Source organism: Lutra lutra, chromosome 5 (assembly GCF_902655055.1).
Source record: "Lutra lutra chromosome 5, mLutLut1.2, whole genome shotgun sequence".
Classification (NCBI taxonomy): Eukaryota; Metazoa; Chordata; class Mammalia; order Carnivora; family Mustelidae; genus Lutra; species Lutra lutra.
This window is the reverse complement of record NC_062282.1, coordinates 38,556,504-38,628,592: the sequence shown is the minus strand read 5'-3', so window position 1 is coordinate 38,628,592 and position 72,089 is coordinate 38,556,504. Positions and strand designations below refer to the sequence as shown.

Here is a 72,089-nt window from a genome sequence, read left to right as displayed (position 1 = left end):
TTTGGAAACAAGAGGTAGGAAAAATATCACAAACAGAATAGAAGACAGAAAATTGATGAAGTTGTTAGTAAATTAAACATTTTAACAGGGCCAGTGTTCCCACAATAGAATTAGCATATGATACTGTTAGTAAACAGAGAGTTCCATGGAGTCTGCAAATGTAGGTGTTGTTCCACTTTCTTCCAATGATCTCCCAAGAGTTTTCCAAAATCCATCAAGCAAGTGGCTAAACTTGGAGCAGCAGGGTCTTTAGGACCCTTTCCAGATCTAAGGTCACCTTCCACTCTGATTATGGTGCTAGTGCTCATGACTTATTATTATTCTAGTATTAGGGCATCAATGTATAAATTTTTTTTCATTTTATTTTATTTTTTTTCAGTGTTCCAAAATTCATTGTTTATGCGTCAAACCCAGTCCTCCATGCAATCCGTGCCTTCCTTAATACCCACCACAGGCTCACCCAATCCCCCACGCCTCTCTCCTCCAAAACCCTCAGTTTGTTTCTCAGAGTCCACAGTCTCTCATGGTTCATCGCCCCCTCTGATTTCCCCCAACACCCTTCTCCTCTCCTCCCAATGTCCTCTGTGTTATTCCTTATGCTCCACAAGTAAGTGAAACTGTATGATAATTGACTCTCTCTGCTTGACTTATTTCACTTAGCATAATCTCTTTCAGTCCCGTCGTTGTTGATACAAAAGTTGGGTATTCATCCTTTCTGATGGAGGCATAATACTCCATTGTATATATGGACCATATCTTCTTTATCCATTTGTCTGTTGAAGGACATCTTGACTCTTTCCACAGTTTGGCGACTGTGGCAATTGCTACTGTGAACATTGGGATACAGATGGCCCTTCTTTTCACTACATCTGTATCTTTGGGGTAAATACCCAGTAGTGCAATTGTAGGGTCATAGGGTAGCTCTATTTTTAATTTCTTAAGGAATCTCCACACTGTTTTCCAAAGTGGCTGCATCATCACTAGCCATCAGGGAGATTCAAATCAAAACCACATTGAGATACCACCTTACATTATGTAGAATGGCCAAAATCAACAAGTCTCTAAACAACAAGTGTTGGAGAGGATGTGGAGAAAGGGGAACCCTCTTACACTGTTGGTGGGAATGCAAGTTGGTGCAGCCACTTTGGAAAACATATGCTTTTTAAAATAAAAAAAATCTATACCAAAATGAAAAAAAAATGCTTTAGGAAACTTAGGAATAGCACAGAAATTTATAGACTTGGGCAAATATAATGGTGCTATGTATTGTGCTTAAAAGAAATTAATTTGAAATAAGACTTAATGGCAGAGGCACCACAAGCATACATTGAAAATGGGAAATTTCCATCAGTATCTACAGGCACTCTATGTCTATCACTAAGCTAAATTTTGGGAGTGGTGGGAATGGATATAAAATGTAGAAAATTTAGAAATCTTCAACTGCATGGGACTTTATTTTTCTCATTCTCATAATGGCGGAGTAACATGTAACCCCATAACAGATATTAATAAGAAAGTGATTAGAGGATACTTTATATTGTTTCCAAGTAAACATTTTAGAATGGGTAACATGTATATCTTCACTCATGATGTAACTTGGCTCTTTCTAAATGCTGAAGATTGTGTTGCATTTCTTATATGTGCCATAGCTACCTATATTACAGGCCATACTCCTATTATTTTTCCTCCTAAGATATTAACATATTTTACTTTCATTTTTGTTTTTTCAACCTCCTTTTGGGAAATATTTATCCATTTAACTTCTGCTTTCCAATCTTCCTTTTCTCAATGTTATTTCTTTCTTCTTTTTTAAATTTCCTTTCCTTTTTATTAACATATAATGTATTGTTTGTTTCAAGGGTACAGGTCTATGACTCATCAGTCTTACACAACTTAAAGCACTCACTATAGCACATACTTTCCCCAATGTCCATTGCCCAGCCACCCCATCCCTCCCACCCAGCTCCCCTCCAGCCACCCTCAAGACAGAGGATCATAAGGGAAGGGAGGGAAAAATGAAACAAGATGAAACGAGAGAGGGAAACAAACCCTAAGAGACTCTTAATCTCAGGAAACAAACTGAGGGTGGCTGGAGGGGAGAGGGGTAGGGGGGTTGGGGTGGTTGGGTGATGGACATTGGGGAGGGTATGTGCTATGGTGAGTGCTATGAGTTGTGTAAGACTAATGAGTCACAGACCTGTATCCCTGAAACAAATAACACGTTATATGTTAAAAAAAAGTGCAAATCAAAACAAAGCAAACCTCACCAACCCGTGTTTTCTTTATATTACTAATATGTTTTGTTGTCAAGCATGCTATGTAGCAGGACCAAATTAAGCTACTCACGTTGCACTGTTTATTGATTAATTCAGTTTGAAACATATAACAAGAAGCAAGAAGAAAGAGATGGGCGAGGTTTACACACTTAAAAGAGGGTATGGGGGTTGGAATGATCACACTACCTAGTCCTGTGGTTTTCAATGTTCTAGGTGATACTAAGTTCAGAAGCAAGTAGCGGGTGAGACATTTTAGACAAACTAAAAATAAATAAAGTATATGTAAGCCGACCATAGGAGGAAGTGCTAGAAGACGAAGTAAATGCTAAATGTTCCTAGATTTATCGACCTCTCCTACTGACAGTGTGGATGTCAGGACCAGAGTTGATGGCATACAAAGGAGATCAGCAGATGGAACTTTTCTGGAGCTACATTTGCCCTGTTAGAGGGATGCAAGGCTCCCACAGTACTACTCCCACTTCTGTGCCACCACCCCTTAAGCTGCTTCTGCCTGAAATAGCTGTCCACATTTGTCTGGGAAATCCTCACCATATTTTAAATGCTTGGTCAAAATGTCTGTTTCTAAGAATCCTTCTTAATGTAAGCTCTTGTAATTCTAGTTGCTATCATAGCAGATGCATTTAATTTGTGATATTTAATAGAAAATGCTTCGCATGTAGGAAATTTCCTTATCATATATATTTGTATGCCTCTAATATGTTTCCAGATAGTTTGAGTTATTGTTAATTTGTCTTCTTTGAACCACCTATCAAATGCTGCTCTTTGTCAAGGATATATATTTATCCCGGATATCGTTTTGCAAATACTAGTATTTAGATTTTAGAGAAAACATCAGTTTTATTTTTAGTAGTGTAAATCTAGGTGTAGTGCCTGCTAATTCAGTTTTATGTTTATGTTTCTTCATTTATGAATATGTGTCTATATATTATAAGTGATTGGCCTATTTATAAAGATATGAAGTTATTTATTATGTTCTTTGCTCTAGAGAGCTAAAATATTATTTTAACTTTGATTAAGCCTAGTATGAATTGCTTATTTAAAAGAGAACTCCCAAAGATAGCAGGGGAATCAAGAGTACTTTCCATATTTAAAGATTAAATAAAGGTTGTTCAAGTGAAAGATTATTACCAAATATCTTTTCTTAAAACAAATCCACATATGTCATGATTTCTTTTCATTAGAGCAAAGTAAGTTATTTCAGTGAAAGTTTGTAAGTTTCAGAAATTGTACTTAGTGATTTAAAACCATACATAGTTAATTGCATAGTTAAATATATGTCCCTGGGACCCTCTGAAAAGGCATGGTCTTAAGACCCATATAATATGTTCCTATTTTCCCAGCACTTGCTTATCTGCTTTTTATCAACAGGAGTTTTACAAGGTCCTTATTTTTGCAAGCAATTTAATACGGAGTCGCTGTAAAGAAACCCCAACAAAGTACTTTGATTTTCCAACATTCTAGGTTACATTCTCACTCTTGTTTTTGCTAAGTTTTCTGCTTTCAAATAATTGGTCAGAATTTTACTTTTTAAGGGCTCCTTGGGTTTCCTAAATCAGTCACCTGATTCTCTACTTATGGCTTCCATATAATTGCTTCTCTAATTTTAGATAAAGGAATAAAAAAAATTTAGAAAAATCATTATATATATTTCAGCTCTGAATCTGTCACTTACACATATTCTTGCTTACTCAGTCTTATGTTCAAAATTCTTTGTAAATGTGTTGCATGCCAATTGTACAATGTATGAAATTATTTTCTAAAGTTTGGGGTTTTTTTCTTTACAACTGAATCGGTTATTCTAAGTATAAATGTGATTAAATGTGGTATTATTTTCTTGTGAAACTTAATAGTAATAAATTATAATAAAGGGGGAATCAGAATCAAAGACCAGAAAGTGTGCTTGCCTTCCATATTCAAAGATTCAGTAAATATTTTTAAAGTGAAAGATCATTAAAAGAAAATATCTTTCTTTCTATTCAATTTCCCATAAAGGTAGGGGGTGAGCAGTGGGATTAGTAGTCTGGGGTTTCTTGAATTTAATTGCCTAATAGACTTGACGTGCTACTTAGTAACTTTTTTTTTTTTTTTTAACTAAAACAAATACCTTCTCTCTTGCTCTGTACCTGGAAGTATAGTCAAGCTCACCAAACTGTCTTTTGTATGCCTTACTCATTCTTTTACTTTTTAAAAGGTTAAAAACATAAATACTTATGAATCCCTATCCCTGAAAAGTTGTTTTATATCCCTGCAAAATCATCATTCATCTTAATCCCCTGGTTTATAGGAGAGAAAGAGGTGGAAGGTCTGGAAGAGGATGTTCTTGAAATAGAAGAGGTTTTTAAGAAGCATTTTTTTAAATTTTTTTTTATTTTTTCAGCATAACAGTATTCATTATTTTTGCACCACACCCAGTGCTCCATGCAATCCGTGCCCGCTACAATACCCACCACCTGGTGCCCCCAACCTCCCACCCCCCCACCCCTTCAAAATTCTCAGATTGTTTTTCAGAGTCCATAGTCTCTTATGGTTCACCTCCCCTTCCAATTTCCCTCAACTCCCTTCTCCTCTCCATCTCCCCTTGTCCTCCATGCTATTTGTTATGCTCCACAAACAAGTGAAACCATATGATAATTGACTCTCTCTGCTTGACTTATTTCACTTAGCATAATCTCTTTCAGTCCCGTCCACGTTGCTACAAAACTTGGGTATTCATCCTTTCTTTTTTCTTTCTTTTTTTTTTTTTTTTTTTTTTTACAGCTTTATACATATATTTTTATCCCCAGGGGTACAGGTCTGCGAATCGCCAGGTTTACACACTCTTCACAGCACTCACCATAGCACATACCCTCCCCAATATCCATAACCCCACCTCCCCTCTTCCAACACCCCTCCCCCCATCAACCCTCAGTTAGTTTTGTGAGATTAAGAGTCACTTATGGTTTGTCTCCCTCCCAATCCCATCTTGTTACATTTATTCTTCTCCTACCCCCTTAACCCCCCATGTTGCATCTCCCCTCCCTCATATCAGGGAGATCATATGATAGTTGTCTTTCTCCGATTGACTTATTTCGCTAAGCATGATACCCTCTAGTTCCATCCACGTCGTCGCAAATGGCAAGATTTCATTTCTTTTGATGGCTGCATAGTATTCCTTTGTGTATATATACCACATCTTCTTTATCCATTCGTCTGTTGATGGACATCTAGGTTCTTTCCATAGTTTGGCTATTGTAGACATGGCTGCTATAAACATTCGGGTGCACGTGCCCCTTCGGATCACTACGTTTGTATCTTTAGGGTAAATACCCAGCAGTGCAATTGCTGGGTCATAGGGCAGTTCTATTTTCAACATTTTGAGGAACCTCCATGCTGTTTTCCAGAGTGGTTGCACCAGCTTGCATTCCCACCAACAGTGTAGGAGGGTTCCCCTTTCTCCACATCCTTGCCAGCATCTGTCATTCCTGACTTGTTAATTTTAGCCATTCTGACTGGTGTGAGGTGATATCTCATGGTGGTTTTGATTTGTATTTCCCTGATGCCGAGTGATATGGAGCCCTTTTTCATGTGTCTGTTGGCCATCTGGATGTCTTCTTTGCAGAAATGTCTGTTCATGTCCTCTGCCCATTTCTTGATTGATTATTTGTTCTTTGGGTGTTGAGTTTGCTAAGTTCTTTATAGATTTTGGACACTAGCCCTTTATCTGATATGTCATTTGCAAATATCTTCTCCCATTCTGTCAGTTGTCTTTTGTTTTGTTAACTGTTTCCTTTGCTGTGCAAAAGTTTTCATCTTGATAAAATCCCAATAGTTCATTTTTGCCCTTGTTTCCCTTGCCTTTGGTGATGTTCCTAGGAAGATGTTGCTGCGGCTGAGGTCGAAGAGGTTGCTGCCTGTGTTCTCCTCAAGGATTTTGATGGATTCCTTTCTCACATTGAGATCCTTCATCCATTTTGAGTCTATTTTCGTGTGTGGTGTAAGGAAATGATCCAATTTCATTTTTCTGCATGTGGCTGTCCAATTTTCCCAACACCATTTATTGAAGAGGCTGTCTTTTTTCCATTGGACATTCTTTCCTGCTTTGTCGAAGATGAGTTGACCATAGAGTTGAGGGTCCATTTCTGGGCTCTCTATTCTGTTGCATTGATCTATGTGTCTGTTTTTGTGCCAGTACCATGCTGTCTTGATGATGACAGCTTTGTAATAGAGCTTGAAGTCCGGAATTGTGATGCCACCAACTTTGGTTTTCTTTTTCAATATTCCTTTGGCTATTCGAGGTCTTTTCTGGTTCCATATAAATTTTGGATTATTTGTTCCATTTCTTTGAAAAAAATGGATGGTACTTTGATAGGAATTGCATTAAATGTGTAGATTGCTTTAGGTAGCATAGACATTTTCACAATATTTATTCTTCCAATCCAGGAGCATGGAACATTTTTCCATTTCTTTGTGTCTTCCTCAATTTCTTTCATGAGTACTTTATAGTTTTCTGTGTATAGATTCTTAGTCTCTTTGGTTAGGTTTATTCCTAGGTATCTTATAGCTTTGGGTGCAATTGTAAATGGGATGGACTCCTTAATTTCTCTTTCTTCTGTCTTGTTGTTGGTGTAGAGAAATGCAACTGATTTCTGTGCATTGATTTTATATCCTGACACTTTACTGAATTCCTGTACAAGTTCTAGCAGTTTTGGAGTGGAGTCTTTTGGGTTTTCCACATAGAGTATCATATCATCTGCGAAGAGTGATAGTTTGACTTCTTCTTTGCCGATTTGGATGCCTTTAATTTCCTTTTGTTGTCTGATTGCTGAGGCTAGGACTTCTAGTACTATGTTGAATAGCAGTGGTGATAACGGACATCCCTGCAGTGTTCCTGACCTTAGCGGAAAAGCTTTCAGTTTTTCTCCATTGAGAATGATATTTGCGGTGGGTTTTTCATAGATGGCTTTGATAATATTGAGGTATGTGCCGTCTATCCCTACACTTTGAAGAGTTTTGATCAGGAAGGGATGCTCTACTTTGTCAAATGCTTTTTCAGCATCTATGGAGAGTATCATATGGTTCTTGTTCTTTCTTTTATTAATGTGTTGTATCACATTGATTGATTTGCGGATGTTGAACCAACCTTGCAGCCCTGGAATAAATCCCACTTGGTCGTGGTGAATAATCCTTTTCATGTACTGTTGAATCCTATTGGCTAGTATTTTGGCGAGAATTTTTGCATCTGTGTTCATCAAGGATATTGGTCTGTAGTTCTCTTTTTTGTTGGGATCCTTGTCTGGTTTTGGGATCAAGGTGATGCTGGCCTCATAAAATGAGTTTGGAAGTTTTCTTTCTATTGCTATTTTTTGGAACAGTTTCAGGAGAATAGGAATTAGTTCTTCTTTAAATGTCTGGTAGAATTCCCCCGGGAAGCCGTCTGGCCCTGGGCTTTTGTTTGTTTGGAGATTTTTGATGACTGTTTCAATCTCCTTACTGGTTATGGGTCTGTTGAGGCTTTCTATTTCTTCCTGGTTCAGTTGTGGTAGTTTATATGTCTCTCGGAATGCATCCATTTCTTCCAGATTGTCAAATTTGTTGGCGTAGAGTTGCTCATAGTATGTTCTTATAATTGTCTGTATTTCTTTGGTGTTCGTTGTGATCTCTCCTCTTTCATTCATGATTTTATTTATTTGGGTCCTTTCTCTTTTCTTTTTGATAAGTCTGGCCAGGGGTTTATCAATCTTATTAATTCTTTCAAAGAACCAGCTCCTAGTTTCGTTGATTTGTTCTATTGTTTTTTTTTTTTTTTTTTTTTTTTGGTTTCTATTTCATTGATTTCTGCTCTGATCTTTATGATTTCTCTTCTCCTGCTGGGTTTAGGGTTTCTTTCTTGTTCTTTCTCCAGCTCCTTTAGGTGTAGGGTTAGGTTGTGTACCTGAGACCTTTCTTGTTTCTTGAGAAAGGCTTGTACCGCTATGTATTTTCCTCTCAGGACTGCCTTTGTTGTGTCCCACAGATTCTGAACCGTTGTGTTTTCATTATCATTTGTTTCCATGAATTTTTTCAATTCTTCTTTAATTTCCTGGTTGACCCATTCATTCTTTAGAAGGATGCTGTTTAGTCTCCATGTATTTGGGTTCTTTCCAAATTTCCTCTTGTGATTGAGTTCTAGCTTTAGAGCATTGTGGTCTGAAAATATGCAGGGAATGACTCCATTCTTTTGATACCGGTTGAGACTTGATTTAGGACCAAGAATGTGATCTATTCTGGAGAATGTTCCATGTGCACTAAAGAAGAATGAGTATTCTGTTGCTTTGGGATGAAATGTTCTGAATATATCTGGGATGTCCATCTGGTCCAGTGTGTCATTTAAGGCCTTGATTTCCTTGTTGATCTTTTGCTTGGATGATCTGTCCATTTCAGTGAGGGGAGTGTTAAAATCCCCTACTATTATTGTATTCTTGTCGATGTGTTTCTTTGATTTTGTTATTAATTGGTTTATATAGTTGGCTGCTCCCACGTTAGGGGCATAGATATTTAAAATTGTTACATCTTCTTGTTGGACAGTTCCTTTGAGTATGATATAGTGTCCTTCCTCATCTCTTATTATAGTCTTTGGCTTAAAATCTAATTGATCTGATATAAGGATTGCCACTCCTGCTTTCTTCTGATGTCCATTAGCATGGTAAATTCTTTTCCACCCCCTCACTTTAAACCTGGAGGTGTCTTCGGGTTTAAGATGAGTTTCTTGTAGGCAACATATAGATGGGTTTTGTTTTTTTATCCATTCTGATACCCTGTGTCTTTTGATTGGGGCATTTAGCCCATTAACATTCAGGGTAAGTATTGAGAGATATGACTTTAGTGCCATTGTATTAGCTGTAAGGTGACTGTTATTGTTTATTGTCTCTGTTTCTTTCTGATCTACTACTTTTAGGGTCTCTCTTTGCTTAGAGGACCCCTTTCAATATTTCCTGTAGAGTTGGTTTGGTGTTTGCAAATTCTTTCAGTTTTTGTTTGTCCTGGAAGCTTTTAATCTCTCCGTCTATTTTCAATGATAGCCTAGCTGGATATAGTATTCTTGGCTGCATGTTTTTCTCATTTAGTACTCTGAATATATCATGCCAGCTCTTTCTGGCCTGCCAGGTCTCTGTGGATAAGTCTGCTGCCAATCTAATATTTTTACCATTGTACGTTACAGACTTCTTTTCCCGGGCTGCTTTCAGGGTCTTTTCTTTGTCACTAAGACTTGTCAATTTTACTATTAGGTGACGGGGTGTGGACCTATTCTTATTGATTTTGAGGGGGGTTCTCTGAACCTCTTGAATTTTGATGCTTGTTCCCTTTGCCATATTGGGGAAATTCTCTCCATAATTCTCTCCAATATACCTTCTGCTCCCCTCTCTGTTTCCTCTTCTTCTGGAATCCCAATTATTCTAATGCTGTTTCGTCTTATGGTGTCACTTATCTCTCAAATTCTCCCCTCGTTGTCCAGTAGCTGTTTGTCCCTCTTGCTCAGCTTCTTTATTCCCTGTCATTTGGTCTTCTATATCGCTAATTCTTTCTTCTGCCTCATTTATCCTAGCAGTGAGAGCCTCCATTTTTGATTGCACCTCATTAATAGCTTTTTTGATTTCAACTTGGTTAGATTTTAGTTCTTTTATTTCTCCAGAAAGGGCTTTTATATCTCCCGAGAGGGTTGCTTTAATATCTTCCATGCCTTTTTCAAGCCCGGCTAGAACCTTGAGAATCATCATTCTGAACTCTATATCTGACATATTACCAATGTCTGTATTGATTAGGTCCCTAGCCTTTGGTACTGCCTCTTGTTCTTTTTTTTTTTGTTGTGAATTTTTTCGCCTTGTCATTTTGTCCCGATAAGAGTTTATGAAGGAGCAAGTAAAATACTAAAAGGGTGGCAACAACCCCAGGAAAATATGCTTTAGCCAAATCAGAAGAGATCCCAAATTGTGAGGGGGGAGAAAGTGGATAAAAAGGGGTTCAAAAAGAAAAAAAAAAAAGAAACTATTTAAAAAAAGAAAGCCGATAAAGAAAAAATATAAAAAGAGGAAAAAATATATATATATTTTAGATAAACTATTTAAAGAACGTTAAAAAAGAAAACGGTAAAAGTTAAAAAAATTTGGCAGAAGAAGAGAAAAAGAAAAAAAAAATTGAAAAAAAAAAAAAATTAAATTAACTACAAGGCTAAAAAATCATGGGGAGAAAGCCATGAGTTCTGTGCTTTGCTTTCTTCTCCTCTGGAAATTCGTCGCTCTCCTTGGTATTGAAACTGCACTCCTTGGTAGGTGAACTTGGTCCTGGCTGGGTTTCCTGTTGATCTTCTGGGGGAGGGGCCTGTTGTAGTGATTCTCAAGCGTCTTTGCCCCAGGCGGAGTTGCGCCGCCCTTACCTGGGGCCGTGCTGAGTAATCCGCTCGGGTTTGCTTTCGGGAGCTTTTGTTCCCTGAACGCTTTCCGTAGAGTTCCGGAGGATGGGAATGAAGATGGCGGCCTCCCGGTCTCCGGCCGGAGAAGCCGAGAGCCCGGGGCCCCACTCCTCAGTGCGCCCCCAGAGAACAGCGCCCAATGACTCCCGTCACCCTGGCCTCCGGCCGCGCTCCGAGCCGACCGAGCCTGCGACCGGTTCAAGGCAACCCCGAGCTGAGAGTCACTCCTCGGCTCTGTCTCTGTAGCCGGCTTCCCCGTTCTAATACTGGTAAGCTCTGTGACACTCAGACACCCCCGATCCTTCTGCGACCCTGCGGGACCTGAGGCCGCGCTGACCCCGCCTGGGCTTCACCCCAGTTAAGCCTCTGGAGCAATGACGCTGAGCGGAACAGACTTTCAAAATCCTGATTTTGCTCCGTTGCTCCACCGCTCGCCGGGAGCCGGCCTCTCCCCCCACGGTCTATCTTCCCGTCGCTTTGGATTCACTTTTCCGCCAGTCCTACCTTTCAGATAGCGGTTGATTTTCTGTTTCTAGAATTGGTGTTCTTCTTCTCTTCAATCTCCCGTTGGATTTGTAGGTGTTTGCAATCTTTAGATAAGCTATTTAGCTGATCTCCCGCTACCCGAAGTAGTCTCAGCCTGCTACTTCTCCGCCATCTTGACTCCTCAAGAAGCATTTTTATCTTCCTAATTAATCATATGACACAAGATGAGTGGGTTATTTGTTTTTGTTTGTTTTTTGAGCAAATTGAAGTTAAGAGGCCTGCAAATATTTGATTCCATGACGAGAATAGAGGTAATTGTGTTTAAGAATTGAAAATACTGATGTATTTAATTTCCTACAATTAATAAAAAGCAAAATTTCTCCTATCATATAGATTATAGCTTGTGCACACTTTTCCAACTGTTCATATGTAATCATTTAAAAAATAATTAAAACAAGAGACCAATAATTCATCCATGAGCTTGGAAAATTGTGATAAAAATGGGAGAATAAGATTTGGGGTGAAACGGACTAAACCTTCATCCCTACCTCTTACATTTACTAGTCATTAATACTTTTCACTTGATTTTCCCTTATGTTTTTAAAAAAGTTAAGTGAGAAATAGCACATATATATGTATATACATATATATATAATTGCTTTCAATATTTAATTGAATATATTTTAATTACCTCTGCTGTTATTTCCTTCTGTGGACATATTTTCCCCCCTTTCTCCTTTACCTGTGTCCACATATATATAGATCCCCCAAAGGCCTTTCCATGTAACTCTTTTCTTTCATCTTGATACGTTATTCCATTCTGAACTTAATCAATTCAAATGTCTTTAACTGTCAAATGTGCAAATGACTCCCGGATTTCCATCTCTTACACTAAAACTACTTCAGGCCTTATGTTTTCTTATTTTTCAATTAGCAATAATCATGCCTCGGATAAACCTCATTGGCTATGATACTGCCACTGTGCAAAGCTTGTTTTCTTATTTTACTTTTAATTTTCCTTCATGACTAATGTTCCTTGAGCTATCCTATTTTAGGTAACATTCTTGAGGTACAACCTTTTTTTTATTCACACTTTGTACACAGTTTCCTTGTCTTTTTATCTTTTACTATTGCAAAGCCACTCTAGTTTTACTTCCCAACACCTACTGTAAATTATAATTTATTTTATTTATCTTTTTAATTAAATAGTTAGGTATCTCTGTTTTTTATTAATTTGCTTAGAATACAGTGAGCCTATACTGAGTTTAATTTGGACTGTTATTACAAACAAATCATATTATTCAAAACTAATCCACTCTGCATTTTGGAACTCTTGTTTCCTTATGCAGGCTTAAATAACTAGACATCTTACTTTATGACTTTTTTTTTAAGTTAAAAATAATGTTAAATAAATTTCATTAATCAAATTAAAAACTAATCTATTTTTATTTTTATTTTTTTTTAGATTTTATTTATTTATTTATTTGACAGACAGAGATCACAAGCAGGCAGAGAGGCAGGCAGAGAGAGAGGGAGGAAGCAGGCTCCCCACTGAGCAGAGAGCCCGATGTGGGGCTTGATCCCAGGACTCTGGGATCATGACCTGAACCGAAGGCAGAGGCTTTAACCCACTGAGCCACCCAGGTGCCCCACAAATTAAAAACTAATTTAGAAGAAGTAGGTTGGGACCATAATTTTTCACGTAGACATTTTATAAGTTCTTGATTGAAAGGAGCAGTATAATTCTGAAAAGTGTACATTTCTTTGAGTTTGGGCAAATATATACAATTCTGTGACCTGCCTACCACAGCCAAGAATTAGAAGGGCTCCATCATCCCTCCAAATTTCCTATTGCTCATTTGTAGTCAACTCCTGCCAACCCTAGCCCCTGCCCACTGCTGATCTATCTTTTGTCCATTTAGTATTACGTTTTTCCAAATGTCATATAAATGAAATCATACCATGTGTACTCTTTTGGGCTGGTTTCCTTTACTTAGCAGAATGTGTTTGCAATTTATCCAGATTGTTGTGGGTATCAATAGCTTTGTTAATTTTATTACTAATTAGTACTTCATTATATGGATATACCAGTTTGTTTAGCCATTACCAGTTGAAGGACATTTGAGTTGTTTCTAGTTGTTGGCAATCATAAGTAGTGCTGCTCTAAACATTTGCATACAAGTTTTTATGTAAACATAAGTTTTTATTTCTCTTAGGTAAATAACTAGTAGATTTGCTAGGTTGTATGGTAAATGTGTGTTTAATTTTATTATTTTTTAAGTGTGTTTAATTTTAAAGGGAACTACAAACCTTTCCAAAGTTGACTGTATGTTTTTTTTTTAAAGATTTTTTTTTTTAATTTATTTGACAGAAAGAGATCACAAGTGGGCAGAGAGGCAGGCAGAGAGAGAGAGAGAGAGGAGGAAGCAGGTTCCCCGCAGAGCAGAGAGCCCCATGTGGGACTCTATCCCAGGACCCTGAGATCATGACCTGAGCTGAAGGCAGAGGCTTAAGCACTGAGCCACCCAGGTGCCCCTGACTGTATGTTTTGAGTTTCCACAAGCAATGTATGAGATTTTGTTGTCTTAAATTCTTATTAGCTACATGGTATTTTATTTTTTCTTTAAAAAATATAAAATCATTCTGTTTGATGTAGGTACCTACAATGATGGTATAAAATTTACTTAATTTTCATTTCCCTAAAGTCAGATAATTATAAGTATCTTCTAATGTGCTTATTTGCCATCCATATATCTTCCTTGGTGCATTGTCTGTTCAAGAATTCCATCAAATTTTTATTGGGTTATTTTCTTCTTGTTGGAGGTATGGATGTATACATACATAAATATAGGTAGATATATTTATATATATTTATATATTATGTACACATAATATATCTACCTATATTTATGTATGTATATACATATTGTTTTTCTGGATCCATAGCTTTTATCTTATATGGATTTTTCAAATATTTTCTCCTAGCATATGAAAAAATTTTTTTTGCATACTCTATCTCCAGCCCTGATTCATAATAAGAATTTCTTTTTTTTTTTAAGATTTTATTTTATTTATTAGAGAGAGAGAGAGAGAGAGAGAGAGAGAGAGAGCACGAAAGGAGAGAGGTCAGCAGGAGAAGCAGACTCCCCACTGAGCAGGGATCCTGAGGTGGGACTCGATCCCGGGACTCCAGGATCATGACCTGAGCTGAAGGCAGTCGTCCAACCAACTGAGACTCCCAGGCGCCTCCCCCACTTTTTTTTTTGACTTAACTATTTTAGTTTACAACAAAATTGAGAGAAATTTACAGAAATTTCCCATGTACCTTCCGCCCTCACACCTGCATATTTTCCCCCATTCTCACTTGCTAGAAGAGCTTTTTTTTTTTTTTTTGTTTGTTTTGTTTTGTTTTTTAACCAAGGTTAATCCTACATTGGCATATATATCATAATTATCCAGAGTCTGTAGATGACCTTATGGTTTACTCTTGGTGTTCTCTGAGCTTTCAGGATCTGTGGTTTCGTGTCTGATATTAATTTGTAGGGATTCTCAATCATTATTTTAAATATTTGTCCTGTTCATGTATGGTTGCCTTCTCCTTTTGATATTCCCATTATACTTATGTTATACCTTTTGTAGTTATCCCACAGCCCTTGGGTAGTCTGTTCCTTCATCTTTTTTTTCCTCAGTCTTTGTTCTTATTTATTTATTTATTTGGTTTTGAGGGCTCTAGTGATATATCCTCTAACTCAGAGATTCTTTCTTCAGCTGTGTCCAATATACTTGTAAGTCCTTCAGTCTCTCTCCATTTTGATTACAGTGCTTTTTATCTCTGGCATTTAAAAAAAATTTTTCTCTTAGCATTTATGGCTCTCTGTTCTTATATGCTGTTAGCTTTATCCATTAGAGCTCTTAACATAATAATCACGGTTGTTTTAAATTCTCTATCTGATAATTCTAATATCCCTGCCATGTCTGCCACTGATGCATGCTCTGTCTGTTCAAATTTCATTGTAATTTTTTTCTTGATAGCCTGATATGATGTAACAGGTAAATAACACTGCTATAAAAGGCCTTTCGCAATGTAGTGAGATGAGGAGGGAAGGAAAACATTCTATAGTGCTATAATTGGGTGTCAGTTTTTTAGTGACCCTATGCATCTAGACTGTGAACTTCACAAGTGTTTCTGGTTTTTTCTCTCCCCTTACATGGGACAGGATGACTAAAGCTGGCTGGAATTGGGTAGTACCCTTCCCCAATTTAGTTTGACTCCAGTTAATACTCTAGCTAATTAGGTTCTGGTTAACTAGTTTCCCCTGAAGGCAGGCCTTATTAAAAAGAACTAATGAGTCATTGAACACCACATCAAAAATGAATAATGTACTATATGTTGACTAATTTAACATAATAAAAAATAAATTAATTTTAAAAAAAGAACAGAATGCTCTTGCATATTTCAAAATGGCTCCTTTTGTTCTTTCCCTTTAGGAAATATGCCTAAGAGAGGTTTTATTTATTTATTTATTTATTCATTTATTTTCAGTGTTTACTGTAGGAAATCTGGTCAGGCTTCTGGAGGCAAATCACAGTCCTGATGACTAGAGTTTTTAACCCTCACTTGTCTGTACTGAACCTCCAACAATTTGTCAGTTAAAGTTCAGGCTTTCCTACCTTGACAGTGGTTCCTGTGGAAATTTCTACTTGTGAATCTCTGCTGTGGTAAAAGCTGTGACTTCTTGTATTCACCTGTTTTCAAATTGGGGGCCATTAGTTTGCCCTTTGTCCTCCTCTGTCTTATGGCTTCAAAAAGAGTTAACGATTGTTCAGTCTTTTCAGCTACTTACTTCTTAGGATAACATGGTGACTTTCAAGCTCCTTACATGCAGAACCAGGGAATTTTCTTCTCTTAACAATGTCTTTTACAGTGCAAATTATTTTAATTTTTATAAACTCCAACTTATTATTTTTTTCCCTTAAATATTTTGTTTTTGGAGATGTACCTATCTTTGTTTAACCTAAAGTCAAAAAAATTTCTTGTTTGTTTTCTCATAGAGATATTATAGCTTTATGTCTTTCATTGGATCTTTGAATTATTTTGAGCTAATTTTTGTCAAGGTAGGATGTTTATTTGGCTTTTGTTTATTTGGCTTTTGTTTGCAAATAAGTGACGAGTCAGCAAAGGTAGTTGAAAACCTCTTCTTTTTCCATTAATTATATTTGCATTTTGTCAAAAATCAGTTGGCAGTATTTATGAGGCTGTATTTTTAGAGGCTCTATTCTACTCTGTTGATCTATGGGTCAAGTATGCCACCAAAACCTCACTGTGGTCTGAAGATCAATTAGTGTGAGTCCTCCAATTTTGTTCTTTTTCACTTTTTAAAAAAATTCTAGTTCCCTATTCCCTTATACATTTTTGAATCATCTTGTGCATCTCTACAAGTTAATCTGTTCTATTGGATTTTGATTGAGACTACTTCAGATATATAGATCAGTTAGGGGATAATTGTCATCTTAAGAATATTAAGTCTTCCAACCCATGAATATAGTGTATCTCTCCATTTACTTAAACCTTACTGATTTCTTTCATCAATATTTTGTAGTTTTCAACACAAAGTTACTAAACACATTTTGTTAGATTTAAATGTATATATTTTTATAGTTTTGTTCAATTCTTTTGACTTACAAAGACTTTTACATTATTTTCTTCTTCAGCATAAAAAAAAGTTGAGTTCATTGTTGAAGGCTAAAGATTTTTCTGATTCAATCTCGCAAATTGGCAGTTTTGCATGCTATCATGGATATTTTGCATGTCCTTATCCACATTCATCATTTTGCCCCTCTAACATTAATAATACACTTCTAAAGCAGATTGAAGGAGCAAAATTAAACTTGTATCTCCCCTTTAATTGAGATATGAATTTCCAGGAATGACTCTACTTTTCTTAAAAGCCAGCTAGAAGTTCTTGGCACAATAATGTTATCTCTTGAATCATAGCCCATTGTGAAGTAATCTGTCACACTGACCTGTCACAGATAGAAAATGTTAGTACTATCCCAAGATATTTGGCAATCTCTACTACATTTAACTGCAGACATCTTTTGCATATAGGATAAGCCTTTTGTTCAGTTCTGCATCAGAGAACTATTTTTTTGAAGACATGTGAAGTAAAAAAATGGAAGATTTACTTCTGATTTCAATCTTTTATAGCATAACTAATAAATATATTGCAGCTGAGATGAGAAGCAGATAAGTAGATATCTTCTGTGCATTTCTAAATTCACATATGAAAAAATAAGAGCTATATTTTAACCCAATCCATTACCCAGAAGATCACATATTTCTTTGGTATGAATAGTAAGAATTCCCATCTCAGAGAAGATAAAATGTGATGAAATATATATGACAGGATTGAAGAAAATTATTATCACTTATTGAGATCATTCTATCCATAAGATCTTTCTCATTTTAAGCATTTTTGGATGGGTTTTATATGTATCATGCCATTTAATCTTCCTGAAATACTCTAGGAGAAATACGTAATTATACCCCTTTTCATATGATGACACTGAAATTACCAGGAAACCAAGTCTGGGTTCCTGTAACCCATTAATAGTGAGATATGAGGCTTTGAGAAATGTGATGCACCATTTCCCAGGAGATCTTACCTGACATCAAGAGCTTGACACTGTTGGATTTTTTTTTTTTTTTGATATTTATTTCATTTTATTTTTTTTTAATTTTTTATTTCTTCAGCATAACAGTATTCATTATTTTTGCACCACACCCAGTGCTCCATGCAATCCGTGCCCTCTACAATACCCACCACCTGGTGCACACAACCACCCACCTCCACCCCTTCAAAATTCTCAGATCGTTTTTCAGAGTCCAGTGTCTCTCATGGTTCACCTCCCCTTCCAATTTCCCTCAACTCCCTTCTCCTCTCCATCTCCCCTTGTCCTCCATGCTATTTGTTATGCTCCACAAATAAGTGAAACCATATGATAATTGACTCTCTCTGCTTACTTATTTCACTCAGCATAATATCTTCCAGTCCCGTCCATGTTGCTACAAAACTTGGGTATTCATTCTTTCTTTTTTCTTTCTTTCTTTTTTTATTTTTTTCAGGCTTAATAAACATATATTTTTATCCCCAGGGGTACAGGTCTGCGAATCGCCAGGTTTACACACTTCACAGCACTCACCATAGCACATACCCTCCCCAATATCCATAACCCCACCCCCCTCTCCCAACCCCCTCCCCCCATCAACCCTCAGTTTGTTTTGTGAGATTAAGAGTCACTTATGGTTTGTCTCCCTTCCAATCCCATCTTGTTTCATTTACTCTTCTCCTACCCCCTCAACCCCCATGTTGCATCTCCTCTCCCTCATATCAGGGAGATCATATGATAGTTGTCTTTCTCCGATTGACTTATTTCGCTAAGCATGATACCCTCTAGTTCCATCCACGTCGTCGCAAATGGCAAGATTTCATTTCTTTTGATGGCTGCATAGTATTCCTTTGTGTATATATACCACATCTTCTTTATCCATTCGTCTGTTGATGGACATCTAGGTTCTTTCCATAGTTTGGCTATTGTAGACATGGCTGCTATAAACATTCGGGTGCACGGGCCCCTTCGGATCACTACGTTTGTATCTTTAGGGTAAATACCCAGCAGTGCAATTGCTGGGTCATAGGGCAGTTCTATTTTCAACATTTTGAGGAACCTCCATGCTGTTTTCCAGAGTGGTTGCACCAGCTTGCATTCCCACCAACAGTGTAGGAGGGTTCCCCTTTCTCCGCATCCTCGCCAGCATCTGTCATTTCCTGACTTGTTAATTTTAGCCATTCTGACTGGTGTGAGGTGATATCTCATGGTGGTTTTGATTTGTATTTCCCTGATGCCGAGTGATATGGAGCCCTTTTTCATGTGTCTGTTGGCCATCTGGATGTCTTCTTTGCAGAAATGTCTGTTCATGTCCTCTGCCCATTTCTTGATGGGATTATTTGTTCTTTGGGTGTTGAGTTTGCTAAGTTCTTTATAGATTTTGGACACTAGCCCTTTATCTGATATGTCATTTGCAAATATCTTCTCCCATTCTGTCAGTTGTCTTTTGTTTTGTTAACTGTTTCCTTTGCTGTGCAAAAGCTTTTGATCTTGATAAAATCCCAATAGTTCATTTTTGCCCTTGTTACCCTTGCCTTTGGTGATGTTCCTAGGAAGATGTTGCTGCGGCTGAGGTCGAAGAGGTTGCTGCCTGTGTTCTCCTCGAGGATTTTGATGGATTCCTTTCTCACATTGAGATCCTTCATCCATTTTGAGTCTATTTTCGTGTGTGGTGTAAGGAAATGATCCAATTTCATTTTTCTGCATGTGGCTGTCCAATATTCCCAACACCATATATTGAAGAGGCTGTCTTTTTTCCAGTGGACATTCTCTTTCCTGCTTTGTCGAAGATGAGTTGACCATAGAGTTGAGGGTCCATTTCTGGGCTCTCTATTCTGTTCCACTGTGTCTGTTTTTGTGCCAGTACCATGCTGTCTTGATGATGACAGCTTTGTAATAGAGCTTGAAGTCCGGAATTGTGATGCCACCAACTTTGGTTTTCTTTTTCAATATTCCTTTGGCTATTCGAGGTCTTTTCTGGTTCCATATAAATTTTAGGATTATTTGTTCCATTTCTTTGAAAAAAAGGATGGTACTTTGATAGGAATTGCATTAAATGTGTAGATTGCTTTAGGTAGCATAGACATTTTCACAATATTTATTCTTCCAATCCAGGAGCATGGAACATTTTTCCATTTCTTTGTGTCTTCCTCAATTTCTTTCATGAGTACTTTATAGTTTTCTGTGTATAGATTCTTAAGTCTCTTTGGTTAGGTTTATTCCTAGGTATCTTATAGCTTTGGGTGCAATTGTAAATGGGATGGACTCCTTAATTTCTCTTTCTTCTGTCTTGTTGTTGGTGTAGAGAAATGCAACTGATTTCTGTGCATTGATTTTATATCCTGACACTTTACTGAATTCCTGTACAAGTTCTAGCAGTTTTGGAGTGGAGTCTTTTGGGTTTTCCACATAGAGTATCATATCATCTGCGAAGAGTGATAGTTTGACTTCTTCTTTGCCGATTTGGATGCCTTTAATTTCCTTTTGTTGTCTGATTGCTGAGGCTAGGACTTCTAGTACTATGTTGAATAGCAGTGGTGATAACGGACATCCCTGCAGTGTTCCTGACCTTAGCGGAAAAGCTTTCAGTTTTTCTCCATTGAGAATGATATTTGCGGTGGTTTTTTCATAGATGGCTTTGATAATATTGAGGTATGTGCCGTCTATCCCTACACTTTGAAGAGTTTTGATCAGGAAGGGATGCTCTACTTTGTCAAATGCTTTTTCAGCATCTATGGAGAGTATCATATGGTTCTTGTTCTTTCTTTTATTAATGTGTTGTATCACATTGATTGATTTGCGGATGTTGAACCAACCTTGCAGCCCTGGAATAAATCCCACTTGGTCGTGGTGAATAATCCTTTTCATGTACTGTTGAATCCTATTGGCTAGTATTTTGGCGAGAATTTTTGCATCTGTGTTCATCAAGGATATTGGTCTGTAGTTCTCTTTTTTGTTGGGATCCTTGTCTGGTTTTGGGATCAAGGTGATGCTGGCCTCATAAAATGAGTTTGGAAGTTTTCCTTCTATTGCTATTTTTTGGAACAGTTTCAGGAGAATAGGAATTAGTTCTTCTTTAAATGTCTGGTAGAATTCCCCCGGGAAGCCATCTGGCCCTGGGCTTTTGTTTGTTTGGAGATTTTTGATGACTGTTTCAATCTCCTTACTGGTTATGGGTCTGTTGAGGCTTTCTATTTCTTCCTGGTTCAGTTGTGGTCGTTTATATGTCTCTCGGAATGCATCCATTTCTTCCAGATTGTCAAATTTGTTGGCGTAGAGTTGCTCATAGTATGTTCTTATAATTGTCTGTATTTCTTTGGTGTTCGTTGTGATCTCTCCTCTTTCATTCATGATTTTATTTATTTGGGTCCTTTCTCTTTTCTTTTTGATAAGTCTGGCCAGGGGTTTATCAATCTTATTAATTCTTTCAAAGAACCAGCTCCTAGTTTCGTTGATTTGTTCTATTGTTTTTTTGGTTTCTATTTCATTGATTTCTGCTCTAATCTTTATGATTTCTCTTCTCCTGCTGGGTTTAGGGTTTCTTTCTTGTTCTTTCTCCAGCTCCTTTAGGTGTAGGGTTAGGTTGTGTACCTGAGACCTTTTTTGTTTCTTGAGAAAGGCTTGTACCGCTATGTATTTTCCTCTCAGGACTGCCTTTGTTGTGTCCCACAGATTCTGAACCGTTGTGTTTTCATTATCATTTGTTTCCATAAATTTTTTCAATTCTTCTTTAATTTCCTGGTTGACCCATTCATTCTTTAGAAGGATGCTGTTTAGTCTCCATGTATTTGGGTTCTTTCCAATTTCCTCTTGTGATTGAGTTCTAGCTTTAGAGCATTGTGGTCTGAAAATATGCAGGGAATGACTCCATTCTTTTGATACCGGTTGAGACTTGATTTAGGACCAAGAATGTGATCTATTCTGGAGAATGTTCCATGTGCACTAGAGAAGAATGTGTATTCTGTTGCTTTGGGATGAAATGTTCTGAATATATCTGTGATGTCCATCTGGTCCAGTGTGTCATTTAAGGCCTTGATTTCCTTGTTGATCTTTTGCTTGGATGATCTGTCCATTTCAGTGAGGGGAGTGTTAAAGTCCCCTACTATTATTGTATTCTTGTCGATGTGTTTCTTTGATTTTGTTATTAATTGGTTTATATAGTTGGCTGCTCCCACGTTAGGGGCATAGATATTTAAAATTGTTACATCTTCTTGTTGGACAGTTCCTTTGAGTATGATATAGTGTCCTTCCTCATCTCTTATTATAGTCTTTGGCTTAAAATCTAATTGATCTGATATAAAGATTGCCACTCCTGCTTTGTTCTGATGTCCATTAGCATGGTAAATTCTTTTCCACCCCCTCACTTTAAACCTGGAGGTGTCTTCGGGTTTAAGATGAGTTTCTTGTAAGCAACATATAGATGGGTTTTGTTTTTTTATCCATTCTGATACCCTGTGTCTTTTGATTGGGGCATTTAGCCCATTAATATTCGGGGTAAGTATTGAGAGATATGACTTTAGTGCCATTGTATTGCCTGTATGGTGACTGTTATTGTATATTGTCTCTGTTTCTTTCTGATCTACTACTTTTAGGGTCTCTCTTTGCTTAGAGGACCCCTTTCAATATTTCCTGTAGAGCTGGTTTGGTATTTGCAAATTCTTTCAGTTTTTGTTTGTCCTGGAAGCTTTTAATCTCTCCGTCTATTTTCAATGATAGCCTAGCTGGATATAGTATTCTTGGCTGCATGTTTTTCTCGTTTAGTACTCTGAATATATCATGCCAGCTCTTTCTGGCCTGCCAGGTCTCTGTGGATAAGTCTGCTGCCAATCTAATATTTTTACCATTGTACGTTACAGACTTGTTTTCCCGGGCTGCTTTCAGGATCTTTTCTTTGTCACTAAGACTTGTCAATTTTACTATTAGGTGACGGGGTGTGGACCTATTCTTATTGATTTTGAGGGGGGTTCTCTGAACCTCCTGAATTTTGATGCTTGTTCCCTTTGCCATATTGGGGAAATTCTCTCCAATAATTCTCTCCAATATACCTTCTGCTCCCCTCTCTGTTTCCTCTTCTTCTGGAATCCCAATTATTCTGATGTTGTTTCGTCTTATGGTGTCACTTATCTCTCGAATTCTCCCCTCGTGGTCCAGTAGCTGTTTGTCCCTCTTTTGCTCAGCTTCTTTATTCTCTGTCATTTGGTCTTCTATATCGCTAATTCTTTCTTCTGCCTCATTTATCCTAGCAGTGAGAGCCTCCATTTTTGATTGCACCTCATTAATAGCTTTTTTGATTTCAACTTGGTTAGATTTTAGTTCTTTTATTTCTCCAGAAAGGGCTTTTATATCTCCCGAGAGGGTTGCTTTAATATCTTCCATGCCTTTTTCAAGCCCGGCTAGAACCTTGAGAATCATCATTCTGAACTCTATATCTGACATATTACCAATGTCTGTATTGATTAGGTCCCTAGCCTTTGGTACTGCCTCTTGTTCTTTTTTTTGTTGTTGTGAATTTTTTCGCCTTGTCATTTTGTCCAGATAAGAGTTTATGAAGGAGCAAGTAAAATACTAAAATACTAAAATACTAAAAGGGTAAAATACTAAAATACAACAACCCCAGGAAAATATGCTTTAGCCAAATCAGAAGAGATCCCAAATCGTGAGGTGGGAGAAAGGGGATAAAAAGGGGTCCAAAAAGAAAAAAAAAAAGAAACTATTAAAAAAAAGAAAGCCGATAAAGAAAAAATATAAAAAGAGGAAAAAATATATATATATTAGATAAACTATTTAAAAAACGTTAAAAAAGAAAACGGTAAAAGTTAAAAAAATTTGGCAGAAGAAGAGAAAAAGAAAAAAAAAATTGAAAAAGAAAAAAAAAATTAAATTAACTGCAAGGCTAAAAAATCATGGGGAGAAAGCCATGAGTTCCGTGCTTTGCTTTCTTCTCCTCTGGAATTCCGCCGCTCTCCTTGGTAATGAAACTGTACTCCCGGGTAGGTGAACTTGGTCCTGGCTGGGTTTCCTGTTGATCTTCTGGGGGAGGGGCCTGTTGTAGTGATTCTCAAGCGTCTTTGCCCCAGGCGGAGTTGCACCGCCCTTACCCGGGGCCGCGCTGAGTAATCCGCTCGGGTTTGCTTTCGGGAGCTTTTTTTCCCTGAGCGCTTTCCGTAGAGTTCTAGAGGACGGGAATGAAGGTGGCGGCCTCCCGGTCTCCGGCCGGAGAAGCCGAGAGCCCGGGGCCCCACTCCTCAGTGCGCCCTCAGAGAATAGCGCCCAATGACTCCCGTCACCCTGGCCTCCGGCCGTGCTCCGAGCCGACCGAGCCTGCGACCGGTTCAAGGCAACCCCGAGCTGAGAGTCACTCGTCGGCTCTGTCTCTGTAGCCGGCTTCCCCGTTCTAATACCGGTAAGCTCTGCGACACTCAGACACCCCCGATCCTTCTGTGACCCTGCGGGACCTGAGGCCGCGCTGACCCCGCCTGGGCTTCACCCCAGTTAAGCCTCTGGAGCGATGTCCCTCAGCGGAACAGACTTTTAAAAGTCCTGATTTCGCTCCGTTGCTCCGCCGCTCGCCGGCCCCTCCCCCCGCGGTCTATCTTCCCGTCCCTTTGGATTTACTTCTCCGCCAGTCCTACCTTTCAAAAGTGGTTGATTTTCTGTTTCTAGAATTGCTGTTCTTCTTCTCTTCAATCTCCCGTTGGATTTGTAGGTGTTTGCAATCTTTAGATAAGCTATTTAGCTGATCTCTCGCTACCCGAAGTAGTCTCAGCCTGCTACTTCTCCGCCATCTTGACTCCTCCGACACTGTTGGATTTTTAAATGGGTTTAGTTACCCTGTCCCTGTGATCATGCGGTCTTGCCTGTAAAAACCCATTACTGTGTTTTCCACATTGCATTATAATTATCTATGTCTGTGTTTATCAATACTCCTAAAGTCTGAGCTTCTTGAAAGCAAGAACTATGCTTGTTTAACTCTGTTGACTAATGAAACAGAATAAGGATTCCAGCTGAGGATATATTTAACCTATTTGGTCTAACTTTAGAGAGGCCCTGCACTAAGAAATACCAGGTTTGTGAAAGCATAAATATAATATGTGGATATGAAAAGCAGAGAATGGGGTACCTGGGTGGCTCAGTAGTGTCTGCCTTTGGCTCAGGTCATGATCTCAGGGTCCCGAGATCTAGCCCCATGTCAGACTCACTCTTCTGACCTTCCCCCAACTAGTGTGTGTTCTCTCTCTCTCTCTCTCTCATATGTACATACATACACTCTTTCTCTCAAAGAAATAATATCTAAAAAAAATGAAATAAACAAACAAAGAAAGAAAAGCAGGGAACATTTTACAGGTTCATGCATGGGAGACTTTGTCCCTTCCAATAGAATAGCAAAAGCTAAGAACTGTCTCCTAAGCTAAAAATTCAAGTATTCTAAAACAAAGTGTATGAACCATCTGGAAGAGAGCAAGGCAGCTAATGTAGGGGATGATCCCTAGAGTAGAAGCCTCTGTGCCTGGCATCTAAAGGTCCCCCTATTTAATGATGACTTCCAGATAAACATTGTAGCTTCTCACTCTCAAGGAAAGACTTTAAATTAACAAGTCCACCCATGTGCACAGAGCTTTGTAAGCTTATATTGAGGGTGGGGGGCTCATTATTAAATACAAAGAAATACCCATGCATCACCAAAGATTTGAGAAAAAAACTTGCAACATAAACAAGAAAGATTAAGATAAATAATTTTTTTAAAAATCCTAGATAAAAGAGATACATTATTGTAATCCTAGGAGAGATACAATAGAATATAGAAGTATAGTGTCAAACTTAAGTAAAACAAAACAAAACTTGAAGTAGAATCCTCATATTGAGTAAAAAAAAAAAAAATGAAAATCTGGAATAAAATCCCAATAAAAGGCAGCTAATTAAAAGAAAAAACTCTTGGAAATTGAACATTAGTTTCCAAAATATAACACTAAATAAACGGGTTATAAGTTTAATTGAGAAAAACTTCTAAAGAAAATTAAAAAAGTAATGAGATTCAAAAATTAAAAGAAAAAAAAATACAGAATTCCAATTCTAAATGGCCAAAATCTGATCAATAGATTTGACAAAGACTAATTAGAGAAAATGAAGAAAAAGACATATCAAAGAAATAATGCAAGAAAATCTGTCAAGCTAAAAAGAGATTCCTACAAGCTAAAATGGCTCACCACAGGCCAAACAAGTTTAATGAATAAAAACCAATTAAACCTACATTGTGAAATGGAGAACAACAAATTAATACCCAGCACCACCACAATAATAATCATAAACATTAAGAGTTAAGAATTGAGTGTTTACAGTAATATGGTATTTTACAAAGATCTTCTCAGTTTTTGTCCATCCATATACTTTTTTCCTTGACTTTATTGTTCCAAATCTTTAAATGTTGCTTCTCAGGTTTCTGGCCAGTCTGCTAAGCCATTTGCCCCTCCACATTATTACAAATACATGCTTACCCTGGGCTACTTCTCTCTTCATAAAAGATGATGAGATGCCCTGTCTGAAGCACTGTGATTTGGAAGGATTTCTCCTCACTGATAAGGGCCACCTTTGAATGAGTCTATGATATATGAGTGGTTTATATTTGACTTATCCCCACTTGACAAGTTAGCCCATATGAGAATAAAGCTCAAAGTGTTTCCTCTGTGTTATCTAGTTTAAGTCCTCTTTCATACACACACACATACACTTATATGTATGTGTGTGTGTATATATATATGTATGTATGATATATATGTATGATATGTATATTTATATAAATATAAATATGTGTGTGTGTGTGTGTGTGTGTGTGTGTGTGTGTGTGTGTATTCTGGTCACTAGGTCAATTGATATCCCATGTTTGGCAACAAATTCATAGGTTCTGGGGATTAGGGTATAGAAATCTTTGGAGGAGTGTTATTTTTCCTATCACAGGTAGGAACAATTTCAGGCCACAGCACTCTCTCAGGAAGGTTTTGGCTAGGCTAATGTGAACTCCTCAGGCCATAGTTGCTCATTAAAGGATCTTGCATCTTGAAGGAATGAGACTGCATTACTACCCTCACTGTTTTCATTGGCTGGAAGCAATTTGGGGGGAGATGGATTCAGTATAAACATATAGTAGATCCAAAGGGGAATGGCCAATGCTATCAATCAGTTATGGTCCCTGAAGCAGAAGATCTGAGAAGTGCCTTTTTATGGCTGCCATGAAGACCTATCAAGTATTGCAATCTTATTTTATTATTTATTGGTTTAGTTTTCAATTGCCTACCAGTTACCCACCATGATTCATAAGGGTTTTGCCTATTTCTGACTGGTCAGCATTAAATGGGAATTAAGATGGAGATTAACATGGAAATGTGTCATTCAGATCCTTTTTGAGGAAAAAACTTGTGGCCTACCTGGATGTATGGAGTACGGTGACTAGAAAATATCCATCTTTGAGGACTTTCAGAGTCTTTCTTAGCTTCAGAGAATTGCTTTGCTTAAGTCATGCCCATCCAATAAATGCTCAAGGTAGGGTACAAAAGGCCAGAAATTGAATCCTATATGGATCACTCTGACAAACATACTAACTCCAGAACTCCCAGCAGCATTGGCCAAAATTTTGTCAGTTCTGCATTGAATTTGACTTTTTCTGCTCAGATGTACTTCATCTCCTTCCTTTCATAGGTGCTGATATTTAATAAGCATATTACATGAAACTTCATTTCAGCCTGGTTCCAGAGAATCCAACCTATGTTATACAAGAACAACCACCCCTTCATTCTTAAGGTATTTGAAGGCAGTGTTATCACTGCTAACCTATCCCCTACCCCAGGATAAGTGTTGTTGTTGTTGTTTTTTTTTTTTTTTTTTTTTTTTTTTAATTTACTATGTTGGTAAATATGATAAGGGAGAGGTGGGAAATCTTCCCTACTATACAGTGAAAGAATTCACATGAGTTTTCTGCCAATTTCTGCCAATATCGATTGTGTCCATTCCAATTATATATTTGTGATCAAGGAAAGGAGCACCAGGAGCAGGGATGTGTTGGAGTTGGATCATGCTGGCTCACAAAAACCAGTCACACACATCTCTTCCCGAATCCATGTCCTTATGTTGACACCTTGAAATCAGTAATGGTGAGAGGATTTACACCATGGAAAAAAACAACTGCTATAAAAAATTAGAGCTTTTGATGAAGTCCCAAAAGTTTATTTTGGCTTTTATTTCCTTTGCCTTTGGAGACATATCTTGAAAGAAGTTGCTATGGCTGATATCGAAGAGATTACTGCCTATGTTCTCCTCTAGGATTTTGATGGATTCCTGTCTCACGTTGAGGTCTTTTATCCATTTTGAGTTTATCTTTGTGTACGGGGTAAGAGAATGGTTGAGTTTCATTCTTCTACATATAGCTGCCCAGTTTTCCCAGCACCATTTATTGAAGAGACTGTCTTTTTTCCACTGTATATTTTTTCCTGTTTTGTCGAAGATTAACTGACCATAGAGTTGAGGGTCCATATCTGGGCTCTCTACTCTGTTCCACTGGTCTATGTGTTTGTTTTTATGCCAGTACCATGCTGTCTTGGTGATCACAACTTTGTAGTAAAGCTTGAAATCAGGTAACGTGATGACCCCAGTTTTATATTTGTTTTTCAACATTTCCTTAGCGATTCGGGGTCTCTTCTGGTTCCATACAAATTTTTGGATTATTTGCTCCAGCTCTTTGAAGAATACCGGTGGAATTTTGATTGGAATGGCATTAAAAGTATAGATTGCTCTAGGCAGTATAGACATTTTAACAATGTTTATTCTTCTGATCCAAGAGCATGGAATCAACTTTTGGGACTTCATCAAGATCAAAAGCTTCAAATAAAATCTTTAAAAAAAAAATGGGGCGCCTGGGTGGCTCAGTGGGTTAAGCTGCTGCCTTCGGCTCGGGTCATGATCTCAGGGTCCTGGGATCGAGCCCCGCATTGGGCTCTCTGCTCAGCAGGGAGCCTGCTTCTTCCTCTCTCTCTGCCTGCCTCTCTGCCTGCTTGTGATCTCTCTCTGTCAAATAAATAAATAAAATCTTTAAAAAAAAAAAAAGATCAAAAGCTTCTGCACAGCAAAGGAAACAGTCAAGAAAGCAAAGAGGCAACCCATGGAATGGGAGAAGATATTTGCAAAGGACAGTACAGACAAAAGATTGATATCCAGGATCTATAAAGAACTCTTCAAACTCAACACACACAAAACAGATAATCATATCAAAAAATGGGCAGAAGATATGAACAGACACTTCTCCAATGAAGACATACAAATGGCTATCAGACACATGAAAAAATGTTCATCATCACTAGCCATCAGGGAGATTCAAATTAAAACCACATTGAGATATCACCTTACACCAGTTAGAATGGCCAAAATTAGCAAGACAGGAAACAACATGTGTTGGAGGGGATGTGGAGAAAGGGGAACCCTCTTACACTGTTGGTCGGAATGCAAATTGGTGCAGCCTCTTTGGAGAACAGTGTGGAGATTCCTCAAGAAATTAAAAATAGAACTTCCCTACGACCCTGCAATTGCACTACTGGGTATTTACCCCAAAGATACAGATGTAGTGAAAAGAAGGGCCATCTGTACCCCAATGTTTATAGCAGCAATGGCCACGGTTGCCAAACTGTGGAAAGAACCAAGATGCCCTTCAATGGACGAATGGATAAGGAAGATGTGGTCCATATACACTATGGAGTATTATGCCTCCATCAGAAAGGATGAATACCCAACTTTTGTAGCAACATGGACGGGACTGGAAGAGATTATGCTGAGTGAAATAAGTCAAGCAGAGAGAGTCAATTATCATATGGTTTCACTTATTTGTGGAGCATAACAAATAGCATGGAGGACACGGGGAGTTAGGAGAAGGGAGTTGGGGGAAATTGGAAGGGGAGGTGAACCATGAGAGACTAAGGACTCTGAAAAACAATCTGAAGGGTTTGAAGAGGTGGGGGGGTGGGAGGTTGGGGGAACCAGGTGGTGGGTATTAGAGAGGGCATGGATTGCATGGAGCACTGGGTGTGGTACAAAAACAATGAATACTGTTATGCTGAAAACAAATAAAAAAATGATTATAAAAAATACATTATATGTTTATAAAAAAATAAAAAATAATTTAATTAAATTAAAAAAAATTAGAGCTATTTTTCTCCCCAGAAAGCCAGTTTGTAAATATTAGCCAGCATGTTACTGACCAAAGGTATATGTGGAACTGTAGACCCACTTTCAAATGGACCTGAACAAGGGCTTTCTTAATTTCCTGACCCATGTTTGTCCCTACTAGAATGAGGCAAGAGGGCACTGCTTCCTTGAATATTATCATAAATTTGGATCTAATACCCCCTTCTCTCAGTGTGTATTACCCTTTGCAGAAGGACTTGAGGAATCACTACAGTATATATTTGCTCTGTTATGGCAGGATCCTTTCTCATAGAGACTTAGCTTCAGGTCAATAGATTGTGGATCTAAGAGTTTAGTCTGGTGATTAAAAAGACATTTGGCATTGCCAACCTCATTCTTAGTATCTTTTGATTATGTTTATTAATTGATTTTATATATTTCCTTAGCTGTCTATCTGTGTTTTATGAGCCATCTTCTTAGAGTTCTTTGTCAATCAAACATGCATTCCTGACTGACCTTCCAACTTTGCTGCTCATTGCATTAATTATACCCACCTTGGTTCAGACAGTTAAATGCTGCCACCTGGACTCTGTTATTCCAGGACTGCTTCATCTCTATTATTACCAGAGAGGCTGATACAGTAATAGCATCTCTTAATTGAAATCTCAATATACATAGCACAGATATTAGTGAGATTTTAAACTATGCTCATGCCATCGTATTAGTCCATCCTTATTGCTTTGGTAAACAAAATGTCCTGAAGTCCTTGAGTTTTCTAATTTGTATCATAAACCTATTCTACCTGTGTATATATGTGTATATATATGACCATCCCATTGGTTCTGTTCCTCTGGAGAACCCTAATATATGCACTGATTTATTTCTTACCTCATATAGTTCTTAATAATATTTCATGTGTGGACTTCAGTATTATTTAAATTTTAAGTTATACAGAATTTTTTGTTTAGTTGAATGACAGTTTTGAGATGGAATTTTAATAAGTCACATCTTAGAACTTCTTAAGCATTAGAATTATGAAATAATAACATGTACCCTTGTATGATAACTGATCTTAAAGTATAGATGCTATCACACAAGAAGAGTGGGTTTGTTTTTTTCTTGAGAACTGAACTGGAGCATATAAATTTATAGTTCAATGTCTTCTTTTGTGATTCTCTGAATAATTACCATCTTCAATATAAATAGTGATAGAAGGCTTTTTTCCCCCCCAAAGTATAAAGTAAATGAAAGGTGTGATGTCTTGTAGTTAGTTTGGCTTTATTCTGTTGTAGTGGATTTCAAAACACCATTTGGAGCCATTTGGATCTTTCTTCTATACTGTAATATTGTCAATAAACCTGGGACAACAACAACATAAATGTAGACTGAGAAGTAAATCTAGCTCTTAAACAAAGTACTGACCCAGTGTAACCCTTCTTTTGACAAAGATTCCACACAGAACCATTGTGTTTAATTTAAACATTACAACTCTGAGCTGAGTAACCTGAAGTCTGGACAGACTGCTATAGTTCAAGAGCTTCAGCATTTCCTTAGTGTCAGAATCTACTTAAATGACCTCCAGATCTAGTGCTGAGACACAGGAACATCACTATCTCTTTCTCTCTCCTTCTTCTTCAACAAGATGGGGATAATTCTCATAAGACCACTCTAAACCCCCTTCACCAAAGGAGTGACATAGCCTGCTAATCTTGTTTCAGACATTCTCACTGGGAATAATGGTGAGCCCCTTGCACAGGTGCTTGTTCCATCACATGGATGTTGTTACACAGGCACATGTAGTACAACTCTGTGAAGACCCAGGTCATTTTCTTCACAGTTTTGGTGTGAATGCTGCCCAATTGATGGTTCCCTGGCAAAAAAGAGTTTGGTCTGCATTTGTGAATTCATTTTCTACTGCCTTATTTTTATTTATTTATTTATTTTTTGCATTTTCCTGTAAGATGTGCCAGCAGGTGGAAGAATGGATCTTTATCAAAAAACAGATTGAGCCTGCCCAGTGGGATTACATATATAGAAGTAATAGATCTGATGGATGCTGTTGCAATTTTTAGCGTAGCAAGAGTAGCTATGCATTAGAAGCAAAAACATTATTGAGATTGAAAGTTTAATGGGGTTCACTGGTAGAAATCAGAAGATAGTCTCAGCATTGAGTTCATTGTTCTCAGCATGGTAGACTTTGATCCTGATTAGGAGCTTTATACCTTGACATATGAAGATAATTTTAACTTGACATTGTGTCACAGATGGTGGGTAATTCTTCAACAGTATTATAAGGAGCCTGTACTGCTTTGTCTTTTTACTACTCAACTAAGATTAGATCTTTGAAAATGAATTCACAGGCATTTATTTACAACCTCTGCTCACCTGTGTACAGCGTATAGTTTAAATGGTGAACTTGAAGAGGAAAAACAGAGATGGAAAGGACTGAATCATTTTGCATAAAGCTTGAGAACCATTGCTCTAAGGAAAAACCACGGTGGTCCTATTTCTTTGTCAATCAAACACGAGGGCAATCAGTGGGAATTTATTTTCTTCAATCTTAAAAATACATTAAAAAGGAAATAGCCTCTTTTTTGGCTTCCAGATGCTGTCCTGTCTGCATGTGGGACATAGAATCTGGAAACCCCTTGGTACCATAGGGTTAGATTAAAGAGCCATGCTCAGGGTAACAGGAAAAGGGAAAGACCACTCTCTCAATGACCCAATTATATTGTCAAGTCACTGAAGTAGTGAAACACGGAGACTGCTTTCCTCCTAATTCTTTTTTATTCAAGACAATATATGTTATTGTTCAAACTCTTTAAACTGGCCATTCTCTTCCTTGCAGCCAAATGCTTTGCAACTTATTTGCATAGAATAATGCATTTGTTCTTTTCAAGAAGTTTGTGATATAAAGCAAATATTAACAGCTTCGTTTTAAAAGATGAGTCTCTTGCAGTTCAGAAAAATCAAATGAGCTACTTAGTTAGAAGCAAATCTATGATTAGAATTCTACTAACTAATCCTGGAGCTTAGGGGGTATTATTATACAATGTCACATTGCCTTTCAAAAGGAACACATGCAGAATGACTGAATGCTAACGAGTATACTTTTACTGTATACAGTGCTGCTCTGAAGAAAGACATTTCAATGGGGGAGATCCATTCTGCTCTAAGTAGGTAGCTAGAAGTAAAAAGTGATAATGGGACAATTGCCCAAGTAGGAAAAACCAATTATTGTATATTCATTCTTTCAATTGCTTATTCATTCATTTTTTCATTCATTCATTTTCTCAATATATATGTGTTGAGTACCTTGAAAGGTACCTTGAGTACCTTACCTATATGAAATATGCTAACACCTGGTGTTACAAAAATAAAGTATAGATCACCTCACCTGAAAGAATATACCATAATATACTGAAATATAAAGTATATAAATCTTAAAAACACATAAAAATGTGGAATGAAATATTTTGCATCCAGTGGATTTGATCCTGGATGGAATTTCTCCCAGACTCAGGGAGATTAGCAATAGGAAGGAGAGCTAAGGACCCAGTGGATAAATCTGAGAGGCAGTACCATGAGTAATTAATATATATTTGTCAGGGAAGAATGTTAACTTTATAGAAGATGGCAAAGGACATCATGATTCCAAGGGAGATAGCTAGGCAAACAAGCAGTTTGGATTGCCCCAACTTCAGAGATGCTAAAAGGAGATAATGAGTTTCAGTAGATCAAAGTGCTGATCTATTCATTGCTCACATCACAGTAGACATTAATAGTGCTGGCATTGTGACATTAGTTTACTGTCATGACATGGTTCCACAGAGGTGACATGATGGGCCACATAATGACCTGACACTCAGTAGATTGCACAGTAGTTAAAGAACTCAGGAATAAGGTGCAATACCTATTGCAGCAGGCAGTATGGAAGCCAACCAACCTCCCTTGATAAGCTAGATCTCACATGGCAAGTTCTCACACTGTGGTTGCCTTGACTGCTTCAGTTGCCTATGTGACTAGCTACCAGAGGATGGCTTAGGGTCAGAGGATGGTGAAACTTGCAGTATGGCATACTTAGCAAAGATGTATTGAAAGACTTGGGGCCTATAGTGAATTCTACCTCCTAAAAGTTTCCTTAGAATCAGATTTCCTGAATGAAGTCTGACATTTGCCTTTACCATTACTGGTTCTACATACTTGGGCAACTTATTCTATCTCTGTCTCTCCATTTGTATTGTGAGATTTTAAGGTGTCTTGTCCATGAGATTGTTTAAAATAGGGCCTGACATATAATAAATACTAAATAAATGTTCATTTTTACTATCCTTCAGTACAGTGGTATTTTCAGGTTGCTGAAAGAAAGAATGAACATGATTAAAATTTAAAAATGGCAGTTGTATTTTTGTCAGAGTTACAAACTAAAGCATATATATGGTTTGGGGATGCCTGGGTGAGTCAGTCAGTTAAGCATGGGATCTCAGCACCAGGTCTTGACCTCAGGGTTGTGAGTTCAAGCCCCATGCTGGACTCCATGATGGGTATGGAACCTACTTGAAAAGAGAAAACAAAACAAAACAAGACAAAACATATATATGATTTGGACAAATGATATCAAGAGCTTAATGTTGAATAAGTAAGAGGAAGATGAAGAATATTCCCAAATGGTCACAAAGCCAAAAGAATCCATGTAGATGGGTCATTTGTAATTTCTTTCTTTTTTTTTTTTTTTTAAAGATTTTATTTATTTATTTGACAGAGAGAGATCACAAGTAGATGGAGAGGCAGGCAGAGAGAGAGAGAGAGAGGGAAGCAGGCTCCCTGCTGACCAGAGAGCCCAATGCGGGACTCGATCCCAGGACCCTGAGATCATGACCTGAGCCGAAGGCAGCGGCTTAACCCACTGTGCCACCCAGGCGCCCCTCATTTGTAATTTCAATACACTTGTTTGTTTGTTTCTTGTCAGTAGAGAAACAATGCCTATGCCCATTCATATATTAGTGTACCTCTGGCCATCTTTTTATTAATAATGATGATAATGTATTAGTACTAGGTTATAGTTATTGAGTGCTTACCCTATGCCTGATGTTTTTTTTTCAGCTTTAAGTAGTATCACAGACTAATGTATGTAATTCTCAAAACTACTATTTGAGCAAGTATTATTATTTTCTCATTTTATAGGTAAAGAAACTGAAGCAAAGAGAGATTAACCAAATTATTCAAGGTCACAGAATTAATAAGTGTCTGGATTATGACATAGAGACTGAACTATAAAATATGAACACATAACATCTAAGGATAGAACCTGATATTTCAAGCAAGGAGATTGTTTTCTGCAAAAGTGCAATCCATTTTTTGATGTATATACCTGAGATATTTATGTATTAAAAAACCCATAATTAGTAAACAAATCCTTAATGAGTAAATCATTTTGAACAGCCTTTCCCAAATTTACTGCTAGAGTTCCAGTGACCCATCTGCTGACCTGGAACTTTGGTGTCAAAAGTTCTTGCTGATCTTTAACCATGCACATCTTACAGATTCCCAGACTAGTAAAGGGGCTTTATTTTCTGTCTTGATAGATTTATGGATTTATTTATTGTAAATTACTCACAAGAGAGAGACATTTCATTGTAAAACACTCCCTGGTATTGATTCAGTAAAATGAGGGTGTCATCATTAAACAAATCTTCCCGAATACCCGTACTATTAAGACTAATTGACTGTGTCTCTTTTTTAAGGTTAGCTATGTGTTTCATGTGCTCACTTAGGAAGGTTTTGTCTGGCATTTCTACCCCATCTGTATGGTATCTCAGATGACACCTCTTACTCAAGGCTTCATGAAGATTTTCCCTTTCTTTTGATATAAGAAAAATAACCTAGGAATGCTAAAAACAACTAGGACTTTTCAAATTATTTTCACTGAAACATATTCATTTCTATTTAAATTTTTAATGAAACTACAAGAAATTTGATTTTTAAGGAAAAAAACCCACCATTTTATTTACAGAGTTTTTCTATGGGGCATTTTAGAATTTTCTGTTAATGTTGTTTTCTGTTCTCTTGTATTAATTCTTTGATTTAACTAATGGCTTAGAGGAGAGGTAGATGTCCTCCTTGTTCTTGATTGCTTCTTCAGATAATTATTCCCCAATTCATCTATTTGAAATAAAGGGGTGCTTGGCTGGCTCAGTTTGTAGAACATCAGATTCTTGATCTCAGGATCATGAGTTCAAGCCCCATGTTGGGCATAGAGACTCCTTAAATAAAATAAAATGAAATCAAATAAAACTAAAATAAAATAAAAAGGTAAAAAGAAGTTAGTGCTCTATCACTGAATCACTGGCTCCTTTTTCATAAAGTGCATACTTTGGCACACAACTCATAGTTTTCTCTCTTATCCGTGGACATGTCAATATCCACAGGACTGACTCACCCAATTCCCTGACATCTACGTTTCTTGATTTGTTTAATGTCACTTCATCCACACTACCAAAAATCACATGTTGAACATTGTCATCCCCAGAAATAAACTCTTTTACCCCAAATCATTGAAATAGAGCATGAGATTCCCTGATAAAATTTTCCCATTATTCCAGCTTGAGAGCTCAAATATCCCTCCTGGGACATTTTCCTGAGTTCTAGGAGGCTCTTCTGTCTATCTATCTGGTCCCCTTCTCTTTTTATTTTTGTTCACATTCAGTTTAGGTTGCGTGGTATATCATTTCATTAATAATCTTCCTACTTTCTTTTATTATCAATTTGGCAAAACAAACCCCCATCCTGACTGAACAAAAATATTTACTTACTATTATTTTGCAGCTGATTATTGTTCAAGAAAGTATGCATTAGAATAAATTGGTACCCCTGTCAATTTATGATTACCAATCTCCTATGCTCCTTAATCAGCATAGAAATTCTGCTTTTCGGGGCACCTGGGTGGCTCAGTGGGTTAAAGCCTCTGCCTTCAGCTCAGGTCATGATCCCAGGGTCCTGGGATGGAGCCCCGTATCGGGCTCTCTGCTCAGTGGGGAGCCTGCTTCCTCCTCTCTCTCTCTCTCTCTGCCTGCCTCTCCACCTGCTTGTGATCTCTCTCTCTCTCTCTCTGTCAAATAAATAAAATCTTAAAAAAAAAAAAAAAGAGGGCGCCTGGGTGGCTCAGTGGGTTAAAGCCTCTGCCTTCAGCTCAGGTCATGATCTCAGGGTCCTGGGATTGAGTCCCACATCGGGCTCTCTGCTCAGCAAGAAGCCTGCTTCCCTCTCTCTCTCTCTCTGCCTGCCTCTCCATCTACTTGTGATCTCTTTCTGTCAAATAAATAAATAAAATCTTTAAAAAAAAAAAAAAGAAATTCTGCTTTTCCAGTTGACTCTTTCTCCTGGTACTTACAACAAAAACTATTTTAAACCTTCTTCACTATCTTCAAAACAGTAAATCTGCCATTCCCCTCTAATTACTCTCCAAAAATAGCCATGTTTTCTCCAACACAGAGAAAATAGAAAGCATGAGACAAAAATTCACTCAAATGTTCTTTAATTTTTGCACCTTTAACATTGTTCTTTAACATTTGCACCTATATTCTCCTCGTTCTCTTCTTTAAGAAAAGTTGTTCATCTTCCCTCTATAGCAAGTCTTTACACCATTGTTCTGGATCCCATACATCCTAAATTTCTCAAAGATTAAGAGGGCTAGTGGTTTGGAAACCAGCCTGCCCTTATTTCTGTAAGGAGATATTTGGAGGGCCAAGAAGGAAAGAGTTCTTTACACTAGGACAGTGGAGCCTAGGATACTTTACCCAAGGGGGGGGGGAATATTTATTTGCAACATGTAACTGTCTAACAAAAGTCAAATCAAAATCAAGCTCAAAGAAGAAATATATTCTATGCAAATGAGATTAGACTGTATTACCATTGAAGTAACATTCATAACATTCTTTTGTTAAGATGAGCTTGATTTTTAGGTAAATAAGTGAAAAACTTAGTCATAGCTCTCCCTGATAAGGAAGTAAGCCAAAATGGGAGCATTTGCTTTTACCCTCACTTCTTGCTTACAAGCCATAGCACTTCCTATTTTGAAGCAAAAGAAGTAAGTAGCTAAAAAGAAGCCTCTGAGATCATCTAGACTAAGCTGAAATACTTGACTCTGTAAGGCACAAAAAGAGACCAAGGTTGAATATAAGAATGGTGGGGAAGGGAGGAAGACAAAATTGGGGTAGCAAGGATGAATGTCCTGAGAGCAGTTGATAGGAGTAGATTTGGAAGCTTAAAAATGGAAAGGGGGAGGGGAAAAAAAAAGATGGAACATACTCAAAGGTCCAACTCTGTGAATTGAGAGAGAATAGAAAAAGTCAAAGGTAATTTTCTCCACATTTTCTATTCTGTGTTATTCTTTTGAGAACACTTGCTGTTTCATTGAAGAACATGGTTTTCCATCTTACAACCTATGTTGTGTTAGGTGTGCAGAAGATTAGCCTAATAAGCAGAATTTAGGAATGGATCTGGAATTTCATCTTAACCATCTTGAAGGAGCTCTGATGGAGACAGAGACAAAGCTTTCGTGGCTTACCTGAGAATTGCTACACAATTTCTATGGATCATAGTTTGACCCAAGTGCCATGAGCATCAGAAAAAATCCCTCAGAGGTTGAAAAACAGTAAGAATAAATTTCCTGCCTCTTCATACCCTTACTGCACCCAAACAGCACTATCAAAGGTTAACATGAACCTCCTTGGAATAAGAAAGAAGGACCTGTCATACCTGGGAACTCTTAAACAATTTATTTCAATTTTATCTCTGTCTGCTGGTGTCATTTCAACTTAACTCTCTTACTTCCTAAGACACTAAGAGCAGCAACACATAGTCAAGTCTTCCAGCTATTACTGAATTTCTCCTCTTTAATTACAAGGTTTAATAGAACAAAGTGGTTGTTCCACTCACTTTTCATATTTCTCATGTATTTACACCTTAACTCTCTCAAATTTCATTTCCCTTCTTGTCATTCTCTTGAAATAGTTCTGTTCACCTTCCAATTAGTATATTGAGTTTTTTTTCCCCCAATGTACTCAATACTTGATCTTCTGATTGTAGTCTAATAGTCTTTTAACTTTTGGCTTTGGTCTTTTGGCCAAAAGATGGGTTCTCAACTGTTGCAGGATATTCCAGGGAGTTGAATGAAAGAAATTTCATTTTGTTCATTAATATCTTGATTCAATGTTGGTTTTTTTAAATAACTTAACAACTTGTGTTGTCAGAAAAAAAATTTTTTTTCTGATGTCATGCAGTGATGTAAATATAGGATATCTTCATTTGGATGAAATTCTTATAGGAATTATTATAATTAGAAAACACAAGGGATGCTTTAAAATATGTATCATGCCATTTTATCTAAAGACAATTTTTAGTAAAATTGGAGAAAATGAAAAAAAAATTACATTATGGATCTCCTGAGCAGGGTTGTATCAATAATAGAGTCACTACTATCAAGATTAAGGAAGATCTTCCATTAATTTTAATTAAGTAAACCTGCCTATGGATTGCCTTTTGAAAAAAAATACTTAAGAATTTTATATCTCCCTTCAAATTACTGACACAGACAGAGGTGTTAGGTCATTTCTTAGACTTTTTCATTGCACCCAAAGTGAAAGGGAAGTGGAAGCATGATGAGAATCAGCCTCATTTGCCCATTTTGAGCTTAATAAGGCACTTTTACACAGATACTTAGGGCTCTCTCATGGCTGCACTAGTTCTAATTAATGCTTGCCACCTATCATCCCTGGGCTTAAGAACGAAACCAAGAGGATCCCCTAAGGGGGAGGAAAATGAATTTTAAAAATTGTCTCTCTGAAAGATTTAATATAAGTACTTTATGAAACAATATGAAATGATTGAAAAGATGTCTATATGGTTTTCATTAATATGCTCACATTCATGCTCTGTTTGTTAAATAATTAACAGAAATAAATGAACATCTCTTTCCATGTATGATGCAAACATTATGGGCAAGTCACATTTTAATTTCATACTTGATGTTTCAGCTTCTGCTATGTTTTTAGTTAGTGCTGGCCTATTAAGCTGCTAATTTATCTACTGTTGTGAAGGCCTCTGGAAATGCTGCCCCATAAATAATAGAGCAGTGATCCATAACCACCTCCCCTGTAACAGCATCGAGTCCACTGCAGCTAATAGGAACGAACTGCCGGTTGCTAGGTGCCAAAATGCTGCTTGCCTATTTAGGAAGTGATATAGTTTTGTCTCCCTGCTAAGATGACAAAACTGTAATTAGAGATTAATCAAGAGCTACATTAGTGCCACAGTTTCCTGCAGTCTGACTTTTGTTGCCCACCAGCAGTTAAGTGCATCTGCCTGTATTTACCAGTTCTCTGGAGATTTAGAAATTTATTGTCATATTTACAGGAACAGCTGCCATGCAAGTTGTCAAATCATAAAGAACTAACTCAAGAGAATGCATATAATTAACTACTCTGTCTTTAGTCTATTTATTTTTAAAATGAGGCTTCATTTAAAAAGATTAAATAACATATTACATAACCAGCTATTTTTTTTTTGTTCTTGGATTTTGTTATTTTTCATTAAAACATTTCCATAGTAATTTATACTGAATAAATAGAGATCAATTCAAATATTGGAAGGGAGACAAATATATGCTGGTAGCAAAGGAGACTTGAATCTTGTAATTTTTCTGGGAGCTGGGCTGGTGATGTATGTTAACATCATTTAAGATCTATACTGCTCTGTTTTTTAAAGAAAAGTAATATCGTATTGATCTTTATTTTGAAGTTTCATTTGCTTTCCTTTTAGATTTTTTTCTATGTGTGCTTTGGGACAAATTATTCTGTCATTTCTATTTACGTAGAAATTTACATATTTACATATGTTGCATTTTTATTTTTTCAAATGCTACAATATTTGGCATGTTAATCACTAGCATTTTTCTTTATTGAAAGCCTGATACTCCCAGATGGATTCTTGGTTTAGTTGAATACCATGGCAAATACATTGTCAAAATTAAGACTATTGAAATAATTATAAGGTTATGTACAACAGTAAGTAATGAATGTCTTAGTACTTCTATGTTTATATTTATATGTAATTATCTTAAAACTTGAAGTGGAATTAAATATACTATGTATTTTTTATTGTTTTAGTTGTTTTAGTAAATAGTTTTGAGTGAAATCATTGGAAAATTATATTTTTATAAGTACACTTTATAAAATTACATACTTATCACACACAGACACAACACACATGTTGAAGCATGTTCATATTAATACACTTTGATTCCATTTTGACTCTTCTAATTTACATCAGAATTTTGGAGCAGTTGTAATTCATTCTAATATTCAATCTGTTAATACAAAAGTAGTGCCATTAGAACTTGGAAGTCTTTAATCACCTTAAAAACTAAAAGTTACTTCAAAATAAGCTGAAGTTTTGTGCTCAGATTTTTTAATTACAGTGCTGTTATTTCATGTATAAAATTCTCTTAGATATCCATTTCACTAGTTTTGGGCCCCTAGGAAAAGTATAATTTTCTCAGGGTGCTTGATGCTTTATTTACTCTTCTTCCTTAAAAGCAAGGAAGAAAAAATTGCTTGTTATTGCTGTGATTGTCACTGTTTCTAAAAGAAAAAAAGAAAGCATACTATACAAGCATATGTGTATATACATACACATATTCAGATAAAAAATTGTCAGAAGTCTTTAGAATTATAATAAAAAAGAACTAAAAGATCAGTTACAGAACAATTTGTGCTGTCAAATTTATTTTGGAGTTTGCATTTCTGTGTTCAGTCTAATGTGACAAACTTCTGTGTATTCGAGAAATGTTAATTTAGAAAAAAAATGAAATAGGAGAAATGAAATAGAGAAAGAAATTTTGCATCTGTTACTGAAAGAGCCCCATGGGGACTGAACTGAGAGCTTGAAACCGACCTGCGGCTGCTCACTATACTTTTGTTTGCAGTCAAGGGAAGTCTTGAAGCACCAGAGCCGACTCTAACCTGGCATTACATTACAAGTTGGCCATTAAAAAACTATGAAATCAGACTTCTGCTGATAATTTATATGTATTGGATTATCATATGATACAATTTTCAAACAATACGGATTTATTCAGAATATGGTTGAAATCAGAGAAGTTCATTTTTGGAAATACCAGAGACTTCATTGATAATTTTATAATTCATTTAGCTGGCATAGAAAACATTGATTTTGAATAAAAAGACAACATCCTTCTTATGTGTGTACTTACAGATATTTTAAATACCAATAATACTTGCTTCAAATAACTTGTTAAATATTTAATCACACTGTTGGAGTCTGTTGGTAAATACATATTTTTAAATATAGAGCATTATAAAATGAAAATATTATTAAATAGAGTCTTATGGAAAAACATGGAACAAAGCTGTTAAAAATAATTAATACGAATTTTTCTCCTTCCTTAATATGTTCCCTTCCATTGAAAAATATGGTTAGGACTTAGAGTTCTTCAGTAATGTTAATTACAGGCAGACTAGTTATAAGCTGAGGTCACAAATTATTTTACATAACATGTCATTATCAATGCAGAGGAGCATTTTTGTGCAATGAAAGAGGGCATGCTTTAGCAACTAATCACTAGACGTAGTTTCGTTATTATGTTGTTTGTTCTGCAGGTTATTTAAGAAACATCAACAATAATAGTAAAAATCTTGTTATTTTTCTCTTAGGGAGAATTCCAACACGAATATTAAAACCTGAGAAATGAGCCTTGGATTATCAAATTCCAATGATTTAGGGTAGACCGAGGCTCAATATCCTTTCAACTTTGATCTACTAAATACTTCATGTATTAATCCATTTATTAGTGTGATGTGTTAAATAATTTATTAGTTGACTAATTTATTAATGTTATAAAAGCTACATACAAACAATGCCCACCATAATTTAGAGGACTAAACTAAATTCACGAGAGTCAAATATGTCCTGGGGTTGAATGCTATTTTGCTATATTTTTGTTTTATAGTCTCAGGAAAATTAGTTTCTCATGCCTCAATTTCCCCATCTGAAAAAAATGAAGAAAATAAAATTAGCACACAGGGTGGTTTGAGGTTTATATTATTTGAAACATGTAAAACATTTAAGGTTCTTAGCACATATTACTGTTCCAAATATTTATTTATATACAATCATTGTTATTATTCCTAAGAGTGTCCTTAGAACCCACACCTGAGACCAGGGTTCTTCTGGGAGCCAGGGCCAAGAGGCTTTGAGTTGCCAGAACTGAAGTTCTAGGAAGAAAAGTAAGGTAGCTGCATGAACAGGGCTCTCAGGGAAACTGCAGGCCACCAAGCCCAGCCATTTCACCCTCACTTTTACTTCCTTCTCTAGACTTTCTGGGTCTCTCTGCTGTCTGCTCCTTGGCTTTCCAGATTTTGTCATGTGCAGCTGGCAAGAGAAAGGAACACCAAGGAGCAGTCAGCCAGAGAACAAGCCCAGAGCTCAGCCATCTTAGCCCCATCTCCTAACCCCAGAGCCATGCATTAGCAACTTGGTGACTGGGTCTGCAGGCTGGGAAGCAAGGACTGTGCCACGTGACAGATTTTAGTGGACCAGTGTTGAAGAGACACAGTGATATCTAACCATGGCGGACAGTTCAGAAAGAGGATGATGAACTTACCCCGGCTGCCATCGGTCAGTGTCTCCAATCTCTGAGAAAGCTGGTAGACTCATTCAGTTAAACATGAGGATCAAAAAGAGAGAAGAATAAAAACAGACTTGGTGATACCATGTTCCCTTAGGAAAGCGCCTCCAAGAAGACAGCAGGCTGCAGAAAAGCCAAAGTCAGCAAATGACAGACCAGCAAGGAAGGGTGAGTGCATCAGCCACTGATCATGCGTCTAACATGCCAAGGACAGCCTTGGGGTCCAGAGCCCAAAGCAGCTACTCGATAGCTCTCAGACAAGAGTGGAGATGGGGAAGACCCACACCCAGGGGGGAAGACCCACACCCAGGGGAGAAGACCCATGTAACTAGGAGAGTCTCACCTGCTCTGGGATTGTCTGAATTTTTGTCTGGGCAGCAGGAGGGGGCCTTCTGTCTTTATACATTCTTTGCCTGAAAGAGTCAGAGGATGTGCTTCTCTACCCTCTCACCTTGGGATAGTCAGGACAACCATCCTAAAGTGATAAGGGAAATCCAGATTGTGCTCCCTATGCCCAAAAGAGAGGCTGCTCGCTCTCACACTGAAATGGACACCTCCCAATTCACGAAGAGCTTTACAGTGGAGGAGGCAAAGGCTATGGAGGGAGCCAGCTGCTGCCCCCAGCCTAGGGGTTGAACTTGCTCCCTGATGAGCACCCATTCTCAACACTGAAGATGTCAAAGGGCTGCTGGAAGAGGCAAGATTCTCTACTACCAATAAGAAACAGGCACTCTGGGGCGCCTGGGTGGCTCAGTGGGTTGAGCCGCTGCCTTCGGCTCAGGTCATGATCTCGGAGTCCTGGGATCGAGCCCCGCATCGGGCTCTCTGCTCAGCAGGGAGCCTGCTTCCTCCTCTCTCTCTGCCTGCCTCTCTGCCTGCTTGTGATCTCTCTGTCAAATAAATAAATAAAATCTTTAAAAAAAAAAAAAGAAATAGGCACTCTTACATGCTCTTGGTGGACAGGTAAAATGGGACAACCTTTCTAGACGTAAATCTCACCATCAAGTTTTAAAATGTACTTTCCCTTTGATTCCCTGTTAGGAACTTGGACTTGTAGAAGTATGCCAAAATAAATATACAAGGATGTCCAGTGCAGCATTGTTGACAGTAGCCCCCAACTAGAACTAATCAAAGTCTTTATCGACAGAGAGACTCATTAAAAAATTATGATAGGAATGCCTGTGTGGCTCAGTCGTTAAGCATCTGCCTTCAGTTCAGGTCATGATCCTGGGGTCCTGACATCGAGCCCCCCATTAGGCTCCCTGTTCAGTAGGGAGCCTCCTTCTCCCTTTCCCTCTGCTTGCCGCTTCCCTTGGTCATGTGTGCTCTCTCTCTCCCTCTCTCTCTATCAAATATATAAATAATAAAATATTAAAAAAATATTCTGTGCCCCTTCACACCCCATGTGCATGCTCTCTTTCTCTAAAAAAAAAATACGATGATAGAGGACTGTATGGGCTAACTAGAAAGATCTTTAAGAAATAATGAGTGAAAAAAGTGAAGCTTAGAACAGTATATAAAATACGATCACTTTGGGGTTTAAAATAAAATGAATGCATGAAATATAAATAGAGATACTCAGGTATGCACATGCACATAGTCTTTGTTTTCCTTCCTTCTCAAAGCAATCATAACAACTTAAGTGGTTTCCTTTGGAGAGACTGAAAGTAGAAGAGAAGGAAACATTCACTTCTCATTCTATATCTTTCTGTAATTCAAAGTTTCAAAACTTAAACAAGTTTTGTTATCATTTTTATTGTCAATAGCCTGTTGATGCTGCCTTTCTGTGACCATAAGGTAATCTAGTTGGAGCATGGCAATCAGAAAGAAAGACCAGGAAGCTCAGTTTCTTTGCTGAGTAGCTAAATGAACCAACCCTAGCACTACTGTATTTTAGGACGTAATGTTTTGTAGGATAAAAGACTTTCCTATTAAAGTCAGTTGAGTCGAGATTTTATGTTAGTTGCAGTCAACGTGATCTAAGCTGATAGAAAAACTGTGGAGATACAAGTCATGTTCTGGGCTCTACAAGGCATGAATTGAGATGCAAAAGTCAGCTCATACTCTGCTACTAACTTCAGCTTCAAAATGAGATACAATTGACTGTTAAACATATGAAAAACTCAACCTCACACTTAAAGAAAATTGCACTTTAAAACTAGAGCGAGATGCCATTTTTCATTCTCCATATTGACAAAGATCAAAAAGCTTGATCACAACCATACTGTCAAGGGGAAATCAGGACACTGATTTGTTGCTGATGGGATTATAAATGGTGTAAAGCTATGAAAAGCAATTTAATAATAACTTCGAAAACTGAAAAACTGAACGTTTTAGTTTACTGGTTTGCTTACTAGTTACATCATTGTTTATAAATGCAATTGTCTTAAAACTACCCAGTTGCCCATCATAACAGGAGCAATTAATAAATCACATTGAATTCTATGAAGTCATTAAAAAGAATGTAATAATTGTACATGTATTGATATGAAAATACATCAAATGATATTAAGTAAAAAATGCAGAATAGTTCAGCATGGAATACTACTGTGTGTGTGTATGTGTGTGTGTGTGTGTGTGTGTGTGTTTGTGTAAATTGCAGGGTTATTCTAAAATGTGTAAATCATGTGGAATGATAAGCAAGAAACTGATAACATCAGTTACCTTAAGGAGGGGAATTAGGTGGATACAAGGCAGATGAGGAAGAAAGATGACTTTCACTATATACCTCTTTGTACCTTCTGAATTTTGTGCCATGCATTTATATTAGCTGTTCAAATGATTAATTAATAGAAGGAGGAGTTAACCACAATAATAAAAAAATAACTAGGTAGCTTCTCAGCTGGCCAAAATCAATGTAGTATCTGTTCTTACCAGTTTAATATCTGATATGTCTTCTATCTAATAGTAAAAGAACAACTTAATTGAAGAATATCACAAGATGTTAAACCAGAAAAATTTATATTTTCTAGAAGTGCCAAAGTGTATTTAATTTTTAATATTCATTTAAAAATGTTAATAAAGATGGACTGAGTCTTCACATAATAAAGTTGGCCTAACATGGAAAAAAAAAGAAAATCAGGTAAATATGAAAATGTGTAGAGAAGAAGTTGAGATGTATTTTCACTACCATTCTACAACTACATCACTGTTAATATTCTAATTTGATTTATTATAAGAATACAGTTACACATAAATGTGGAATGTACATAGTTATTTAAACAAAAACTCAGTTATGCAATTGATTTGTATTCTGACTTGTCCCTTTGTCCCATTTAATATACTTGGAACTTTTTTAATGCAGATAAAGAACCATTAGAAATAATTTTAATGGAAAGATAATAAATAAATAAATAAATAAATAAATCCCACTAGTGTTTTGTTTGGAATTGTGCTAAAAGGAAAACGTACTTCGGGGAAAAAAAACAAAAACAAAAACAAAAAAAACCCACTTTTCCTTACAAAATCCAGTCTTTCTAGGTGCCTGGGTGGATCAGTTGGTTAAACTGTCCAACCCTTGATTTTGGCTCAGGTTATGATCCTAGGATTGTGGAATCAAGCCCAGTGGGTGGCATAGTGGGCTCAGAGCTCAGTGGGGAGTCTGGTTGAGGATTCTCTTTCTCCTCTTCCCTCTGTCCCTCCCCCGATCTCTCCCTTCCTCTCTCTCTCTCTCTCTCTCTCAAATAAATAAATAAATCTTAAAAACAAAACAAAATAAAACCCAGTCTTTCCATCAAACAATATGGTGTGTCTTATCTCTGTATACGGCCATATTTTTATGTCACTCAATATTGGGCTTTTTTTTTTTTAAGATTTTATTTATTTATTTGACAGAGAGAGAGACAGAGAGGGAATACAAATAGGGGAAGCAGGAGAAGGAGAAACAGGCTTCCCGCTGAGCAGGGAGCCCAATGCAATGTGGGGCTCAATCCCAGGATGCTGGGATCATGATCTGAGCTGAAGGCAGAGGCTTAACAACTAAGCCACCCTGGCACCCCACAATACTAGGCTTTTAAAAATATTTTTATGAGGATTTTTTTCGTGTGTGTGTTATAGAAATTCAATAATATTATTTAATTAAACTCTGTGATAGTTCTATCAGGTAGATATTATTGTTAAAATCATTATGTGGGATTTAGAGAGTTTAAGTAACTTACTCAACATCCTATGCTAATGAGTAGCAAAGGACATTTCTTTTTTTTTTTTTTTTTGGTTTTTTTTTTTTCATCTTTATTTTTTTATTTTTTATTTTTTTATAAACATATAATGTATTTTTATCCCCAGGGGTACAGGTCTATGAATCGCCAGGTTTACACACTTCACAGCACTCACCATAGCACATACCCTCCCCAATGTCCATAACCCCACCCCCCTCTCCTGACCCCCCTCCCCCCAGCAACCCTCAGTTTGTTTTGTGAGATCAAGAGTCACTTATGGTTTGTCTCCCTCCCGATCCCATCTTGTTTCATTCATTCTTCTCCTATCCCCCTTACCCCCCACGTTGCACCTCCACTTCCTCATATCCGGGAGATCATATGATAGTTGTCTTTCTCCAATTGACTTATTTCATTAAGCATGATACCCTCTAGTGCAAAGTTCATTTCTAAATGTTGAGTAAGTTTAGGTAACTTACTCAACATCCCATGCTAATGAGTAGCAAAGGACATTTCTAAATAACCCCAAGGCCATAGGCTCTCTTGTCATGCCTGTTGCCTCCCAATTATTGTAGGTAATAACTCATGAAGGAATTTTAATCCCCAAAATATTATTCAATATGATATAATGCTGATTGCATTAGTAATTGTAACAATTTAACAGACTCTTCCCACTTGACTTTTTGTATAAAAACTAAATATATTTCTGAAAAATAGTTATAACATGAACAATTATTTTGTTAGTTTATCATTTTATTTATCTATTTATTTAAAAGATTTTATTTATTTACTTGACAGACAGAGATCACAAGTAGGCAGAGAGAGAGGGGGAAGCAGGCTCCCCACTAAGCAGAGGGCCCGATGTGGGGCTTGATCCCAGGACCCTGAGATCATGACCTGAGCCGAAGGCAGAGGCTTAACCCACTGAGCCACCCAGGTGCCCCTGATTAATATGTATACTACACCAGGAAATTAACTTTGTCCAGGTTAAGTTTTGTAACTTGAATATGAAGTCCCAGGTACATTCTTTTATTAATAAATGAAAAAAAAAGTTGATTCGAACCGGTATTGCCTTTTGCATCATTAGTATTCTATTCTTCAACTTCTCCACTGGCCGAGCAACTATTGATGTTCTAGAATTTTACTTTGTGTAACTGAAATCCCCATGATAAGAGACTTGCTCCTGAGTCTTTGTATATATTTCTGAAGTGGTTTCAATTCTTTGTATTTGAATCATGACACTGAGCTGTATTTTTCACTTTTGGTCACAGAGGAAAAGTGGTATCTATGGCAACAGAAAGTTGAAGTGTGGCTCCTGACAGGGTTTTCATGTGACAGAAATGACAGCCATCTTTGTTAAGTAATACTATGCTAAGATGCTATCTTTTGTGTCAACTTTACTGTGATATCCAGAATTGGGGAATTACAACTTAAAAGAAAAAGACAGCTCAGCAATTAAAGGGTGTATTATAATGTCTTTAGACGCAGTTCTTGTGACCTGCCTTTTGGTTCAGTGTTTGATTTATAAAGCAGCATGGGCTAGTGTTCCAAAATCATGATTAGTTAATTAAAAGATGTCAGCATTGAGCCTGGACCAAACATGTTTCTTATCAAACTGACTAAAATTGCACGTGTGGGTAATTTTGACTTCTTTCTTATACAATGTATTATAAAAATGAACAGTTCAAGTTATTCAGAAGTTGTGGTTAGCAAGATTTAATTACTATTATTTAAGGTGACTTCTTTTTTCCTTTTCCTTTTATTTTTTTTTAAAAAGAATGCCCACTGTCTTCCTCAACCCCCCAACATAAAACACAGAAACAGAGATAGAAACAGAGATACACACCCCAGGCTTTTTTTTTTTTTTTTTTAAGTTTAGATTGAGTTTGTTTGTTTTTTTAATTATGGAAAAATATACATAATATAACGTACCATTTTTAAGTGTTCTGTTTGGTGGCATTAAGTACCTTCAGATTGTTGTACCACCGTCATCACTATCCATTCATAGAAATCCTTTCACCTTGCAAAACTGAAACTCTTCACCTCTTAAATAATAATTCCCCTTACCCTCTCTCTATCTCCCCAGAAAACCTCATTCTACTCTCTGTGTCTTTAATTTTCACTGTGCTAGGTACTGCATGTAAGTGGAATCAAATAATAGTTATATTTTTGTTTCTTATTTCATTTAGCATAATGTCCTCAAGTTTTACCTATTTTGTAGCATGTGTCAGAATTACCTTCCTTATTAAGGCTGAATAATATTCCATTGCATGTATATACCACATTTTGTTTATCCATTCTTCCATTGTAGGACACTTGGATTTCTTTCAACATTTGACTATTTTAAGAAATGCTGCTATGAACGTGGGTGTGTAAGTATCTCTTCAAGTCCCTACTTTCAATTCTTTGGGGTATGTAGCCAGAAATGGAATTGCACATCATATAATAATTCTACTTTAAGTTTTTTTCAGAAGGTGTCATGCCGTTTTCCATAGTGACAATACCATTTTACATTACTAACAACAGTGTACAAATGTTCCAATTTCTCAAATTCCTTACTAACACCTGTTATTAATGGTACATATCCCATTTTAAACACTATCTCAGTATTTGAGGATAATGTAATAAAAGAATCTGTGACCTCTGGTATCAATGTGCCTAGGTTCAAATTCCAGGTCTCGAGTTTACTATATGATACTAGACAGCATTTAACTTCCTTGAACTTTAGTTTTGCTATCTGTAAATAAGGATAATAATAGTACATACTAAGGGATATGTTCTTGTAACACAAGTGGGATATTGCATGTAAAATACTTCACACCAAGACTCATTTATTTAGCCTTTACTAAGCTTCAGTTCTGTAAGTGAAGAATAATATTTTCTTAGTTCAGACTGCTATAACAGACCATAGACTTAAGCAACAAACATTTCTCAAAGTTCTGGAGTCTGGAAGCCCAAGATCAAGAGGCTAGTATGGTTGAGTTGTTGGTCAAAGCTCTCTTTCTGGGTTACAGATGCCCATCATCTCATTACATCCACACATGGTTGAGACAAAGAGGGGAGAGAGAAAGAGAAAGAGGGAGGGAATGGGAGGGAAGGGTGGGAGGAACAGAGGGAGGGAGGGGGAAAGACTAGCTTTTTTCCTTTTCTTCTCCATCTTGAGGGCTCCATTTCCATGAGCTAATTATTTCCCAAACCTCCCACCTCTAAAGGCTGTCACATAAGGGCTTTGTCATATCAATTTTGAGGGGACATAAACATTCATTTCATAACACGAGGAAACTAATGTTAGGAAGATCTCAGTTCCATGTAACAGAAAACTAAAGAGACTAATTAATGCTTCATTTTATTAATCCAAATCCTTTTCTTTTTCAAAGCCCTCACTTGGGCTGTCCCACTGTGAAGATTCAGTAGTCATTTGCCTTTCATTATTGATTTCTTTCCCATTGTCCATTTCGTTCCTTATATTCAAATCAGTTCATCAAATATTTTTGTTAATATATTTTTATGTGTGTATCATTTTTTACTACATTATTAGATTCTTAAGGGCAGAAATTATTCCATATATTTTTTTCTTCCCTGATTCCTTTTTTAAAAAGATTTACTTATTTATTTTAGAAAGAGAGAGAGCAAGAAAGCAAGAGATAGATTGGGTGGGGGGAAGGGCAGAGGCAGAAAGAATCTTAAGCAGACTTTATGCTTTTTGTGGAGCCCAACACAGGGCTCCATATCAGGACCCTGAGATCATGACCCTGAGATCTTGTCCTGAGCCAAAATCAAGAATCGGACACTTAACTGACTGCACCACCCAGACTCCCCTCTTCCTGTCTTTAACTCTATATGTGACATTGTTTATTGATCGATGTGTATTTCACAGTTTGCTAGTAATAATATTTGACTAGTCCTAATAAAATCCTGTGCAAATGAAATTTGCATGTAGTTTTTAAAAAGGCTAATCAATAGGCTGAATGTTTATAATCAGAAAGAGGAATTTTACTAATTAACCTATGTCATTTCCTATATTGAAATTAGGAAACACAAGTGTTATTAATTCACTGATACTTAAAATTCTCATACCTACAGAGGCCAAGTTAACTTAGTCATTTGCATAGATAAGAGACAAAAAGTTTGCTTTCCTGAGATCTAGTTGAAGGTTCTAGTCATACTATGTTGATCTCTATATTGACACTGTGCCCATTTTCTAATTTTCTACTTTTTTTAGATACCTCTATTGCTGAAATGGTGTTTCTCAAGGCTTGCTTTGTTGTGTACTGAGATATACATATTTGGCTTTCTGTTATGTTTCAGGCATATAGCACTGAATGAGTTCTAAAGTTGAGTGACCCTAGAATAATGAAATATTGGGATAATGAAATACCAACTCTGAAAATTTCTAGCTACATTATATTTGAAAAATATACAAACGTTGGGGTGCCTGGGTGTCTCAGTTAGTTATGCATCTGCTTTCAACTCAGATCACGATCCCAGGGTTCTAGGATGGAGCCCGGTGTTGGGCTCCCTGCTCAGTGGGAACTCTGACCCTCTGACCTCCCTCTGACCCTGCCCCTTCTTGTGCTCTCTCTCTCAAATAAATAAATAAAATCTTTAAAAAATATGTACAAAACTTTGATAAATTTTATGGTAATTGCATGAAAAATGAGAATAATCCTAGCCATGGAATTGTAAGGTTAGAAAGGATAGCATGTACAAAATACTCATGAAAATGCCTACTGTATGACAAGCTCAAAATAAATGTTAGTTATTACAACTATAATTACAAATGATTTGAAATAATATGTTTCTCTAAATCTAGGCTTCTATCTCCTATAGGCGGGATTGTATTAGTATTTTGGGGGCTCTGAATCTTTAAGTGAACATAAAAAATTTTATGGAGAAAATCAAACCTATAGTTTTGGTACTGTACTACCACCACTACTGAGCTATTACTCCTGCCACTGCTTGGTTTTTCCATGGTGAGGGCAACTGAGTGTCCATACAGAGGCCAAAACAATGTTCAGGAGAGAAGCAAGTAAAAAGCTGACATGGAAACCACTGAAGGAGAGAAGATAGTTGAGAACCCACCCCCATGTATGCTGTGGGCCAATATAAGGGCTAAGTTCAGGCATAGCAGAAATAGAAATGTTGGAGGTCACTCAGGGCTAAAAGTGTGAGAAACAGAAAATATTACCCTCATGAAATAAACAATGACTTTGAATTTATTATAAATAAATGAATGCCTTTATTATGAATTTTAAGATTTATAAATGATATAAAAGAATAGTTATCTTATGTGATGTATATAAAATCAAGGCAGAAACTATGAATATGGAAAATATATCAACCTCTCAATGATTATTCACTAATGAGGGTATGTACTTCATCAGAGGGAAGAATCTAAGTGGAAAACCTCTATAAACTGCTCCTTTTTAATATCTACAGACTAGGTTATCCCTCAACTAGGTCTGTTCTAATGAAGAAATATTGAAAGTGTCTTTACTAATGGTAACATTTTACATCAAAAAGCATAAAATAATGGATTAAGATGCAGAATTTAACTTTAGCCAATTGAGCTACACCAGTACATAATAGATATCCTGATAGATTATCTATTATTAAATAGATAGACCCAACATAAGAAAAAAATGGATATACATATATTCAGCCATACTAATATAAATTTCATTTCAAAGCTTATAATATTTCTGTCTTTAATGAAGTGTCAAACATCAAAATTTAAAAATCAGTATAATTCAATTACACATGGAGAAAAAAATTTTTCTAACAGACAGAGATTAAAAAGCCAACATTTAAAACTGAATTGGAGGCACACAATATTTTAAATATTCACTGAAAATTAGAATTATTTTCAGTATCAAATTATCTTGCATTTTATTTAAATACCATAAGGTATACACAATTTCTACTGAGATTTTGGATACGCACATATTTTTCTGGTAGAAAGAGTGAAGAAGTCAAATAAGTTTTTAAAAAGTGATTTTTAAAATAAAAAAGTTCCAGTGGATTAAAGAACTCTGGTATAGTTGTAACTTCAGCAATCACTTGGGATCAAACGCTAAATCCACAAGGCAGCTGCAAAATACAGATGAACAATTTTGTTCTCCACAATTACCTTGATTGTGGATAATCTGATTTGGACTGCTGTATGGGTGTGTGTGTGTGTGTGTGTGTGTGTCTAATCTTATAGAAGAGTTGATGCCTTTGGTAGCTGAATTAGGTCAAAATACAAAAGACAAAATAGATAATAAGTAAGAAACATTATCAAGATTTTAAATCCACAATTGTACTCTATTTCCCCAAACCCAGAGCTTTGATGAAAATTGTTTATTGCATGGCTAAGGTCTTATCTGAAGACATCTTCTGGGCTTTGAAGATTTTATCATAGTCTTAGAAATAAAAAATTGAGCAAATTGCAGTGCTTTTCTGTAATTTTGTAAAACAGGGTGTTTCAAGATAAATTATACCAGTGGACTGTATCTGTCTTATACCACAAAACACATGTAAAATACCTGTAATTTAGTCATTTCAAGGCATGCATGAAAAAGGTAATAAACACAAACACAGACATCCTAGTTTGCAGACATGCAGACTTCACAAGTTAGAAAGATCTCAGGCTTACTAAATATCAAAGATGAAATCTGTACTGCACACCAAAATACTGAAAATTGCCTTCAAATTTAGGGTGCAATTTATTTCAAATGGGGTAAAGTTGTAGCTGGAAGCATTGAAGCAAACAGAGCTACACCTAGACTTATATTTTATATTTACAATACAAACCCATATACACACATGTGCAAACAATATAAGCCCCAAATTGTGTTCTTTATTATTTAGTTTTTAATGGCTTGGCACTTCTAATATTTAATTTATATCAAAAACTTTTATTTTAAGGCATATTTTGGCCTTCAAAACTTTATGATTTCCACATTCTTCTTAGGATTTTTGGGGTGCTTGGAAATTTTTGTTTAGAATAAAATTATGTTAAATAACATTAAATTGTAAGACTATCTTGTTCCTTGTAGTAAACTCAGTTCAAAATAGAATTTTATTTTATTTGTATATAACATACATTTTATGAATACTTAAAATAAATAAAAAATTTATTCAAATATATATTAATATTAATATTTTTAAAATAAAATATTTAAAATAAATATTTTTTCCTTTCATTTCATAGATAGTAACCCTGATCTCATTTTCCTAATTTCCTAATATATGCAACCTCAGTCAGAAAGGACATGAAAAAATATATAAATACAGTAAAACTATAATTGCAATATGGGGTTTCACTGAACTTTCTTATTATGAGATGCTAATAGAAAGAAAGATCACTGAAGTTGTGTCTTTCTTTCCTTCTTTCTTTCCCCTGCATCAGATTATTGAATAAGCATTTTAGTAGTATAAATATTACTGTTTTCCTCACTAACAGCAAAGGACATCTAAATAGGTGGAAAATTCCACAGCTGCAATAGGACAGAGTTTCAATGGGCAACTTAGCATGTGTAGAACGTTGAACTTGATCTTTGGAAAACACACCTTTTGTCTTTTTTACCTATTCAAAAGACTAAATTAACTTGGCCTCTTAATTGACCTTTAGTAATTATGAGAATTCAAAGTATCAGTATGATAATAGCACTTGCCCTAACTCTGCCAAGTTAGGTAAAAACATAACATAATTAGTAAAATTCAACTTTGGTAACAAGTGAGAAGCTACCAGTAATGTACATACTGGAGTAGAGAAGTTTTTGCTTACAAAGTGACAGCGATAGTTAAGGGTGTAATTGGGTAGGTGTTGGAGAACTGGTTAGAGCCAATTTTATAGAGTACTTTCTGACATTGTATATTCCTCTTGTGATCTTGGCTACTTCAAAGGCACTCCCTTTCCTTGACAGCCTTGTGTTTATTGCCATGGTTTTTATGGTAGCCCCAGGAAAGCTTTTCTTATACTTCCATAGGGCCCACTTCATGAGCTCATGACCTGTGGTGTTAGACAGGGTCCGCCATTCGAAAGGACCTTGTGCTTGGTTTAATGTCATTGTGGTGAACTTTTTAAAAAAATTTTTAAAATTATTTTTTATTTTTTATAAACATATAATGTATTTTTATCCCCAGGGGTACAGGTCTGTGAATCGCCAGGTTTACACACTTCACAGAACTCGCCATAGCACATACTCTCCCCAATGTCCATAACCCCACTCTCCTCTCCCAACCCCCCTCCTCCCAGCAACCCTCAGCTTGTTTTGTGAGATTAAGAGTCACTTATGGTTTGTCTCCCTCCCAATCCCATCTTGTTTCATTTATTTTTCTCCTACCCCCTTTGCCCCCCCATTTTGCATCTCCACTTCCTCATATCAGGGAGATCATATGATAATTGTCTTTCTCCGATTGACTTATTTCGCTAAGCATAATACCCTCTAGTTCCATCCACGTCGTCGCAAATGGCAAGATTTCATTTCTTTTGATGGCTGCATAGTATTCCATTGTGTATATATAATATTGTGGTGAACTTTTAATAATATAATTGTTGAACTTGTGTTTGTAATTGTAAGCGAAATTCAGTGGGACAGTGGAGTGTGCAGATGAACAGAGGAGATGCTCACATTACACACGTCTGCAGCATTTCATGCTGTGTTATTTGCACTGAGTATCGCAATGCTCAGGAGCACAGAATTCCAATGGACCCATCAGTGTGGAGGTTCAGCCAGGCTCAGGGAACAAGCTAAGTGTGCTCCACTGCTTCCACTGAGTCCATGTGGCTACTGACAAGAAACCATGCTTTTCTGGTATTCTAGCCAGAACTTGCTTTGAATATGGAAAGAAGGTGATGGCCTTTTAAAGCCCCAGATGATCAAGGAAGCCTATCATTCTTCTTACCTATATTACTTCCCTATATTAGCCAATACTTGAGTTAAAAATAAGAACTTAGAAATAAAGGAAAAAACAGGGCAACCCAGAGTTCCTCTTTCTTTTGGTTCTTCCTTACTAATTGATAAAATGTGCATGTGTCGAGTGAAGCAAAACTAGTTGAATTAGTTTTGTGCCACCTTTTCACTGTTTTGGTAAGAATGAAATGCATATGCAAACACAAGCCACGGAGTACGAATTGTGGGCTTTTGGTAATTCTGTGTTTGAGTTAGATGTTCTTTTTTTTTTTTTTAAGATTTTTTTTTTTTTTAATTTGACAGAGGGAGAGATCACAAGTAGGCAGAGAGGCAGGCAGAGAGAGGAGGAAGTGGGGTCCCCACTGAGCAGAGAGCCCAATGCGGGGCTCTATCCCAGGACCCTGAGATCATGACCTGAGTCGAAGGCAGAGGCTTAACCCACTGAGCCACCCAGGCACCCCGAGTTAGATGTTCTTATCTTTTCAGTTAAAACTGGCATCGTAGAGTGTAGAGATGAATAGTAAAATCCATAATAATAATTTTAACTTTATGTTGTCTTAACAATAACATTAAGTAGCAAAATACATTATGACAAGTTGAGAGAGAGTGTGTGGAAGAAAGAAGATTTTATATTTTAGCACCTTTAATGGTTTTTTGAACAAGAAAACCCTGCATTTTTATTTTTCATCGGGTCCCATAAATTATGTAGCTGGCTTATATTTCTAAATATTTTTTAAAAATGTGAATTGAATATTTACTGTTTGTATACCACAATGCCAGGAACCTGGGGTGAGGGATGGGAGGGCAAAGTGTTTTCTAAACACTTCATTATATCTTCACAAATCCTCACAAATATTCTTTAAGTTTAAGTGGTAAGATCCTTATTTGCCAGATGAAGAAAATGAGGCCTATGTCATAAAGAGGCAAAAGACAAAGTCGGGATTTAATCTTAATTCTGACTCCAGAACCCATACTCTTTCCACCCCTTACAGTGGACATATAATTAACCTTCCAAACTGGGACACTTATGACAATGAAATGGGATGATAATAATAAATACTTCAGGACTATTGACATAAAGTGATTTAGGAAGCAAGTCAGGATTTGTGATCACTCTAGCTATAACATTCTTCTTCACATGTCGCTAGCCATTGATTTACCTTTTATGATACCCACTATACCTGCAAGAGGGCAGGTCTGGTTCAGCACTTGATAGGTATTTCATGATTATTTGCAGAAGAATAAACAACTCTTTGATGAGTAGATCTTAAATGTCATATGGCTAAGGTTTTTCTGGAGGTAAAACCATCAAGTTAAGTGTAGAAGTTGAAAACTTAGATAGAAAAAGATTAAATAGAGTTGTAAGATATTTTATTTTATTTAGTTTTGTGCCTGATAAACTTCAGATATTATTTCAAATTTAATATGGTACCAGGTTATAAACCAAATGGAAACGTTAAGACCTTTTCTCATCTTTAAGTGTTCAGAGTTTTAGAGAGTATCATTACTTGGCTTGTCATAAGATTTTCTTTTCTTCAAGATTCAACTTCTATTGGATACTATGCCTAGATAGCACAAAGCCGAGTGGGGATTTGTAAATTAAGTGGGAACTTAATCCACCGCCCAATCTGCGCTCGACTGAGAAAGAAAACTTTCAGATTATTTATGATGCTTAGATTGTTAAGAAGCAAATCACTTGCATTACTATCCTTAGGAATTTTCTTTTTATTCAACTTTTTATTTACTACTTTCAGGCAGAAAGTGACTTGTGTTTATTCATCAGTATATCCTGCATAGTAATCAGTGCAGGTCTCAGAACAAAATCAGGAATAAATCAATATTTATAAATGAAATTCACTATTAGAAAACTTATGGACAGGGTGCCTGGGTGGCTCAGTGGGTTAAAGTCTCTGCCTTCCGCTCAGGTCATGATCTCAGGGTCCTGGAATCAAGCCCCACATGGGCACTCTGCTCAGCAGGGAGCTTGCTTCCTCCTCTCTCTCTGCCTGCCTCTCTGCCTACTTGTGATCTCTCTCTCTATCAAATAAACAAAATCTTAAAAAAAAAGAAAATTTATGGAAGTATGAATACAATTCTAAGAGTAACTATTAAGAAATTTCTTATTAAATGTAATGGTTTGGAGAAAGAATTAAGATGATTCCTTGGTAATTAAAGATGTGATTTTCATGTTCCAGAGGAGAGAGAAAGAAGTTATATACTCTGCTAGATGGAGGTTATAATATTTTTAAGATTTTATGCATTAAAAAAAATTGGATGCTCATAAAATTTTGAAACTTAAAATATTTAAAGCATGGTTGTCCCTTCTTATTCTATTTCTACCTCTTGCCCTAAAATTATTGAATGAGGAAACTTCCTGTCCTTCACTCAGCTGATTACCATTTCTGGGAACATTGCCTCTGAATGCAGGACATACAGAAATGACATCTCACTGCTGGATGTGCTGATTCACTGGCACTAATATGTCACTTTCAGAAGCATTCCCTCTCACAGATATTTCAGCATGGCAGATTTGTGGGTCGAAGGGTAAAAGCAGGTTACCTGTGGGCAGAAGCAGATAATGGGCATTTTATTACCCAGACATCTCTAGTTTTAAAGCTGCTATTCTCAAGGATTAGACATATGACCTCCAGTCATGATTTTGATTCCATAAATTGAAATTGGTTGTAATACTGTTCATTGCTCACATGTGATTATGCATGAAGTTAATGTTATATGATTTTCCATCTGAGGTGATTTCTTAACCTTTTCTCTTCCCTTATTCTCCTTAAATCCACTGTATTCAAGTGCCCACAGGAATCTCTTAAATTCCATAAAATTATTGAATGTAATTAATGAACCATTTAATAATACAACTTATATTTCTTTATTATGTTTGGGATTCAGAATACTCACCTTATAACCCAAAATACCATTTTTACAATCAGGTGTTTGGACAGGTGCTAAGTAGTAAACATTTTACTCACCTGGTAAAAGGTAACTAATTATAACAAAGTTATAGCGCTTATTATTATAACAGCAAATTTTTCTGTGTGCTTATTTTAAGCCCCTTATTATCCTAAGAGTTCAAACATATTAATTTATTTAAGAAATTTACAGTGTTTGGGTAAAATAAAATAAATGCACATGTAATTAAAACATAAGTAATTCAGTAGTAAGTATATAAAGACATTAAAAAATGTCGAACAGATTTGGAAGGAGAACAACTCCCTAGCTGCTGTAATTACAAAAGGCTATAAAGAGTTACTTCTTGGGTGTTTTCTGCATGCTATCACTGTGCTAGGTATATCAGAAACCTCCAAGAAGACCTATCCCTCAAAGAAGTTCAGGAAATAAGATGCATATGTAACATATAATTAGAGAACTAAAGAAAATGACACATATTTTAAAATTATGTATATACTTTCTATGTTTTTACATTTAAAAACCTCTCCTATGCCTTACTTACTCTTCTCAACTTTATAAAATATGTACAATTATTTTATTTAACAGCAAAAATGAAAACTGAAGGATGAATCTTCCTAATTTAAAGCATGTGCCTATTTAAATAGATGAGCCAAAGCAAGTAGCAAACGTAGCCAACATTTATTGTATACATACTATGTATCATGCAGTTAAATCCAAAACAACACTATGCTATAGGCATATGACCAGGACGGTAAAAGTGATGGGCCTGTTTTGGTGGAGAGGAGTCTGTAATTCCAAACAGTAAAATAGCTCCTAAAACTTTCTCTTGCACACTGACCCCATCATCTGGCAAGTCATTTCACCTTAAATATCCCTTTCTTTCAGAAACCTTCCCTTAAATAACTATGTCAGTTGTCACCCTTATGAGCAAAGCACTTTGAATTGTTCTGTCAAGCCTTTGACATACTACATTGCATTTTTTTAATTAAAAAATTGGACTTTCTATCAAACACATATGAGAAGACTATCCTAAAGATAATCAGCCAATGTGGGTATTAGAATACCTTTTTTTTTAAATCATTTTTGTAAAATTTATTTTCAGCATAACAATATTCATTGTTTTTGTACCACACCCAGTGCTCAATGCAATCCATGCCCTCTCTAATACCCACCACCTGGTTCCCCCAACCTCCCACCCCCCCACCTCTTCAAACCCTTCAGATTGTTTTTCAGAGTCCATAGTCTCTCATGGTTCACCTCCCCTTCCAATTTCCCCCAACTCCCTTCTCCTAACTCCCCGTGTCCTCCATGCTATTTGTTATGCTCCACAAATAAGTGAAACCATATGATAATTGACTCTCTCTGCTTGACTTATTTCACTCAGCATAATCTCTTCCAGTCCCGTCCATGTTGCTACAAAAGTTGGGTATTCATCCTTTCTGATGGAGGCATAATACTCCATAGTGTATATGGACCACATCTTCCTTATCCATTCGTCCATTGAAGGGCATCTTGGTTCTTTCCACAGTTTGGCAACCGTGGCCATTGCTGCTATAAACATTGGGGTACAGATGGCCCTTCTTTTCACTACATCTGTATCTTTGGGGTAAATACCCAGTAGTGCAATTGCAGGGTCATAGGGAAGTTCTATTTTTAATTTCTTGAGGAATCTCCACACTGTTCTCCAAAGAGGCTGCACCAATTTGCATTCCGACCAACAGTGTAAGAGGGTTCCCCTTTCTCCACATCCCCTCCAACACATGTTGTTTCCTGTCTTGCTAATTTTGGCCATTCTAACTGGTGTAAGGTGATATCTCAATGTGGTTTTAATTTGAATCTCCCTGATGGCTAGTGATGATGAACATTTTTTCATGTGTCTGATAGCCATTTGTATGTCTTCATTGGAGAAGTGTCTGTTCATATCTTCTGCCCATTTTTTGATATGATTATCTGTTTTGTGTGTGTTGAGTTTGAGGAGTCCTTTATAGATCCTGGATATCAATCTTTTGTCTGTACTGTCCTTTGCAAATATCTTCTCCCATTCCATGGGTTGCCTCTTTGTTTTCTTGACTGTTTCCTTTGCTGTGCAGAAGCTTTTGATTTTGATGAAGTCCCAAAAGTTTATTTTGGCTTTTATTTCCTTTGCCTTTGGAGACATATCTTGAAAGAAGTTGCTGTGGCTGATATCGAAGAGGTTACTGCCTATGTTCTCCTCTAGGATTCTGATGGATTCCTGTCTCACGTTGAGGTCTTTTATCCATTTTGAGTTTATCTTTGTGTACGGGGTAAGAGAATGGTTGAGTTTCATTCTTCTACATATAGCTGCCCAGTTTTCCCAGCACCATTTATTGAAGAGACTGTCTTTTTTCCACTGTATATTTTTTCCTGTTTTGTCGAAGATTAACTGACCATAGAGTTGAGGGTCCATATCTGGGCTCTCTACTCTGTTCCACTGGTCTATGTGTCTGTTTTTATGCCAGTACCATGCTGTCTTGGTGATCACAGCTTTGTAGTAAAGCTTGAAATCAGGTAACATGATGCCCCCAGTTTTATTTTTGTTTTTCAACATTTCCTTAGCGATTCGGGGTCCAGACTCTTTCTATGAAGCCAGCATTACCCTGATCCCCAAACCAGGCAAAGACCCTACCAATAAGGAGAATTTCAGACCAATATCACTGATGAATATGGATGCTAAGATTCTCAACAAGATCCTAGCAAACAGGATCCAACAGCACATTAAAAAGATTATCCACCATGACCAGGTGGGATTCATTCCTGGGCTACAAGGATGGTTCAACATTCTCAAATCAACCAATGTGATAGAACAAATTAATAAGAGAAGAGAGAAGAACCACATGGTCCTCTCAATTGATGCAGAAAGAGCATTTGACAAAATCCAGCATCCATTCCTGATTAAAACGCTTCAAAGTGTAGGGATAGAGGGAACATTCCTGAACTTCATAAAATCTATCTATGAAAGACCCACAGCAAATAACATCCTCAATGGGAAAAAGATTGCAGCCTTCCCGTTGAGATCAGGAACACGACAAGGATGCCCACTCTCACCACTCTTGTTCAACATAGAAGTCCTAGCAACAGCAATCAGACAACTAAGAGAAATAAAAGGTATCTAAATTGGCAATGAAGAAGTCAAACTCTCTCTCTTCGCAGATGACATGATTCTTTATATGGAAAACCCAAAAGACTCCACCCCCAAACTACTAGAACTCATACAGCAATTCAGTAACGTGGCAGGATACAAAGTCAATGTACAGAAATCAGTGGCTTTCTTATACACTAACAATGAAAATACAGAAAGGGAAATTAGAGAACTGATTCCATTTACTATAGCACCAAGAACCATAAGATACCTGGGAGTAAACCTAACCAAAGAGGTAAAGGATCTGTACTCTAGGAACTACAGAACACTCATGAAAGAAATTGAAGAAGACACAAAAAGATGGAAGACCATTCCATGCTCTTGGATAGGAAGAATAAACATTGTTAAAATGTCTATACTGTCTAGAGCAATCTATACTTTTAATGCCATTCCAATAAAAATTCCACCAGTATTCTTCAAAGAGCTGGAGCAAATAATCCAAAAATTTGTATGGAACCAGAAGAGACCCCGAATCACTAAGGGTATTAGAATACCTTCTTGAAGATTCATGTGTGTGACACTCCCTGGCAGCTTTTTCTTGCTTATGGAAATATAAATATCACCAGGATTTTGAAGGTCCATCAACAATGCAGTTAAAGCTCCCACTTTGAAGGCCAATCAACAATGCTATTTAAGACTTGATCTGTGCAGGAAAATATGGCATAGTGGTGATAGGAATAGTATGGATGGGTTATGGAGTAACATTAGGAATAATAATAAAATCCATAGCTATAATTTCTCCTGTATGAAATGGGTACAATAACAATATTACCTTTAGAATCATTGTGTTTATGTTTTTATTAAATGAGATAGTTTGATTAAAGTAATTTGGAGTTACTGCCTCATAGTAGACTTATGAAACATGGTATTATTATAGTACTACTCCTATAATAAAGTTGTATGCTTCTATATAAATGTGGTATCTTATGTGAAAAGCTTAACAAATAATCTTCTTTAATTTGGAGTTACTGCCTCATAGTAGACTTATGAAACATGGTATTATTATAGTACTACTCCTATAATAAAGTTGTATGCTTCTATATAAATGTGGTATCTTATGTGAAAAGCTTAACAAATAATCTTCTTAAGAGATGATAAGGTCCTAATAACATCATAATAAATAAAAATCTCATGGTGGTGGAAAATGGTCTGAAATTTATTAATTTACAATGAGAATAACTACTGTTATGCCAGCTATACAATTTATGTTGCCATGGTCTGCAAATAATTGAAGGCAAATTTGTTAATGTGTCTATAGATGTTCAGCTATATTTGGTTAGGAATTGTCATCATATTCCCATCACCCAGGGGTTACTGTCAATGTATATTTTTTTAAAGATTTTTTATTTATTTATTTGACAGAGATCACAAGTAGGCAGAGAGGCAGGCAGAGAGAGAGGAGGAAGCAGGCTTCCCGCTGAGCAGAGAGCCCAACGTGGGGCTCGAACCCAGGACCCTGGGATCATGACCCAGGCAGAAGGCAGAGGCTTTAACCCACTGAGCCACCCAGGTGCCCCCAATGTATATTTTTTTGAAAGAATAAGTAGAATAGGTTTAACATAACTCAGATAAAAAATGAGCTACCATGTGGTCTGTGTTAGATCAGTATCACATTCAAGCAAAATACCAGTTCAATACCCAGAAAAACAATATCATGCATGACATTCAGTATAATATTAAAATATCGTCTTCATTTCTTTTGGCAATCCATAAAAGAAATTCTCTGCTTTTTACCTTCTCATTACAAATTCCTACCCAAACTCCTAACCTCAATATTTTCCCATTATTTTCCCTGCTTTCTAACCCTTGTTCCATTCTCCTACCTTTTCAGGCTATCATTTTCTTTGAACAGCTGCTCTTTCACATTTCTGATTGGGAAGAGTCCTAAAATACTTATTTTTTGTTTCTGTTAAATAACCATCATCTCCTGAAAATCAAGAACAATTTGTATTTTTTGCCACACAAAAGTTCTCCACAGCCAAGCTGCTACTTCTTCTTCTTCATTTCCCTCACCTTCCCCACCCACCCTGTTCACCAGGTTGAAGTTGGGTTCCTCCCAGATGTGGATGGGAAAATTGTGCAATTCATCTTGCTGTGTCTCTTGGTGTAATTCAGTCAAAGCAGATGTTAGGAAATTTGAGCTATTGGAGAAGCAAACATATCTGAAGCTGGGTTTAATGCTTCCCAAAATCACTAGAGCTAATTCTTCTGTAAGAAGAAATACAAAGAATGAAAAAGAATCCTTTTTTATCATGAACGAAGTTGCTACTAATTATTCCATTTTTTTTTTTTTTTTTGGAACTAAATAAAGCAGGGACCTCGGTATTCTAATCCATAAAATTTCTAGGAAGTTTTAGTTTGTGATTCAATCACTCTTACACTGTCTGAGGGTTCTCTGGGACATTATGAAATTAGTACCCTATTAGATAAAGTAATTCCTTTGTGATCAATGTTGTCTCTCAATAAAAACAAACAAATCAGGGGGTGCAATTCCTAAATCAAAATAGTTCTGATCTTATCTTCTGTTTGAGTGATGGTATTTATCCTTGCCTATTACAACCTTGAATGTTGATATATGATGTAAGAAAAGTGTTATGTCTGCATGCATTTCATGTCCCTGAGTATTTGGATGTCTCAAGTACATGATCCCTCAGATATCTCATTCTCTGAGAGTTTCCATGAGGATATGTTTCTTTTCCTCATCTCTAACTGTTTTCAGTGATATTTGAAATATAGGGTCCCCTCTACTGCTGGTGATTTCTAAGCCCCATAAAAAATTACTGGCCATCCAGGTGTCTTATTTGCCTGAATCCTGTGGTTTTTGTTTTTATTGTTGTTTTGCTTTTGTTCTAGTTATCAAAACAGTACCCCATCTCTGTAGCTAAACTGCTACAAAATCCTTTAAAGCATAAAACCCTTAGAACAATAGTTTTCACCTAGAAATGCAGTTGTATCCTGTAAGGATCCTAAAAACTCTCCACCATGAAATACATGATTTGTAGGGGGTCAAACTGTCCATCAAAGAAACAGAAGTACTTGGAAATTTGAGAAAATAATATATATGTTTTAATGCTAGAAGTAAAAAGCCTCACTTGCTCTCCCACATATTTCAAACTCTGAGACCTGCTCCAGTAAGCATTTCAGTAGCATTTTCCAACCAGTTACAGTACTTTCTTTTCATCCGTGGAAAAGTGTTCTTCATAAATTTTTTAGATCTTGTAACAAGACAACAATGCAATTTTACCTATAGTTGTAAGGGCTGCACAGTCTATTGTTTCTCAGTGACAATCTATTTTCTAGTAGTTCTAGAATAATTCAGGAAAGATGAGTAAAATGTCTTGAACTAGACTGAGCATGACAGCTCCACATTACTTTTCCTTTTTTTGAAGATTTTATTTATTTGAGAGAGAGTGAGAGAGTATGAGCAGGGTTGGGGGTGGGGTACAGGCAGTGGGGCAAGGAGACTCCTCACTGAGCAGGGAGCCAGACACAGGGCTCAATCCTAGGACCTTGAGATCATGACCTGAGTCAAAGTCAGATGCTTAACTGACTGAGCCACCCAGGTTCCCCACCTTTTACTTTTCTTAAGAAAATGGGAGTCTATGAAGGTTAGGCTAAACTTTAAATTTCTAATTGAAAATTCTATAGGAGAGTCTCATGAGCTTTTCCAATTTGTGAATTTATATAACTGCAAAATTGAATACTTCATATGGTTTATTCTATTCTGAACTGAGCGTTTTCTCTAAAATTATCATTTTAAACACAGAGAAATCTCCAGTTTCTCTCTGACTTTGAGGTGCTATTCTAAAAGCCATTATGCTTATGTGTTTTCAACTGCAATTCTGTTGCACCATAAATCTAGCCTCCATTTCAGCATGATGAGAGCTCTTGGCATGTTGTTGCAGTAAGAAAATTATCTGTGGATCAGTTAAATGTTACATATTAAGTGGAAAATTCATAATAGTAATTTCTAAAATGTACCCTACATAAAAGTGGACCATCTCATATACCACCTAACTATAAGATTGCATTACATGTTTTATTATTTATGAAGTATTTTAAATGATTTTAGTTTCTGCTCTTGGGAATGGAGAATTAACTTATTTCAGAGCAAGCCTCTTATGGATAATAATTTAAAAGTTTCAACAAATATTTATACAAGAAAAATCTCTCTTTTAAGGTACTAGAGAGCAACCAGTGTAAGATAGAAACAGGAAGAGATAAAACCTTTGAAAGAAGATAAGCATACTGAGTGAATTACACGTTTATTAAGCTTCTCTACTGAGGGCATTAGTTAGTTCTTTCTTTGCATAGAAAATTAGCCTCAAACAGAAAAATAGATGTTGTACAGGATAAGGAGTCAGAGGTCAGTTTGGGACTTCCGTGGCCAATATAAATTAAGGTCAAAATTCTGAAAAGGAGGAAGACATAGAGAAAGGAGGCACCCAGACTTGCAAATGGACTCCTGCTTTGTACATATGTGGTGTGAGACTCATCGTTGAAAGCAAAAATGGGAAAGATGACAGACTGAACGCAAGTTTGAACAGCTGCTCCGTGCTTTAACATAAGGTATTGGCATAAGGATGTATGCATAGATCAGTGGAACAGAATACAGAACCTGGAAATGGGTTTCAAATGGCACAACACTTTCTGTTTCACAAGAGAATAAAAACCAGAAGCCCCCAGGCCCCATGCTGATGAGGAGGCCAGGCCAAGTCCTGGCTCTGGGCAGATTTAGGGCTCATTTGAAGCTCCCCCATTCACTGTTAGGCTCCAGGATGCTCTCTCTGGGAAAGAGGGTTTCAGTAAAGCGTGGCCAAGCAGTAAGGCCTGTTGTGGTAGGTGTGGAGATATTTGGAAATACCTGGTTTCTTGGGGCACCTGGATGGTTTAGTCAGTTAAGTGTCTAACTCTTGATTTCAGTTCAGGTTATGATCTCAGGGTTATGAGACTGAGTTCCATGTCAGGCTCTGCTGGACACAGAGCCTGATTATTGCTCTCTTGTCCCCTCTCCTTATGCTCCTCCTCCTCCTTCCTCTCTCTCAAAAAAAGAAAAAAAAAAAGGTAAATACCTGTTTCTTCACTTAAATGAAGTCCAGTTTGTACCCCTATATGTGTATGTGTGTATCTTTTTCAATCGATTTTCAAGAAAGTACTAGGGTAGTTCAATTTGGAAAAGGAAACATTTTTATCAAAAGATGCTGGGACAACTGCATAGTGTCTGGGGAAAAAAAAAAAACCTGGATCCATACCTTATGCCATACACAAAAAGCAGTTTCAGATAAATCATGATTCTGAATCTAAAGTAAAAATATAGAGGGTTTTTTGCATAAAGATCTTTACCACATATTGTAGGAAAATAAAGATAATATAGGATATCAAAGGCAATAAAACAAAGAAATTTATGAATTGGACTTACTCAAAATTAAAAATTTCTGCTCATTACAAGATGATTAAGAGAATTTTTTAAAATGCCATAAGACTTAGAAACTAAATTCAGTACATATATCTGATAAAGGTTTGTATCCAAAATAGATAAATAACCCCTAAAAATCTGTAATAAAAAGTTAGAATCTCGATATAGAAATGAACAAAACTTAAACAGCTACTTCATGAAATAAGATATAGTGATGACCAATAAGCACAGAAAAGAGTGCTCTCATCATTATTTATCACTGGGGAAATAACAAATTAAAATGATATTGCGATATCATTATGTACCACTAAATAATTAAAATTTGAAAGTTTGGCATACCCAAGCCTTGGCAAGAATGAGGAGGAACTTTGGATCTCTCATCCATCATTGGTGATGTGAGATATTTAGTAGTAATGTAAATCACTTGGCATATTTTTATAATATTAATTTTACAAATACCCCATAACCCAGCCATACCACTCTTAGGAATTTTCTCCAAAAGAAATGGAAACATAAGTCCACCAAAAGATTTGTATAAAAATATTTATAGCAGTTTTGTTCTTATTAGAGTCAAACTTGAAATGGAATATTCGTATAAGTCAGTGTCTATATAAGATGACATGGATTACTGATATATGCAACAATCTAGATGAGAAAAAAGAAGCCAGATACAAAACAATATGACTATAGAATTTCCTTATATAATGTTGTAGGATAGGCAGAACTAAATTATAGTTATAGAAATCATAACTCTATTCAGTTCTGTAGGAGTTGACAGCAATTGGATGAAAATATACAGGATAAATAAAAACTTTCTATCTCCTGATTTTAGGTCGTGGTTACATAAATATATACTTGTATCTCTGCATTTCTGTGAATTATACTTCAAGAAAAAGATTATTGGAAAATTTCTTTTTTAAGTTTTACAATTCTATATCCAAGTCTTGCAAGGGGATACAAAGAATACTATCGTATGGTGCAAAGACTAACCCTAAGGGTTTTTTCAGCAGCCATATTCCCAAACCCTGCAGACCACTGGGTTTAAAAAAAAAAAAAAGTCTGATTTTCTTAGATCTTTCCAAGTCAGAATTCCATCATGTATTCTCCCCCCCGCCCACTTTTAAAAATTCTTGTCCCCTATTTCTACTTTTCTGATGTATTTTCAGCTTTAAGCAGCTCCAAATTTCTCTCATGGTAATTAATTTAGTCATCCTTGGATCTTTTTCCATTTTGAAGGCCTATTCTTCAGCAAACAGAAGTCCATGCCTATAATTTTGTTCAAGCCGCCAAGAAATGTTACTCTACAGAAAACTGGGCCAGAAGAATGGCTTGGATGCTCTGTACTAGCACAGATAAAACAGGATCAAAATTGTGCTTGTGAAACATTTTGTCAGAGTAAAGATGGTTAATGAATTTAATGGTTAATGGCATTAGGCCAGATTAGTCATAGGAGGAGTTAACACAAAAGACACCAAGTTGATATCCAAAGCTTCCTTAGGGTTTGAGATAAGGCTTGGTGGGAATCATCAATTTTTCCTGTGTGACTCTCAGTTTTCTAAGTGCTATGGCTGTGAAACACCTGGAGATTGATATTTTCTTTTTGGTTATTTTGTTCATATTCTTAAAGCTCATTTTGTGTAATTCTTCCCATGTCTATCATTAGCTTCTATGGTGCCTTTGCAAAAAGAAGAAAAAGGTTACCCTCTAGAAGATGCAGCCCAGTAAGTACATGGTTTGGTTGCAATGTGGAAGAATGTCTCTCTCTCTTTGGTAGCTGCAGACTTGCATTAGAGTACAAGGTACATGTGGTTTATGGGCTAAATCTTACTAACCCCATATGCCCTTTCACCTGGGTCCTTTTGCAGTGCACACACTGCATGACATTCATAGCAACTCCACCTTTGCTCTTCCAGTGACATGTGTTTTTCTTTCTATCCCAATACTTCACGCATTCTCTGTATCAGTTTGAGCTCTTGGTTGAAAATAGAGACATAACCTAGCTTCAAAGTAATGTTCAAAGTAATGGTTACATTGCTGGTTAAAAAACATATATATAGGGGAGGAGTCAAGATGGCGGAGAAGTAGCAGGCTGAGACTACTTCAGGTAGCAGGAGATCAGCTAAATAGCTTATCTAAAGATTGCAAACACCTACAAATCCAACGGGAGATTGAAGAGATGAAGAATAGCAATTCTAGAAACAGAAAATCAACCACTATCTGAAAGAACTCTACGGAAAGCGCTCAGGGAACAAAAGCTCCCGAAAGCAAACCCAGCAAACCTGAGCAGATTACTCAGCCTGGCCCCGGGTAAGGGTGGTGCAACTCCGCCTGGGGCAAAGACACTTGAGAATCACTACAACAGGCCCCTCCCCCAGAAGATCAACGAGAAACCCAGCCAGGACCAAGTTCACCTACCAAGGAGTGCAGTTTCAATACCAAGGAGAGCGGTGGAATTCCAGAGGAGAAGAGCAAAGCACGGAACTCCTGGCTTTCTCCCCATGATTCTTTAGCCTTGCAGTTAATTTAATTTTTTTTTCTTTTTCAATTTTATTTTTTCTCTACTTCTGCTAAATTTTTTTAACTTTTACCGTTTTCTTTTTTAACATTTTTTAAATAGTTTATCTAATATATATATATATATATATATATATATATATATATATATTTCTTTTTTATATTTTTATCGGCTTTCTTTTTTTAATAGTTTATTTTTTTTTTCTTTATGAACCCCTTTTTATCCCCTTTCTCCCACCTCACGATTTGGGATCTCTTCTGATTTGGCTAAAGCATATTTTCCTGGGGTTGTTGCCACCCTTTTAGTATTTTACTTGCTCCTTCATATACTCTTATCTGGACATAATGACAAGGCGGAAAAATTCACAACAAAAAAAAGAACAAGAGGCAGTATCAAAGGCTAGGGACCATATCAATACAGACATTGGTAATATGTCAGATATAGAGTTCAGAATGACGATTCTCAAGGTTCTAGCCGGACTTGAAAAAGGCATGGAAGATATTAAAGCAACCCTCTCGGGAGATATAAAAGCCCTTTCTGGAGAAATAAAAGAACTAAAATCTAACCAAGTTGAAATCAAAAAAGCTATTAATGAGGTGCAAACAAAAATGGAGGCTCTCACTGCTAGGATAAATGAGGCTGAAGAAAGAATTAGCGATATAGAAGACCAAATGACAGAGAATAAAGAAGCTGAGCAAAAGAGGGACAAACAGCTACTGGACCACGAGGGGAGAATTTGAGAGATAAGTGACACCATAAGACGAAACAACATTAGAATAATTGGGATTCCAGAAGAAGAGGAAACAGAGAGGGGAGCAGAAGGTATGTTGGAGAGAATTATTGGAGAGAATTTCCCCAATATGGCAAAGGGAACAAGCATCAAAATCCAGGAGGTTACGAGAACCCCCCTCAAAATCAATAAGAATAGGTCCACACCCCGTCACCTAATAGTAAAATTTACAAGTCTTAGTGACAAAGAGAAGATCCTGAAAGCAGCCCGGAAAAAGAAGTCTGTAACGTACAATGGTAAAAATATTAGAGTGGCAGCAGACTTATCCACAGAGACCTGGCAGGCCAGAAAGAGCTGGCATGATATATTCAGAGTACTAAATGAGAAAAACATGCAGCCAAGAATACTATATCCAGCTAGGCTATCATTGAAAATAGAAGGAGAGATTAAAAGCTTCCAAGACAAACAAAAACTGAAAGAATTTGCAAACACCAAACCAGCTCTACAGGAAATATTGAAAGGGGTCCTCTAAGCAAAGAGAGACC

The 72,089-nt window shown here is 36.7% G+C and overlaps 2 pseudogenes; one reads left to right on the top strand and one right to left on the bottom strand.

Moving 5' to 3' along the window:
• Positions 1-12,029: 12,029 nt before the first annotated feature.
• On the bottom strand, positions 12,030-12,199 carry LOC125101358 (uncharacterized; annotated as a pseudogene).
• Positions 12,200-46,574: 34,375 nt separating this feature from the next.
• On the top strand, positions 46,575-46,681 carry LOC125101339 (uncharacterized; annotated as a pseudogene).
• The last annotated feature ends 25,408 nt before the right edge of the window (positions 46,682-72,089 follow it).